This window comes from Neofelis nebulosa, chromosome 8 (genome assembly GCF_028018385.1).
Source record: "Neofelis nebulosa isolate mNeoNeb1 chromosome 8, mNeoNeb1.pri, whole genome shotgun sequence".
Taxonomy (NCBI): Eukaryota; Metazoa; Chordata; class Mammalia; order Carnivora; family Felidae; genus Neofelis; species Neofelis nebulosa.
This window is the reverse complement of record NC_080789.1, coordinates 98098130-98159077: the sequence shown is the minus strand read 5'-3', so window position 1 is coordinate 98159077 and position 60948 is coordinate 98098130. Positions and strand designations below refer to the sequence as shown.

The 60948-nt window shown below is 36.2% G+C and overlaps 1 protein-coding gene and 1 pseudogene across 2 annotated transcripts; both read right to left on the bottom strand.

The window, feature by feature from the left end:
• Positions 1 to 3437: 3437 nt before the first annotated feature.
• Positions 3438 to 32836, bottom strand: LOC131520002 (NKG2-F type II integral membrane protein-like). Of its 2 annotated transcripts, XM_058743681.1 has the most exons (6): positions 32596 to 32836; positions 32113 to 32190; positions 31108 to 31161; positions 30427 to 30575; positions 6604 to 6707; positions 3438 to 6121 (listed from the first exon to the last, which is right to left on the bottom strand). In XM_058743681.1, exons 1-6 carry the CDS (start codon positions 32780 to 32782, stop codon positions 5992 to 5994), a joined length of 702 nt encoding a protein of 233 aa, XP_058599664.1. In that variant the 5' UTR covers positions 32783 to 32836; the 3' UTR covers positions 3438 to 5991. The 2 variants fall into 2 exon arrangements, with proteins under 2 accessions (XP_058599664.1, XP_058599665.1); XM_058743682.1 differs by lacking the exon at positions 32113 to 32190 and having other exon boundaries at positions 32596 to 32835.
• A 12861-nt stretch (positions 32837 to 45697) lies between these two features.
• On the bottom strand, positions 45698 to 49408 carry LOC131483884 (NKG2-A/NKG2-B type II integral membrane protein-like; annotated as a pseudogene).
• Between the last annotated feature and the right edge of the window lie 11540 nt (positions 49409 to 60948).

Here is a 60948-nt window from a genome sequence, read left to right as displayed (position 1 = left end):
ATGCTATTTTTTTTCAATTTTTTAATATTGATCTATTATTGAGAGAAAGAGACAGAGAGACAGAGTGAGAGTGGGAGAGGGGCCGAGAGAGAAGGAGACAGAATCTGAAGCAGGCTCCAGTCTCTGAGCTGTCAGCACAGAGCCTGATGCGGGGCTCCAACTCACGAACCGTGAGATCATGACCTGACCTGAAGTCAGACGCCTAACCAACGTCCCAGGTGCCCCTGGGATGATATTTTTAAAGTGAGCAAAGAGGGGCGCCTGGATGGCTCAGTCGGTTAAGCGTCCGACTTCAGCTCAGGTCACGATCTCACGGTCCGTGAGTTCGAGCCCCGCGTCGGGCTCTGGGCTGACAGCTGGGAGCCTGGAGCCTGCTTCCGATTCTGTGTCTCCCTCTCTCTCTCCCCCTCCCCCGTTCATGCTCTCTCTCTCTCTCTCTGTCTCAAAAATAAATAAAGGTTAAAAAAAATTTAAAAAAAAAATAAATAAAAGCAAAGGGAAAGAAAAAAAACCCAAAAACCTGTCAACCAGAAATACCTTACTCAGGCAGCATGACAGCATGATCTCCAATAGCCAAATTATAGAAAGAGCCCAAATGCCCATGATCTCATGAATGGATAGATATGGTATTTTTCAGAGTTAAAAATACCATAGTAGTAGGGGGGGACCTTAGGCTTGTCTCATGCCTCAAGCACAGCTAGATCAACATCAAATCACTCTGAATGCCTTGGAAATTGATGACAAGGCAATCGATAAGAGAACAAGCTGCATAATTCAAGGTAGAGAATGTGGCAAGTACGCGGAGCAGGGGAACTGGGGAGAGAGAAAATCAGCCTTGCTGCAGAGGGTCAGAGCCCTTTACGCAGAGAGGAGTAAGAGAGAAGGAGGGAGAGAGCAATGCATTGGGTTCATGTAAGAAAAGCACTCTTCCCAAACCACTGGTAGGAGAATTATGAGGAACTGACTCTTCCAAGTTTTTGCGAAGAGTTAAGCTGAAATTTTGAGTTTTTGGAAGTCTGTGTCATTCGCCGGAGTAGAGTCGGGGCCGGGGGGTGCATTGCTCCTGGGTAGAAGAAAAGGAGGCCCGGAATGTACCGTGGACAGGGTGGGATGGCCATCCCTTGGGTTGCACGGGGAGACTTATCCTCTCCAAGGATAAAAGACCCAGCTGGCGCCTTTGAGTGGGCATTCAACAGCAGGACACAGAGGTACAGGAAAAGGATAGAGGAAGTGATCACAGCTTTTTTCCTGTGCCTCACCATAAACTCCAGGCATCTGCCCAGCCATGCAACTGCTTTTCGGAGACAGACCAGCGCCAGGCGCAATGCTGTGAGGTTCTCCCCTGGAGGAGGGGAATGGGTTCTATGCCTTGCCGCATCCTTTAAGATCTGGAGTTTTGAACCCCAGTCATACACCAAAGATAAAACACAGGAGAACTGTGGCACCACAGTGTGTGGAAGAACTGGGCACAGAAGGGTCGTGGGCAAGGATCTGACAGAAGCCTGGGACACAGGAAGGGAGATGGTTTGCTTGCCCATGAGGGCTGTCTGAACAGTGGTTCCACTAGCCGGGGATGACAGAGCTGGGTGATGCCTTTTTCCCCCACCCACCGCATGGCCAAACTTCAGACAGCAATCCAGCATCTCCAGTAGAGGCTAGCACCCTTACACCAAACCCACCCCCTGCACCCTACAGGGACATCTTTAGGAGGACAGGTCTGACTGTAAGCCAGCGCAGTTGACCTCTTCCCCAGGGGTTTCGGTGGACCCCCTAACCCAAGCTCACTTTACTGAGTAATTCTCCTAGCTTATTATGGGTACATATAAAACTTTGGGCATCTTATTATGCATATATTTAGATATGTATTTGGGGAGAAAATTGGGAGGGGTTCTACATCAGAAATACATTAAGCAGCTCCTCTCTTACTTTTCTCCATTCTCCATGGTAAGAGATGCGTGGGTGTGGGTAGGATACTCCAACATTGAAAGGAAAAGGGCACTTGAGCCTCTTCTTTCCCTGGGCCCCTGTAGGTTCCCCAAATCTAGCAGCTGAACAAGTTTGCTCGCCAAGCCTTGACAATGCTTTTCAAAATTTCTTCAATTCCCAACGAGACAGTGTGAGGTGTTGGTAGTGGGTGAGGAGACTGGGCTTTTGGCCAACGAGACAGAACAGGAAATGCAACCTGATTTCAAAAATGGAAACACATGTCCCCCCCCAAATTACTCATGTAGTGTCCATAGATGATGTGTATGAAATTTCTCAAAAACCATTTCTTTGATGTTTTATTATTTATTTTTGAGGGGCGCCTGGGTGGCGCAGTCGGTTAAGCGTCCGACTTCAGCCAGGTCACGATCTCGCGGTCCGTGAGTTCGAGCCCCGCGTCAGGCTCTGGGCTGATGGCTCGGAGCCTGGAGCCTGTTTCCGATTCTGTGTCTCCCTCTCTCTCTGCCCCTCCCCCGTTCATGCTCTGTCTCTCTCTGTCCCAAAAATAAATTAAAAAAAAAAAAAACGTATTTATTTTTGAGAGAAAGAGAGACAGAGCACAAGCAGGGAAGGGGCAGAGAAAGAGGGAGACACAGAATCCAAAGCAGGCTCCGGGCTCTGAGCTGTCAGCACAGAGCCTGACGCGGGCCTCGAACTCACGAACCACGAGATCATGACCTGTGCCGAAGCCGGACGCCCAACCGGCTGAGACACCCAGGTGCCCTTCTCAAAAACCATTTTTAAACTGAAAATATCTTTGATATATATGATCAAACTCCTAAGTCAGATTATATTTCTAATACCCAGCTAAACAAATATATTGTAACAATAGAGCTTTGGATGAGTGGAAGGAAGAAGACAGTTTTAGAGCTTGGGTTTTCTTAGAAATCGGCCTCTATGACCTATTTGGAAAAGCAAAATATAAAGAGATCACATATAGGAAGAACCTATTGTGGCTTGGCTATATTTTAAGGATATTTAGGCATTATGTAATTTATTCCTCAGCCCTTGACCTTGGCTACATATACAGTTACCATATCACAGGTGATGGAACTGAAGCATCAAGTTTTTAAGTGAAAATGACCAAGATTTAGTGAATACTTAGGTGTCAAAAGGTGTTTTTCAAATAATCTTCAAGCAACTCTATGAATAAGATACTATTTGCGTCATATTTTATGGGAGAGGCAAGCGAGACAGATCAGTTTTCTGACTCATAGAACTAAGAGTGTGCATTCAGAATTACATTGAAATGACCTGGTTTCATTGCTGATGTTTTTAAACTTTACACCTTACCGCTTATTCCACATTTGTAAGTTGATCAAGGCCCCTGGTGAAAACATCTGCCTGCTGTTGTTTCCCGTTATACAAAACCACCTTACAAGAATTTTTGGTACAGAGGAAAGAAAAATCTAGATGGAAGTTAGGAACGTTCTATTTGTGTGTGTGTGTGTGTGTGTATTTCTCATGTTTATTTTTTTACAAACAAAGATATCTATCTCATGAAACACAATGAGAAAAGTATTCCTATGGTTATTATGGTAAATTGGGTTATTTTTCAGTGAACTTACGTTTCCTCTAACTGACCACTTTGAAAACAGTATACTTTGCAGACAATTAATGACAGGTTTGACCATAGGACTTGTTTTCATAATATATTATGAGTGGGAAAGTGATACCTTCTGAGCTCAGAGTGCAGGCAGCAAGAAGCACATTTCTGCTGGCCCCTCTGACAGCTGCTAATCTCTGCTTTAAAAGGTCGTATACCACATAGCCCACTGTTCTAAGAATAAACAATACAAAAGGTTCTGAGCTGCATCTGTGGTTTGCAGTCAAGTCCATGCAACCCAAGCTCATCAACTAAAACGCAGCCAAACCACAAATGGGTGAACGAGACATAAAGGCTTATTTTTAGATGCCAATGAAATTTGGGTTGTTTGTAACACAAGTTTAGCAATTAGTACATCTGCCACTTACATATTATATGAAATTAACTTTGAATATCCATCTATTTCCTCTGTATGAACATGGGAAATAAATATAAAGAATATGTCTATATTCAAGAGATCAAAGCATATGAAATGCGAATTTATTTTGCGACTTTGAGTTTTATCTCTCTTCCTCTTGTCACTGAATTACAGTAGAAAAATCTCTGAATCACTATCAGATTACTAAAGTTTGTCCTGTGATATGGCAATAATTAGCTGTTTTACCCACACAAATATCTGTCCATTTTTAATTCTTGTTTTCTTCATCATTTACTATTTTATTTTTCATGCCAAAGTATTTATTTATTTATTTATTTATTTATTTATTTATTTACTGGGAGAGTGGAAACAAAGCAAGGGCAGAGAGAGGGGGACAGAGGATCCAAAGTGGGCTCTGTGCTGTCAGCACAGAGCCCGACGCGGGGCTCAAACTCACGAACTGTGAGATCATGACCTGAGCCGAAGTTGGACGTTCAACTGATTGAGCCACCCAGGTGCCCCTGCCAAAGTATATTTTTAAATTTGCTGGCACAGAACGATAGAGTGAGGACACAGATAATTTAATAAAACAAGATACCTTCCAAAATATCTGAAATCCTGGTGAGGAAAACAGTAGACAAGAAGAAGTACCAAAGGACACTGGTTATTATTCATTGAAAAAGCAACCTCTCCCCAAAAATGAACCTAATCTTTGATTAGTGCTGCACTAAAACGGATTCAGAAGGTACAGCTTGGTTCCATTCTCTGAGGAAGTGGGCAGATCTGAATGGCTCTTAGACGGCAACCCTGGGATTGTTGCATGATACCCTGAATGCTTGGTTATCAATTTAGTACTCTCAGCTCCAAATCTATCCCTCAGTGCTCTTTTCTCAGATAACGGTGCAAGATCCTATCAATTTTCTCTCTTGCCATCTCACAGGAGGTTGACTTCTGTTGGTAAAAGGCCATCGAGAGACACTGCAGCAGAAAGGGCTCTTCTTCCTGGTTCCTTGGTGTTTCCTCTCCTTCGGCCACTATGGCTTAGTTGCCAGCTGCCTGTTTGCAGGAAGTCCTGTGTATTCAGCCTCCACGAGTGTCTGTGGCCAGTGCCAGTTAAAGTTTCCTCTTCCAGCCTCTACCTGCTAACACTCTGGCAGGGGGTTCTTCCTGCCTGCCAGTCTCAGACCGAGATCCTTCCTCACCAAGTTCAGCCAGGGGACCGTGGAGCTGCTCTGCCCCAGGTCAATCCAGTGAGCATGTCGGCCATGAAGCTGTGTGCACCCACATTGTCCTCGATGACATCTAAATCCCATCTTCAGAGAGCGGACCTGGCTTCCCAGTGATCCCTCCTTTCGGTACTTTCCTTTAAGCCTAAGGTATTCTTATAACTTTGTTTCATCCCCTCATGCTAGGCTTTCCCATATAGTTAATAATTCTTTATATCAAACTTCTCCTGGTTTCTGTCTCCTGCCTCAACACTGACTGATAACCTTGCCACTCTGGGTCGTTCAGCCTTCACATGCAGCCCCTTTCGGGCTAGAACAAATCAATTAATTTGGAAATATGAGTGGGCTTTTTCACCCTACCAAGGGCTTTATCATAATAATGCTTGATATTATCATTTATAATGTATATGTAATTTATTTTAATAAATAACAAAAGTTTAAGAAATAGATGATATGTTCCTGAGTATATATATTTTTATGTTAATATAAATAAAGATTTAAAAATAATTCTACCACCCTAAGGGTAAAACCTCAGGTACTCTTTGGACCTTGGGTGATTATGATATATCAATGAAGATGAATCCTTGGTAACAAGTAAAGCATTCTAATGAGTGATGTTGATGATGGGAGACAGCATGCATATGTGCATACTGGAGGGTTATGGGAAATCTCTGTACGATTCTCTTAATTTTGCTGTGAACCCAAACCTGTTGTAAAAAATAAAATCTTAAAAAAAATAACTCTAAGAAAATAATCATATGGCTTGAAGAAATGAGAAATATGTTCTTTATAGATGGTGAAGCAGCATTATATCAGATTTAGGTAGGTTGACGTGCCTGGTGCTTACAAATATATGTTTTTATTTCTAAGCAGGATTCAATTAAAATTTTTTTGGCCTGAACGTATAAAAATGTACAATTGTGGTCCCATTCTGAAGATACTGACAACCTGAAATATAGAAAATAATATCTAATTAATCTTGGTAATACATAATTTTAAATCTTAATGAGCATGCAATCCATTTGGACTAAGTTATGTATCTAAATCTGAATATTTTCCATATTATTTTTCTATGGAAACACTTCAACAATGGTGTTTCTAAAGTTGTTCCATTAAGGGGCGCCTGGGTGGCTCAGTCGGTTAAGCATCCGACTTCAGCTCAGGTCATGATCTCACACTCCGTGAGTTCGAGCCCCCCGTCGGGCTCTGTGCTGACAGCTGGGAGCCTGGAGCCTGCTTCAGATTCTGTGTCTCCCTCTCTCTGACCCTCCCCTGTTCACGCTCTTTCTCTGTGTCAAAAATAAACATTAAAAATAAATAAATAAATAAATAAATAAATAAATAAATAAGGTTGTTCCATTAAAGCTGTTTTTTTTTTCCTATGACAAATTCTTTGAGGCGTAAAATAAAGGAGTTGTGAAGAAACTTACGGTTTGGAAAGGAAAGTTAAGCCTTTTGGCCACAGCCATGAACTATTATTTCTTGTCTGGGAGACTCTACACCATGAAGAACGAATGAAGAAGTCCAACATATACTATGAGAGAACAAATTTTATTAGAAGTTACATCAAAGCTCTTATACTCATGTGAAGTTTGTAGTAACAAGTCAAGCTCATTCTTTGTGACTTTATAGAATCTTTCAAATTGTAATACAGTGCTATGCACTGAACCCATTGTAAAGATATCTTAGTAGGACTAAGTGAAGAAGACACACTGCCATGGATAATAATTTGGGGTTCTGACAATTGTCCTGAGGTTAATAATAATAACTTGTGAAATATTTATTATTTTAAAAACTCCTAGAGATTCAAGTAAGAAGTACCTTTGTAATCTTCTTGCCTAGGACTGCTCCCATGCCTCTCCACCTACCCACCCTAGTGCAGTGATCAAAAAGAATTGTACTATTGGGGCGCCTGGGTGGCTCAGTCAGTTGAGCATCCGGCTTCAGCCCAGGTCATGTTCTCCCGGTCCATGAGTTCGAGCCCCGCGTCAGGCTCTGTGCTGACAGCTCGGAGCCTGGAGCCTGCTTCTTGTTCTGTGTCTCCCTCTCTCTGCCCCTCCCCTGCTCATGCTCTGCCTCTCTCTCACCCTCTCAAAAATAAATAAACATTAAAAAAATTTTAATAAAAAAAAAAAAAGAATTGTACTATTTATGGGGCACCCGGGTGACTCAGTGGGTTGAGCGTCTGACTTCATCTCAGGTCACGATCTCACGGTTCATGAGCTCAAGCCCCGCGTTGAGCTCTGTGCTGACAGCTCAGAGCCTGGAGCCTGTTTCAGATTCTGTATCTCCCTCTGAGCCTTCCCCACTCGAGCTCTGTCTCTTAAAAATAAACATTAAGAAAAAAATTTTTTTTAAAGAATTGTACTATTTACAATTTGGGAAGACTGAAAAAATCATGGTGCAGTTGCCTCAAGGGCAGACATGAGTAAGAGTGGGGAAAGGGATGAAATAACCATTGCTTTTTCAGCTCAAAGTGGTGAGTTTGCTTGATAATGAATGAGGGAAACTCACACTTTCCTTTATCTGAGCTCAAGGCCCCAGTAAGTAAAATGGGAAGATATTGAAGGGAAAAGTACAACAGAAGAGATGATATTAGCTCTCTACACACTTTTAGCTGATGGGGAAAATGCGCCCACATGTAGAGGAGACCCAGATAAAAGCGAAAGCTGAGACTTGAGAATTGACAGTAAAGTTATGAGCACTCCCCTCCCACACACACACCCCACCCCTCCCCACACACATACACATACACCTGCACATCCATCACATGGAAGAGGGTGGAAGCCTTACTGATTTGCAGTATTTGAACACAACCTTTAAAAAATTAGTGGTTAACATCTAAGCTGCAAAATCACAAGGGCAATCCCTAGGAAAATAGGCTACAAATAAACAAACAAACAAACGATAAGAATTAGGAAAAACTGATTTTGCAGTAAAAGCTATGCAAGATCCAAAAATAAGAAATCTAAGAAAAATGAAATACAATGCATGTTTACTAAACTACATTATCAGAAATGTGTACCTAAAAAAAATTTAAAACGTGCAAAGAAACCAGAAAATGTCTTCCATACTAAAGTCAATAGAAACTTTTCCTGGGAAAGATGTTAGAATTACTGAAAAAAAAAAGTATTTTAAAGTAACATTTATGAATATTTGTAAGTTATAAAGGAAACTATGTTCAAATAATTAAATGAAAATATGGCAGCAACATAACAACTAGGAAATATCAGTAGAAAAATGAAACTATGTGAAAAAAACACAGAGAAATTCTGAGTTTATAAATACCTGAAATGAAAATTTCACTCAATTGGCTCTATAGAAAATTGGAGATGCAAAAGAAAAACTTGATGAAACTGAAGAAGGGGTAACAGAATTTATTCATCCCATAGAAAAAAAATAACAGAGTTCAGAGATCTTCAATAATCAGAAAACCAGCATGGGTCTGAATAAAATCAAAGGCGGATAAAAGCAGAAGAAAAAAACAAACAAACAAACAAACAAACAGAAAAGCAATATTAACACTCAGTGAAAGAATAACTTCTTAAATAGCATTTTAAAAATATTTGTGGAACCCAGTGGCTCAGCAAACTACTAACAGAATGAGCACAAGAAACCCACATCTCATGACATGATAATGGAATGACCATTAAGTGACCATTAAGTGTCACTTGCGAACACAGACAAAAAAATAAGCCTGAGGGAACAGGGTGGAATATGAGGTGACTTAAGTCAGTGTGAAAATCAGGGAATGGGTGGCATATCTCCCACCTCCAGGAGACTTAAACCACATTATCTACCACAAAATCCACAGATTAGATCCAGATCTGATCTGTGTTCAGATTAGAGGGGGAATGACACCAGCAACACAAAACAATAGGAAGCCCCAGGCCCTTAATCCCCCATGGAAACAATAACTTAAAAATACATCCAGACACAAACCCATGTGTGGTCAGGCTAATCATTTTTGATAAGGGTGAGAAGACCATTCAATACGGAAAGGGTAGTATCGTTCACACATGGTGCCAGGAAACTGACTACCCACACACAAAAGAATGAAGGTGGATGCTTAGGTTTATGCCCCATCAAAGTTCATTCAACATGGACTAAACATCGGGACACCTGGGTGGCTCAGTCAGTTTAAGCATCTGACCCCATCTCTGGTCATGATCTCGTAGTTCATGAGTTCAAACCCACATCGGGCTCCACACTGACAGTGCAAGAGCCTGCTTGGGATTCTCTCTCCCTCTCTGTCTGCCCCTCCCCCAATTTTGTGTGCACTCTCTCTCCCACACACACAAAATAAATAAATAAACTTTTTTTAAAAATCGGGCTAAACACAAAGCACCTGCTTGGCTCAATCGGTTAAGCATCTGACTTCAGCTCAGGTCATGATCTCACAGTTCGCGAATTTGAGCCCCATGTAGGGCTCTGTGCTGACAGCTCAGAGCCTGGAGCCCGCTTCAGATTCTGTGTCTCCTTCTCTCTTTGTCCCTCCCCTGTTCACACACTCTCTCTCTCAAAAATAAATAAACATTAAAAAAATTTTAATAAAATTTTTAATAATTTTTTTAAAAATGGACTAAACACACAAACATAAGATGTAAAACTATCAAATTCCTTGGAGAAAACATGGGGGGAAGTACATAAAATTTTATTTGACAATGACTTCTTGGATATGACACCAAAAGCACAGACTACAAAGGAAAAGACCATTGTAGACAAATGGGCTACATCAAATTAAAACATTTCTTTGCATCAAAGGACATGATCCACAGAATGAAAGATAGAGTGGAAAAATGCTTGCAAATCATATATCAAAACAAAGATTTATATCCAAAATATATAAGGAATACAATGTCACTAATAAAAACAAAAACCCAATAACCCAAATAAGAAATGGGTAGGGGTGCCTGGGTGGCTTAGTCAGTTGGGCGTCCGACTTCGGCTCAGGTCACGGATCTCACAGTCCGTGAGTTCGAGCCCCACGTCGGGCTCTGGGCTGATGGCTCAGAGCCTGGAGCCTGCTTCGGATTCTGGGTCTCCCTCTCTCTCTGCCCCTCCCCCGTTCATGCTCTGTCTCTCTCTGCCTCAAAAATAAATAAAACATTAAAAAAAATTTTTTAAAGAAATGGTTAAAGGAATTAAATAGACATTAGAAAATATACAAATGGTCAAAAAGCATATGTAAAAGTGTTCAATATCACTGATTGTCAGAAAAATTCAAATCAAAACCATAATGAGATATCACCTCATACTTACTAGGATGGATACTATTTAGGAAAAAAGGAGGTGGAAAAAGAGGACCCTGGCACATTGTCATTGGGAAAGCAAATTGGTCAGCTATTATGTAAAACAGTATAAAGCTCCCTCCAAAAATTAAGAATAGAATTGCCCTATGAATCAGCAATCCCACGTGTAGGAAATTTTCTAAAAGAATTGAAAACAAGATCTCAAAGAGATACCTGCACACCCATCTCACTGCAGCATTATTCACAAAAGTCAACCAGTAGAAGCAGCTCAAATGTCCACTGATGGAAGAAAGGAGAAAAAAAAACCACAGTATACACAGAGCAGTGTAATATTATTATTCAGCCTTAAAAAGGAAGGAAATCCTATCACATGCTACAACATGGTTGAAATTCCAGGACATCATGCTGAGTGAAATAAGCCAGTCACACACACACACAAGAATACGATTCCACTTCTAGGAAGTATCTAAAGCAGTCAAACTGATGGAAACAGCAAGTAGAATGGTGATTGCTAAGGGTTCAGGGGAAAGTAGAGAAGTTCATTATGTCCATTGAGTATGGAGTTCCAGTTTTGCAAGGTGAAAGTTCTAGACATCTGTTGGACAACGATGTGAATACAGTTAGCACTCATGAACTGTATGCTTAGAGTTGGGTAAGATGCATGAAACTGTTAAAGTGTAGTGGATAAGATGTGAGACATTGTGTGATTCTAACTATATGATGTCCTGGAAAAAAAATAAAATAAAACTATGGAAACAGTAAAAAGATCAGTGGTTGCCAGAGCTGAGCAAGAAGGGAAGGATTGATAATAGATGAAGGACAGAGGATTTTTAGGGCAGTGAGCCTATATTATATAAATATGTAATGGATGATAAAAGTCTTTACACATCTCTCCAATCTCATAAAATGTACATAATCAAGAGTAAACCTTAATTTAAACTATAGTCTTTCGGTGATAAAGATGTGTCAATGTACTTTCATCAGTTGTAGCAAGTGTAACCCTAAGGTGGGAGATATTAACAATGGGAGAGTCTATGCATGTGTAGACAGTAGGGGTATATAGGAAACCTGTGTGCCTTCTCTCAGCTTTGATATGACCCTAAAATTTCTCTCAGAAATAAAGTTTATTTTTTATATAAATGGGTAATATGGTAAATTTTCTATTACTTTTTTTACCACAATTAAAAATAAAATAAAAAGCAAACAAACAGAAAGAGGGGATCTTGAAAGCCGCAAGGAAAAAACTACTAATTACATTTAATTACAACTAATAATATGATTAATAGAGAAGTTCTCATCAGAAACCATGAAGAATAAAAACAGGGAAGGTCAAAACCAAAGAGCTGAATGTGCTGGAAAAACAAAAAAACAAGACACAAACCAAAACCCCTCAAAAAAAAAAAACCCACAACAAAGCAAAACATGACAAAGAAAGCTTGTCACAGAAACGTTCCAAATTCAGCAAAACAGTCTTTCAAAACAGAAGGTGCATGATGACCTAACAGAGTTTCTTAGCAGACCTGTTCTCCGTAAATGTTTTTCAAGCTACAAGTAGATGAGAAGGGATGGTGTCCACAAGAAGGAAAAAAGATCAATAGAAATGGTAAATAAATATGTGGGTAAATTTAAAAGTCCCTGTGTGTGTTTGCTTCTCTCAATTTTTTAAGAGGTAAGATTATTTAAAACCACAATTAAAGCCCTGTATGGTTGGGTCTATACCATATATGGATACAACCTTGTGCTGGTAATTGAGCACATCAGAGAGGAAAGAAAACCTTATTTTGTTAGCACTTGTTGATTTCTGTGGTGCACAGTCACTGTGAAAGGTTCAAGTCACCAATGTGAAATCATGAGCACGGTGTTGAAAAAGATATGCATAATTAGTGGTCAGAAACCAGTATTAGCTGGCTTCAGCACTGTTTCAGAAGTACATACAGGTTTCCGTCCCTATCTGAAAGTAGAGCGCTTTTATGAAATCATCCGTAAACTGAAATGGCGTAAATTGAATAAGCTATTATCATTAATGCATATGCAAAAGTTTCAAGCATTCCCAGACTGCCACCTTGTCCCTGGACTACTACACCCTGCCTCTGTGCCCAAGCATCCCTGAACCTCATAATCCCAGAACTTGTGTCACTGAGGCATTTGCTTCACCAGCCAGAGTCACAGTGACTATCTATCCCCTGAGATGTAATTACAGTATCCCTCGGATATCGGCACATGCCTCCACCGTAGCCATCAGTTCCAGTGTGACAGCAGGTGAAACTGCCCAGGACCCTACACCGTGGAAGTTCCATTTGCACTTGTTCCTAGCACTATGGCTCCAATACTGCTTGGAGGGGTTTGAGTGCCAGCATGCCAAGAAGGGTCACCTCAGCCAAACCTTCTCCCATGCACAAGCCCAGAGAGGGTAGAATGTTTTCTTTTTCTTCTTCTTTTTACTTGCAGTACAGCTAACATACTATAGTGTTTTATTAGTTTCAGGTATGTAATAAAGTGATTAAACATCTCTATATGTTTCTCATTGCTCATCATAAGTATAGTCTTAATCCCGTTTACTTACTTCCCTTCTGGTAAGTTCTCCATAGTGAGAGTTTGTTTTTGGTTTGTCTCTTTGTTTCCTGGTTCACATGTTTTGCTTCTTAAATTCCACATATATGTAAAATCATACGGTCTTTGTCTTTCTCTGACTGTCTTATTTCACTTTGCATTATACTCTTTAGATCCTTCCAAGTTTTTTCAAATAACAAGATTCATTACTTTTTATGCCTGAGAAATACTCCATTGCAATAAATACATTGCAATGGTGTCTATACCTTTTCAAATTAATGTTTTTATATTCTGTGAATAAATATTCAGTAGTGGAATTATAGATCATAGGAGAGTTCTATTTTTAATTTTTTTAAGGAATACCAATACTGTTTCCACAGTAGGCTGCATCACTTTTCATTCACAGTCATGCACAAGCGTTCCTTTATCTCCACATCCTTGCCAACACTTGCTGTTTCTTGTGGTTTTTTTTTTATTTTAGCCATTTTGACAGATGTGACATGATATCTCATAGTAGTTATGATTTGCATCTCCTTGATGATCAGTGCTGTCGAGCATCTTTTCATGTATCTATTGGCCATCTGTGTTTCTTCTTTGGAGAAATGTCTGTTCATGTCTTCTACCCATACTTTAATTGGAGTATTTGGAGGGTTTTATTGGTTTTTTGCTTTTTTTTTTTTTTGGTGTTGAGTTGTATATGTTCTTCATGTATTTTGGATGCTAACCAACCCTTTGTTGGATATGTCATTTGCAAATATCTTCTCCCATATAGTATGCTGTGTTTCAATTTGGTTATTTCCTTTGTTATGCAGAAGCTTTTTTATTTTGATTTAATCCAAATAGTTTACTTTGCTTCGGGAAGCATATCTACAAAAATGATGCTGTGGACAGTATCAGTGAAATTACTGCCTCTGCCCTCTTCTAGGATTTTTTTTTAACGTTTATTTATTTTTGAAACAGAGAGAGACACACTATGAACGGGGGAGGGGGAGAGAGAGAGGGAAACACAGAATCAGAAGCAGGACCCAGGCTTCCTGCTTGTCTTTCAGCCCAGAGCCGGGGGGGGGCCTCGAACTCGCGGACTGCGAGATCGTGACCTGAGCTGAAGTCGGATGCTTAACCGACTGAGCCACCCAGGCTCCCCTCTCTTCTAGGATTTTTATGGTTTCAGCTCTCACATGTAGGTCCTCAATCCATTTTGAGTTTATTTTTCTGTATGGTGCAAGAAAGTGGTCAAATTTCATTTTTTTTTTAATTTTAATTTTATTTTTTATTTTTTTAAAATTTACATCCACATTAGTTAGCGTTGTTTTGCATGTAGCTGTCCAGTTTTCCCAGCACTATTTGTTTAGGAGACTTTTTCCCATTGCATATTCTTGCCTCTTTTGTCAAAGATGAATTGACCATATACTTCTGGGTTTATTTCTGGGCTCTCTATTCTGTTCCATTGATCTCTGCATCTATTTTTGTGCCAGTACCACACTATTTTGATTATGACAGCTTTGTAGTGCATCTTGAAATTTGGAATTTTGATACCTCCAGTGATGCTCTTCTTTTTCAAGATTGCTTTGGTTATTGGGCATCTTTTGTGGTTCCATACAAATTTTAGGATCCTTTGTTCTGGTTCTGTGAAAAAATGCTGTTGGTATTTTTATATGGATTACGTTAAATCTGTAGATTTCTCTGGATAGCATGCACATTTTAACAACATTTGTTCTTCCAATTCATGAGCATAGAATGATTTTCCATTTGTGTTGTCTTTCATTTCCTTCATCAATGATTTACAGTTTCAGAGTACATGTCTTTTACCTTCTTGGTTTAACTTATTCCTAGGTAATTTTTCGTGCACTTTCAAATGAAATTGTTTTCTTTTTTTTAATTTTTTTCTATGTTTATTTATTATTGAGAGACAGAGTGAGACAGAGCATGAGCATGGGAAGGGCAGAGAGAGGAGACACAGAATTTGATGAGGCTCTGAGCTCAGAGCCAACGCGGGGCTCCAACCCACCCACTGCAAGATCATGACCTGAGCCGAAGTTGGATGCCCAACTGACTGAGATTGTTTTCTTAATTTTTCTTTCTGCTACTTCATTGTTGGTGTATAGAAATGCAACAGATTTCTGTATATTAATTTTTGTGTCCTGCCATTTTACTGAATCCACGTATCAGGTCTAACAATTTTTTGGTGGAGTCTCATGGGTTTTCTAAATAGAGGTATGATGTCATCTGCAAATAGTTTTACTTCTTCCTTACCAATTGGATATCTTTTATTTCTTTGTGTTGTCTGATTGCCGTGGCTAGGATTTCCAGTACTATTTTGTTTTTTTTTTGTTTGTTTGTTTTTGTTTTTTTTTTTTTTAATTTTTTTTTTCAACGTTTTTTTTTATTTTTTTTTTATTTTTGGGACAGAGAGAGACAGAGCATGAACGGGGGAGGGGCAGAGAGAGAGGGAGACACAGAATCGGAAGCAGGCTCCAGGCTCCGAGCCATCAGCCCAGAGCCTGACGCGGGGCTCGAACTCACCGACCGCGAGATCGTGACCTGGCTGAAGTCGGACGCTTAACCCACTACGCCACCCAGGCGCCCTCCAGTACTATTTTGAATAAGATTGTGAGAGTGGGCAACCTTTTCTTATTCCTGACCTTAGGAGGAAAGCTTTTAGTTTTTCACCATTGAGGATGATGCCCGCTGTGGATTTTCATATATGGCCTTTATTATATTGAGGTATGTTCCCTGTAAACCTACTTTGTTAAGGATTTTTAACAAAAATGGATGTTGTACTTGTCAAATGGTTTTTCTCCAGCTATTAAAGTGATGATATGGGTTTTATTTTTTCTCTTGTTGATGTAATGCATCACACTGATTGATTTAAAAATACTGAATATTTGCATTCCAGCAATAAATTCCACTTGATTAGTGTGAATAATTTTTTAGTGTATTGTTGGATCTAGTTTGCTAATATTTTATTGAGGATTTTTGCATCTGGGTTCATCAGAGATAATAGGCTGTAGTTCTGGGTTTTGTTTTTGTTGTTGTTGTTTTTCTAGTGTCTTTATCTAGCCAGGGTAATGCTAGCCTCATGGAATGAATCTGGAAGCTCTCCTTCCACTTCTATTTTTTAGAATGGTTAGAGAAGAATAAGCATTAACTCTTCTTTAAGTGTTTGGTAAATTCACCTGTGAAGCCATCTGGTCCTGGAAGTCTTTTGTTACTCTTCAATTTCATTGTTGGTAATCAGTCTGTTCAATTTTCTATTTCTTCATGTTCAGTTTTGGGAGGTTATATGTTTCTAGGAATTCATCCATTATTTTTAGCTTGTCCAGTTTGTTGGCATATAATGTTCTTTTACAATCCTTTGTATTTCTGTGGTGTCAGTAGTTATTTCTCCTCTTTCAGTTCTAATTTTATTTGATTCCTCTCTCTCTCTCTCTCTCTCTCTCAGTGAATCTGGTTAGAAGATTATCAAGTTTTTTTTTTTAATCTTTTCAAAGAACCAGCTCTGGATTTCATTGATCTGTTCTATTCTTTGTTTACTTTCTATATCATTTATTTCTGCTCTAATCTTTATTATTTACATTCCTCTTCTGGTTTTTCCTTTGTTTTTGTTTCTTTTTCTAGCTCCTTAAGTGTAAGTTTTCAATGTTTATTTGTGATTTTTCTTCTTCTTGATGTGGGCCTGTATTGCAATAAACTTTCCTGTTAAAGAGCTTTTGCTGGGGGCGCCTGGGTGGCGCAGTCGGTTAAGCGTCCGACTTCAGCCAGGTCACGATCTCGCGGTCCGTGAGTTCGAGCCCCGCGTCAGGCTCTGGGCTGATGGCTCGGAGCCTGGAGCCTGTTTCCGATTCTGTGTCTCCCTCTCTCTCTGCCCCTCCCCCATTCATGCTCTGTCTCTCTCTGTCCCAAAAATAAATAAAAAACGTTGAAAAAAAATTTAAAAAAAAAAAGAGCTTTTGCTGTATCCCAAACACTTTACACTGTTGTGTTTTCAGTTTCATTTGCCTCTATTTATTTTTTTATTTCCTCTTTGATTTCTTAGTCGTCCCATTTACTGTTTAGTAGCATGAAATTTAACTTTCATGTATTTGTGTTCATTCCATATTTTTTTCTTGTGGCTGATTTCTAATTTTAGAGCATTGTGGTCAGAAAAGATGCATGGTATGACTTCAGTGTTTTTCAGTTTGCTGAGTCTTGCTTTGTGGCCTATTCTGGAGAATGGTCCATCTGCACTTGAAAAGAATGTGTGTTCTGCTCTTTTAGGATGGAATGTTCTGAATATACCTGTTAAATCCATCTGTTCCAGTGTGTCATTCAAAGCCACTGTTTCCTTGTTGATATTCTGTTTGGATGATGTATGCATTGGTATAAGTGGGGAGTTGAAGTCCCTTATTATTATTGTATTTCTATCAGTTACTTCCTTGTAGTTTGCTACTAATTTCTTTATGTATTTGGGTGCTCCCATGTTGGTTGCATAAATATTTATAATTGTTTTATCTTTTTGTTGGATGATTATAGAGTGTCATTCTTTGTCTCTTGTTACAATCTGTTTTAAAGTCTATCTTGTCTGAAATGAGTATTGCTACCCTGGCTTTCTTTTAGCTTCCATTTGCATGATAAATGCTTTTCCATCCTTTCACTTTCATTTTCATGTGTTTTTAGCTCTGAAGTGAGTGTCTTGAAGGCACATATACATGGGTCTCGCTTTTTTATCCGTTCCATCACCCTGTGTCTTTTGATGGAGCATTTAGTTCATTTACATTCAACGTACTTATTGACAGGTATGTAATTATTGTCATTTTGTTACCTATTTTATGGTTGTTTTTGCCATTCTATTCTGTTCCTTTCTTCTATTGCTCTTTTCTCTCATGCTTTCCTAGCTTTCTTTAATGACATATTTGGATTCCTTTATCTTTATTCTTACATATCTATTACTGGTTTTTTATTTCTGGTTACCATTAGGTTTATGTTAACATCTTCTGCATATTATAGCAGTCTATGTTATGTTGATAGTCTCTTTTGAACCCATTCTTACTGCTCTCCCACCACACATTTTAGGTGTATGGTGTCATACTTTATATCCTTTTATTTTGTGAATCCCTTGCCAGATTTTTATGGATATACTTAATTTTAGTGCTTTTGTGCTTCCTGTTTTTCTTAGTCCTCCTTGTGGTCTTACCTTTCCACTCAAAAAGTCCTTGTTAACATTTCTTGAAGGGATGGTTTAGTGGTCGTAAATTCCTTTAACTTTTGTTTATCTGGGAAACTCTATCTCTCCTTCTGTTCTGAATGATAGCCTTGTTGGAAAAAGTATTCCTCATTGCAAATTTTTTTTTCATTCAGCACTCTACATGTATCATGCGGTTCCCTTCTGGCCAGCAAAGTTTCTGGTGAAAAAGCAGCCAATAGCCTTATGGTGTCTCTGTTGTATGTAACTGTTTTCCTTTCTCGTGATGCTTTCAATATTCTCTCTTGACCCTACTTTTTGTCATTTTAATTGCTATGTGTCTTGGTGTAGATCTCCTTAAGGTAACTTACTTCACCTATTATTTCTTCAAATAAATATTCTACCACCTTTTCTCTCTCTTCTCCTTCTAGGATCTCTATAAAGCAAATGTTATTACATTTGATGGTGTCTCCAAACTTCCTTGTTCTATTTTCATTTATTGTTATTATTTTCTTCTTTCTCAGGATCAGTTGGGTTGCTTTCCATTACTCTGTACTCCAGGTTGCTGATGTGTTCTACTTCCTTTAGTCAACTATTTACTCCTTCTGGTTTACTTTTAATTTCAGTTATTGTGTATTTTTTCTTTCTCCGTTGAGGGTCTTGCCGAGGTCTTCCACTCTTTTCTCAAATTCAGTGAGTATCTTTATGGCCATTGCTTTAAATTCTCTATCAAACATACTTATCAAGGTTTCGTTTGCATATTTTGCTGTGATTTTGTCCTATTCTTTCACTGAAACATTCCTCTCTCTCCACATTTTGCCTAACTCTGTGTCTATTTCTGTGTGTTAGGAAAGGCAGCTACATCCCTGTTCTTGAAAGTAGCAGCTTTATGAAGAAGAGCTCCTGTAGAGCCCTGCTATGCAATGTCACTTGTTCAGAAGAACCTGGCATTACAGGGGTGTCTCCTGTGTGTTGTGCGAGCCCCACTGTTGTGCCTGAGCTGCTATTGCTTTCACTCCAGTCATCTGCAATGATTCTCTGAGTCTGTTGGGAGCAGAGTTTGGTTCCAGTGTTATTAGTGGGACATCCTGGGGCTTCCTTGAGCTTGAGTTGAGTCAGACCAGGCATTTGCCAAAGATTCGGTAGCACAGAATGGCAGGGCATCATCCCTATGTTGTTCTAGGAGAAGTTTTGTGAGCAGTGCATGCAGTCAGACTAGATATCAGACCCCAGCCCTCTACTGGGCCACATTTGGACCTGGATGTGTGGTACATTCCCTTGTCTTCCAGGGCAGGAAACCTCTGGAGTGGTGCTGGCCCCTGTTGTGGCCGCTTGCCTACTACCAGGCTTGTGACACCACTTTGGATGGGCTCTGGCCAAGGGCATATTGAAAGGGGCAGATTCAAAGGAGAATGTGAGGCAAGGAACATGGTATTAACAAGGCTTACTCAGGTCTGCTGTGGGAAGAGACCTGGGGAGGGGCTTGGCAGAATAGGTGTGTTTCCAGGGTAGCACAGAAGTAACATACTGTGTTATCAAGTTGGGTGGAGATCATTGGTAAAGCACTGATTCTCACAGGTGTCTTGGTCACTATGCTAGAGAGCAAGAGAGGGAGATGGCACCAGACAGCTCCTTTGTTCTTGGAAAAGAATCCTAAAGATCCCTGCCCTCCAGCACACGCTCTGAGATTAGTAAATATATCTCTTTCTTGTATATCCCAGGTGTTTTTCAATTCATGTTTTTGTTGTGCTGTCTCTTTAAGGGTGAAGAATAAGTGTTCTATGCTCTCTGGGCTCTCCCAGAGCTACAACTACTCGGTTTTAAAGATGCAGGTGTTCACATTAATCAAAGAAAGATTCAGAACAACCCAGTCCTCTCAATAGGAGCAGAAAAGCATGAGACAAAAGGCAGCACCCTTCCTCGAGGAAAACTCTCAAGGGAGTAAGAATAAAAAGGACATACCTCAAGGCCATAAAGGTCATATATGAGAGACCCACAGCTAATATCATCCTCAGTGGGGAAAAACCGAGAGCCTTCCTCCTAAAGTCAGGAATACAACAGGAATGTCTACTATCACCACCACTGTTCGACGTAGTGTTGGAAGTTCTAACCTCAGTGATCAGACAACAAGAAATAAAAGCCATCCAAATCAGCAAGGAAGAAGTCAAACCTTCACTCTTTACAGACAGCAGGATACTCTGTGTGGAAAACCCAAAGACTCAACCCAAAACCTGCTAGAACAGATTCAGTAATTCAGCAAAGTTGCAGGTTATAAAAATCAATGTACAGAAATCAGTTGCACTTCTATACACCCTTAATGAAGCAGCAGAAAGAGAAATCAAGGAATTGATCCCATTTATAATTGCCCCGAAAACCATAAAATATCTAGGAATAAACCTAACGAAAGAGGTAAAAGATCTGTATGCTGAAAACTATAGAAAGTTTATGAAAGAAATTGAAGAAGACACAAAGAAATGGAAAAATATTCCATGCAAATGGATTAGGAAAACAAATATTGTTAAAATGTTGATAATACCCAAAGCAATTGACACATTCAATGCAATCCCTATCAAAATAATACCAGCATTCTTCACAGAGCTAGAACAAACAGTTCTAAAATTTGTATGGAACCACAAAAGACCCCAAGTAGCCAAAGTAATCCTGAAAAAGAAAACCAAAGCTGGAGGCACCACAATTCCACACTTCAAGCTGAATTACAAAGCTGTAATTATCAAGATGGTATGGTACTGGCACAAAAACAGACACTGAGATCAATGAAACAGAAGAGACAACCCAGAAATGGACCCACAAATGTACAGCCAACTAATCTTTGACAAAGAAGGAAAGAATATCCAATGGAAAAAAGTTTCTTCAGCAAATGGTATTGGGAAAACTGGATAGCGACATGCAGAAGAATGAATCTGGACCACTTTCTTACACCATACATAAAAATAAACACAAAATAAATGAAAGAACTAAATGTAAGACAAGAAACCATCAAAACCCTAGAGGAGAAAACAGACAGCAACCTCTTTGACCTCACCCACAGCAATTTCCTACTATACATGTCCCCAGAGGCAAGGGAAACAAGAGCAAAAATGAACTATTGGGACCTCATCAAAATAAAAACTTCTGCACAGCAAAGGAAACCATCAACAAAAATAAAAGGAAACTGATAGAATGGGAGAAAATATTTGCAAATGACATATCAGATAAAGGGCTAGTATCCAAAATTTTAAAGAACTTACCAAATTCAACACCTCCCAAAAACAAGTAATCCAGTGAAGAAATAGGCAAAAGACATGAACAGACACTTTTCCAAAGAAGACATCCAGATGGCAAACAGACACATGAAAAGATATTCAACATCACTCATCATCAGGGAAATACAAATCAAAACCACAATGAGATACCACCTCACGCTTGTCAGAATGGCTAGAATTAACAACTCAGGAAAGAAAGTATGCAAAGAAAGGGGACTCCTTTGGCACTGCTGGTGGCAGGCACTCTGGAAAACAGTATGGAGTTTCCTCAAAAAACAAAAACAAAAACAAAAACAAAAAATAGAGCTACCCTACAACCCTGCAATTTCACTAGTAGGTATCTATCCAAAGGATACAAAAATGCTGATTTTATATATATATATATATATTTCAATTTTAGTGAAATACATATATATATTTTTTTCACTAAAAGTTAACTAACTTGGATTTAAAATAAATCCAAAATAATAAATAATAAATCCAAAATAAAAAAATAAATAAATTTCCAGGTGTTAAGCCAGGTTGATTATAAGAACTCACAAAATAAAACCCCTCTGGTTTTTGAAGCCAAATGTAATGGAAATTCATCTTCTCTGAGTGTGTTCCCCATGTCTGGGGTGCTTTGTGTGAGAGCCTTTTCTTCTCCTCTCTCCACACCCTTGGCATCCCCTCTTCTCATGCACGGTCCTGAGGGTCTGCCTAGCTTGTGACTGGATCTTTGGACTTTCTACGCTCTTGGATGTGTCCTCTTTTCTACATTCAGCTGTTCAGAGTCTGTTCTGTAAGTCTTTGGGTCATTTTCTAGGTTATTTACAGTTATGTGGGTGTTATCTAGTTTTGTCCATGAGATGAGGTGAGTTTAGGACCTTCTTATTCTGCCTCTTCCCCAGAATTTGGGATACTATTTTCAAAGTGATCAAAGGCAAAAAATAACTGTCAACCAAGAATACCTTACTCAGCAAAGCTATCATTCTAAAATACAGGAGAGATAAAGAACTTCCCACCATCCCAGGGGATGGTGGATTGGATCAGGTTCTACTCTGGCCGTAGGTGGCAGTCACAGGATTACAGCAACATGACTCCCCTGGTGATCTGTTAAAGCCATGCATCATAAGTACTAGACCTCTATCCTATAGAAATGCTAAAGGGAATTCTTCAAACTGAAACAGCAACCAAAAAAATCATAACATAAAAATGTATGAAAGTATGCAGTCACTGGTACAGACAAAAGGAAAATGATCCTTGACAGTGGTCCAGGCAATAATGTCTAGAATATGTCACCACAAGCACAGGCACCAAAAAATAAAATAAAAAGTGAGGCTACATTGAAATAAAGAGCTTTTGCACGACAAAGGGAACAATCAATAAGCTGAAAATACAATGTATTGAATGAGAGAATGTAATTGCAAACCATACATCTGACAAGGGACTAATTTCCAACATATAAAAAGAACCTTTCCAACAATAGAACAAAAAAGAAACTAATCCAACTTTTAAAATGGGGAATGGATCTGAGTAGACGTTTTTCTGTAGACATATAAATGGCCAGTAGATACATGAAAAGGTGCCCAACAAATGACTCATCAGGGAAATACAAATCAGTGAGCATAAAGTAATGAGATAATCACCTCACATCTGTTCAGATGACTTTTATCACAAAGAGGAAAGATATTGGTAGAATGTGAAGAATGGGAAAAATTCAGGTGGGAGTGTAAATTGGTGCAGCCACAATGGAAAATAGTATAGTGGTTTTTCAAAAAATTAAAAATAGAACTATCAAATGATCCAGTAATCTCACTCTTGGTATATATTAAAAGGAACTGAAATCAGTATCTCAAAGGGATCTCTGCACAGCCATGCTCAATACAACATTACTTACAGTAGCCAAGATATGAAAACAAACGAAGTGTCTTCCAACAGATAAATGGTTATGAAGATATGTATAGGGGCGCCTGGGTGGCTCAGTCGGTTAAGCGGCTGACTTCAGCTCAGGTCATGATCTCGCGGTCCATGAGTTCAAGTCCCGCGTCAGGCTCTGTGCTGACAGCTCAGAGCCTGGAGCCTGTTTCAGATTCTGTGTCTCCCTCTCTCTGACCCTCCCCCGTTCATGCTCTGTCTCTCTCTGCCTCAAAAATAAATAAACGTTAAAAAAAAATTTTTCTAAAAAAAAAAAAAAAAAGATATGATATGTATAATGACATGATATAGATATAGATTAGATATAGATGTAGATGGATATGGAAGTTAATTAAAGTCATAGAAGGAAGGAAGAAATGATAAACATATATATATTTGAAAGTTGATGCTAAAATATGAATAGTAGAAGAACTCGTGGTAGCCTCAAATGGAACAATACCCCAAATTCCAAGGGCATCATCAATAGAATGGATAAATACGTTGTAGCAGAATCAGACAATAGAACAGCAAGGAAGTGTCGAGAAATTACAAATTCATGCAATTATAGGGATGGGTCTCACGAGTTCAGCTTTACCTAAAAAAGCCAAATATAAAGTATACACATAGTATGATTTCATTTATATAATGTGCTCTTTAATGAAGAAAAGGACATAAAGGGGGTATTTTGCAGTGCTGGTAAAATTCATTTCCTCATTCCATGTGACAGTGACACTTGAAAATTCTGCCATCTGTTGGCATGAATGACATGTGTTTTCATCTGTATGTATATAATACTTCAGTAAAATTATATGATAATATTATGAAAATATGCAAATATGTTTAAAAATTCTATCAAACATTTAAAGAAGAGTTGATGCTTATTTTTCTCAAATCATTCCAAAAAATAGAAATGGAAGGAATACTTCCAAACTCATTCTATGAGGCCAGCACTACCTTGATTCTAAAACCGGACAAACACCCCACCAATAAAGAGAACTATGGACTGATATCTTAGATGAACATGAATGCAAAAATTCTCAACAAACTACTAGCCTGTTGAATCCAATAGTACATTAGAATAATCATTTACTATGATCAGGTAAGATGTATTCCTGGACTACAGTAGTGGTACATTATTTGTAAATCAATCAATGTGATACAGCACATTAATAAAAGAAAGGCTAAGAACCTTATGATCCTTCCAATAGATGCAGAAAAAGCATTTGACAAAATACAACATCCAGCCATGATGACTCAACATAATAACCATCAACAAAGCAGGGATAGAGGGAATATGCCTCAACATAATAAAGGCCATATACAAAAAACCCACAGCTGATATTATCGTCAGTGGGGAAAAACTGGGAGCTCTTCCTCTACAGTCAGGAATAACACAGGGAATGTCCACTCTCACCATTGTTATTTAGCATAGTACTGGAAGTCCTAGCCTCAGCAATCAGACAACAGAAAGAAATAAGAAGGATCCAAATCAGCAAGAGAGAAGTCAAATTTTCACTACTTCTAGATGACATGATACCCTATACAGAAAACCCAAAAGACCCCACCAAAAAGTTGCTGGAACTAATACATGAATTCAGTAAGTTGCAGGATACAAAATCAATGTACAGAATTCTGTTGCATTTCTATACACCAAAATAAAGCATCAGAAAGAGAAATTAAAGAATCAATCCCATATAAAATTGCACCCCAAACCATAAGATACTTAGGAATAAACGTAACCAACCAGGTGAAAGATCTGTACTTAAAAACTCTGAAACAGTAATGAAAGAAATTAGAAGGTGACACAAATAAATGAAAAAAACATTCCATGATCATGGATTGGGAGAAAAAATATTATTAAAATGTCTATACTGTCCAAAGCGATATACACATTTAATACAATCCTTATCAAAATACCAATAGCAGTTTTCAAAGAGGTAGACCAATCTTAAAATTTGTATGGAACCACAAAAGACCCCGAATAGCCAAATCAATCTTGAAAAAGAAAAGCAAAGCTGGAGGCATCACAATTTTGGTCTTTAAGATGTATTACAAAGCCGTAGTGATCAAGAGAGTATGGCATTGGCACAAAAATAGACAGATCAATAGAACAGAATAGAAAACTCAGAAATGACCCACAACTATATGGTCAACTAATCTTTGATAAAGCAGGAAAAAATATCCAATGGAAAGAGGATGGTCTCTTCAACAAATGGTGTTGAGAAAACTGGACAGAAACATGCAAAAAAAAAAAAAAAACCAGGATGAGTTTCTTACACCATACAAAAAAAATAAATTCAAAATGGATAGAAGGTCTAAATGTGAGACAGGAAACTATCAAAATCCTAGAGGAGAACACAGTCAATAACCTCTTTCACATCAGTCATAGCAACTTCTTATTAGATATATCTCCTGAGGCATAGGAAACAAAATCAAAAATGAACTATCGGGAATTCATCAAGGTAAAAAAGCTTCTGCATAGAGAAGGAAGCAATCAACCAAACTAAAAGTCAATCTTTGGAATAAGAGAAGATATTTGCAAATTACATCTGATAAAGGCTGAGTATCCAAAATCTATAACTTATAAAACTGAACACCCAAAAAACAAATAATCAAGTGAAAAAATGGGCAGAAAACACGAATAGACTTTTTTTCACAGAAGGCATACAGATGGCTAGCTAATAGACACATGAAAAAATGCTCAACATCACTCACCATCGGGGAATATTACAATGAGATATCACCTCACACCAGGTAGAACAGCTAAAATGAACCACACAGGAAACAACAAATGTTAGTGTGGATGCATAGAAAGGGAGACGCTCTAGCACTGTTGGTGGAAATGCAAACTGGTGCAGACACTCTGGAAAACAATATGGAGGTTCCTGAAAAAGTTAAAAAGATAACTACCCTACGATCCAGCAATTGCATCTCTAAGTATTTACCCAAAGGTTAAAAAAATACAGATATGAAGGAATACATGCAACCCAATGTTTATAGCAGCATTATCAACAATAGCCAAATTATGGAAAGTGCCCAAGTGTCTATCGACTGATGAATGGATAAAGAAGAGGTGTTACATGTATATAATGGAATACTACTCAGCCAAAACATAAAAAATGAATGAATTTTTGCCGTTTGTAATGATGTGGATGGAGCTAGAGAGTATTATGCTAAGTCACACTGAGAAAGACACTTACCATATACTGTATGCTTTTACTCATGTGGAATTTAAGAAACAAAACAGATGAATTTAGGGGAGAAAGAGGAGAGACAAACTAGAAAACAGACTCTTAAATAGAGAACAGAGTGATGATTACTGGAGGGGCGTGGGGGAGGAGATAGGTTAAATGGGTGATGGGTATTAAGGAAGGTACTTGTGATGAGCACTGCATATTGTAAGTGATGAATCACTAAATTCTACATCTGAATCTAATATTACACTATATGTTAACTAACTGAAATTTAATAAATTGCAAAAAAATATAACTTCTCTGTTGCAGAAGGCATTTGATAAAACTAATATTCTTATTTGAAAAAATAACTTTTAAAAACATAAAAATAAGAGAAAATACCACTCAAATATCTAGAGTAGTCAAGACAACAAAGCAAAATTAATATATATGTATTTTTTTAAAAATAGCTTTTTAAACAGGAAATTGAAATAAAAATACATAACTAGGGGCGCCTTGGTGGCTCAGTTGGTTAAGCGTCTGACTTCGGCTGGGGTCATGATCTCACAGTTTGTGGGTTCGAGCCCCACATCAGGCTCTGTGCTAACAGCTCAGAGCCTGGAGCCTGTTTCAGATTCTGTGTCTCCTCCTCTCTCGGCCCGCCCCCCCCCCCCCCACCAATGCTCATGCTCTGCCTCTCTCTGTCTCTCAATAATAAATAAACGTTAAAACAATTAAAAATAATACATAACTAGATTAATGAAACAGATTAGAAGGTGAAAATTTATACCCACACATATAGGGAATGCAGATTTCAACAAAGATGCATAGTCATTCACTGGAGAAAGTATAGTCTTGTCAACAAACGCTGTGGAAATAACTGACTATCAAATAATATTAATAATTACATGCCCTAAACTCCATACAAAAATGCTCCAAACTGACTGTAAACCTAAGTGCAAACTATACACTTCTTTTAGTTTTTAGATAGACTTTTTAGACAGAACTCCAGAAACATGATCCAAAGAACAAATTGATGAAGTATACTTCATCAAAATAAATGACTTCTGCTTTTTGAAGACAAAGAAAAATCACAGACTTGAAGGACATGACTGCAAATCATACATCTAATAAAAGACTTGGGGCGCCTGGGTGGCGCAGTCGGTTAAGCGTCCGACTTCAGCCAGGTCATGATCTCGCGGTCCGTGAGTTCGAGCCCCGCGTCAGGCTCTGGGCTGATGGCTCGGAGCCTGGAGCCTGTTTCCGATTCTGTGTCTCCCTCTCTCTCTGCCCCTCCCCCGTTCATGCTCTGTCTCTCTCTGTCCCAAAAATAAAAAAATAAAAATAAATAAAAAAAAAAAGTTGAAAAAAAAAAGACTTGCCGCCAGGTTACATAAAGAATTCTCAAAATGTAAATAATAAAAATTAAATATAATCAAATATTTCATGAATTACATCACCAAGAAACATAGAAGATTGGCAAATGAGTACAGGAAAAGATGCTCAAAACTGTTTGTCTTAGGAACATTCAAATTAAAACCACCACAGACCAGACTTCCTGTTTTGGAAAAATATACAGGATAGACTTTTCCCTATTCATCCCACTAAATATAGCTAGAACCCCTGGACATTATACATAATAAGACAACATAAGAAGATTTAGAAAGGTTATGAGAAAGCTGGCAGATCCCAGTCCTGGAAAACCGAGGAATGACAGGGAGGTCAGCTCCCTGGAATTTCTCTTCACCTCACATATCCCAGACTGGTGCCTGAGAGGCCAGCAAACCACAGACACAACAGGTACACACAAAAATCCCCCCAATATTTTTTCTCTCCAGTCAAAATAACGGGGAAAAGTCATGCTGGAAAGACAGAAAAGTTTTTGATACTAATTGTATTATTCCAATCCAAAGCCATTGACTATCCAATAAAAATATAACTCAGGCTTGCAGGGGAAATCAAGAGATTCTCCGATAAAGGAAAACTAAGAAAATGTACCACCACCAGATCTGCTCTGAAAGAACTGCTAAAGGGAATTATCTTAACAGAAGTTAAATGATAAAAGGAGTCCTGGATCATCAGGAAGAAAGAGGGAACAAAAGAAAGAATAAAACTACCAGTAGGCTTAATGGACGGACTTTCCTTCATCTCTTGTGTTTTCTAAATTGTTTGATATTTGAAGCAAACTTATCAGTTGAAGCAAAATTATAACATCCATGTGATTCTCAGCGTAAATACAGAAATATTTAAGACAATTCTATTGTAAATGGGACACAGTAGAGGGACATAAAGAAAAGTAAGGCTCTACATTTTACTTAAGCTGCTGTGGGTTGTGATAGACTGTGTAGTTGTGATATATGTATATATAATTTTATAAAGATATATAATAGATTACTATCTTATAAAGCATATTAGAGCTTATATACTTACATATATAACTCTCCATATAAAAATTAAATGTAAAGAAAAGAATCTACTTTGCTATAAATTTTGTTCCATCAATTACGTAGTGATGTAGAAAAGTATAACCTTCACTTTTATCTCGCAGCATCACAAATACAGCATCACAAATGGATCATAAACCTTAGTTAAAAGTTAATAAATCAATAAATCCTAGAAAGTCATATAGGAAATTATATTCATGAACTCTAACTAATTTCTGAAATGGGTCCCAAACAAGCACCAATGCCCAAAATGATAAATTGAATTATAGTGACATTAATAAATTTTGGTCATTAAAAGAGTAAACATGCAAGTCACAAGAGTCAAAGATCCATTTGCATCTTAAAACTCAAAAAAGAGCTCTTATCTAAAATATGACAAGGACTTCTAAAAAGGGAAAAGAAGACAACATCTAGAAGAAATGGACAAGAGACACACTTGAGCACTTCTCACTAACACAAAAGAAACGATCCTAATGAGTTACAGCCCAAAAAATGGTACTGTTATGAAACATTCAGAGCTTATTATATTAATTTTGTCAGACTACTGCGTTTTGGATCAAGAACCCATTTGGTACAACATGTATTCACGCAATAAGCTAGAAAAATGTTGGAATAATCTAATAAATTGAAATACACACATACCTGTGAAGGTGAAATTTCATTCTAATGCTTAGAGGAAAATGTGTTATGATTACTCATAAATACCATGATAGTGTTATATTTCTACATTATTATTTTATTGTGATAAATATAATATTGACTTGCCTAAACATATTATATACTATATAGTTATGCCTCATATATATTATTATAATTACAAAGTAATGTGTAAAAAAGATACAGTAAAGGCTTTTCTTTTTTTAAGGCTTTATTTTTATGTAATCCCTATACACAGTGTAGGTCTTGGACTTAGAACCCCAAAATCAAGAGTCGCATGCTCTACTGACTGAGTCAACTAGGTGCCCCAAAAAGGCTTTCCATAAAATAATTCTTCATAGTGCCCTCACCACATATTAAAAGTAAACTAAATTTGTATCTGAGAATAGATTTTAAAATATCATGTTCATATAAGACAGCAGTGAAAATTCACAAACTATAGACAAATGCGATAGCATAGATGGATTACACACACATGAGGGCGAAGGGAAACACACATAAAAATTCATACCGCATGATTCCATTGACATAAAGTCCAAAAATAAGCGAAGATATTTCATAATATTGAAATTGGCAGGGCTGACAAAGGCCTGATGTGTGGTAAAATTAAATAGCAAAGTTTATTTCTGGCAAAAGAGCATTTATGGAAGCACAATTTTCTATGAAAAGCAAGAAGTGGAAATTATCAAGCGTACCTTAAAATATAAAAATATAAATAAAATATCATAGAGTCAAACAAGGTAATATTAACAGACTTTAAAATAAACTATAAATATGTACAAAGCTATGAATGAACTCTACAAATATTATATTAACTGACAAGCTATTAATAAAATCTGGAATATTTGAAATCTTACCATTTCTTCTTCATCATCTATGTACAGCAGGTTAGAGTTGTTAGAAGCACAGGACATAAAACTCTCATTCCATGATTTTCTCTCAGTGCTAATGTAATAGCAATTGTTGGAATACACAAACCACTCTTTGGGACAACCACAGTGATGTGCTGGAGAAAGATTATGAGATATTACCCAAAAGCATTTTGAACACTAACAAATTCTAGTAAATTTACATACTTGTATATGGATATACATGCATACATATTTATGCACCCTCACAGACCCATATAAATAAAACAAAATATGCTCATGTACACACAGAGAGAATGGTCAGCTTCTCATTCCCTAACTTATGTGTCCATATAAAGCAAACACACAAAAATATCCATCTCAGCATGTCCTGAGATCACTGAACAAAGCCACTTTTTTAGAATAGTAAAATGATTTATCTCTCATCATGTTATACCAGAAGAAAATTTGAGGAAATTGGCAACAATGGGTATGGCAATTTTAAATGAGTATCTCTTCATATTGTTGCCTAAGAAGTAATACTTTCGTATAATCATCATTTCTGAACCATTATTACCCAGTTTTGTAATTAATTTTCCTCCAAAAACTCCAGTACCATTGTTGCCCAGCCAAAGGTAGAGATAAAATAGAAACTATGTTAATATTAGAATTTTGAAAATCACTTTGTACCTTTCTGGATCTTTGTTGTCAGGGACAAGTTTTTCTGCTCTGGTATTTCAGTAGCTGAAAAAACTAAATGAAGCCTCATAAAAATTTAATATTAAACCAAATACATCGTAATGATTTGAGTTTCTCAATTTAAAACTTTCTGTATTGTTTAGAATTAGAAAACTGTAATAAAATTTATATTACTAAGCAAAATTAATAAAGTAATGATTAGGGAGAAAATATTTCGAAAGCCTACAAAACCAAACCTCACCATCTCTTACAGTATTTGGCATAATCGATCTCAAGAATTAATTTGTATTTCTCAACAACATTTCTCCTAGATCATCTCTTTGAGTAATGACATCTGAACACATGTGTAATGCTGTCTGCAATTATTCTGTTATTTTTATTTTTGACAAATTCAGAATAACCATTGCACATTTAGAGCACATATGCATTAAAATGGAAATTCTAGGGGCGCCTGGGTGGCGCAGTCGGTTAAGCGTCCGACTTCAGCCAGGTCACGATCTCGCGGCCCGTGAGTTCGAGCCCCGCGTCAGGCTCTGGGCTGATGGCTCGGAGCCTGGAGCCTGTTTCCGATTCTGTGTCTCCCTCTCTCTCTGCCCCTCCCCCGTTCATGCTCTGTCTCTCTCTGTCCCAAAAATAAATTAAAAAAAAAAAAAAAAAAAAAAATGGAAATTCTAGGGGCGCCTGGGTGGCGCAGTCGGTGAAGCGTCCGACTTCAGCCAGGTCACGATCTCGCGGTCTGTGAGTTCGAGCCCCGCGTCGGGCTCTGGGCTGATGGCTCGGAGCCTGGAGCCTGTTTCCGATTCTGTGTCTCCCTCTCTCTCTGCCCCTCCCCCGTTCATGCTCTGTCTCTCTCTGTCCCAAAAATAAATAAAAAACGTTGAAAAAAAAAAATTTTTAAAAAAAAATGGAAATTCTATTCCATAATAGTAGGAGACATTTTGAGGCACTGACAGTCATTAAAATGAAAAGTTCCCAAATAGTCATTCAAACACTTACGGGTAACAACTACTATTGTTACCACAGTGGACATCAAGACAAGGCAGATGATTCCCAGGATCCTAGCAATGAGCTTCCCTGGAAATAATAGTAAATATTTAGAAGAGAAATGAAAACACTGAGAAAGGGTAGAAGGAAATAATTATTTAGGAAAGTTACATATAAGAGAACTACAGATGCACAGGGAGTCACAAATAAACACTTGGACCCCAAGCCCATATCTACCATCGTAATCTTTTCCCAGAATATACGATTGCATTTTAAGTAAAGGTAATACTCCATGAGCTTTTGGTCAAAGACTACAAATTACAATAGCTGAGTAAAGTTAGTCTTTAGATTTCAATTAGAATACCATTATCCAACTCCAAGCTCTGATATTCACAAATGAAAACTATGAGATCATTCCCGGCTCATTCTCTACACCCCTGCACCTTAACTGCACATCCTAGAACAGTTATACTGTGTGCATATTAAATGTTTTACCTTTGCAGTGATAATTCTTGTCATTCCCTTGAAGATCCTGAGAAGCATTTTGAAGATTTAACTCTGCATAGAGCAGTTCCTGCTCAGTTACTGAAATGGAACTTTTAGTGCCCTTGGGTTTCATTTGCTGTCTCTTTGAGTCTTTCATCAGATTAAGTTCTGCATAAGTGACTTCTTGGCTATTCATGTCTGCAGCTGAGTCGTGACAGGCACAGTGCTGTATGAAACTGTACTGAAGGTCTTGATAAATAGTGTATGTAATGTAAGGACAAGATTGCTCACACGGGGTGGAGTGCGGGGTAAGTGATACTACTCTTTTGCAGTTGAACAATGTGAAATCTGGTACTAATTTCCTGAGCTTTAAAGGAGTGTGTCATGATAGAATAAATGGGTTTTATTCTGATATTCTGTTTGACACAGTAGTATTGGTTGGAAAAACGTAAAGCAATAGATTAGTGAAGAAGAAAGGAATTCATGAATAACACTGTTATATTAATAACATTAATATAAGGCCAGATTCCACAGAAACATTTCAACACTATTAGAATAACTGGGTTAAAACTAAAATGCTGCCTTAGAAAGAAAATGTTGCACCAATGTTTTTGACAAGTTTTAAATCCATTATTGGTTAAAAGTTGAGTATTCTGATTGGGGAATTGTGTTTTAGCACATATAGAACTATCCTGTAATAAATTACTTTTATTTGGTGACATACTTATTATCAAATGATCTTTTATTTGGGGTTATTGTGGAGTTCTGAGAAATTATTAAATTTTAAAAGAAAAAAACGTATATGTTCAAAACTGTTAATGTGACACACTAAACTTATCCAAAACTTGAACAATACTGAAAACAAAATTTTAAAAAATGACTTTCTTCAAGAACTTTTTTAACACCAGAAACTGCCATTAATTGTAATATGTGTAACCATAAAATGATAAAATTACAACAGTATAGATCATTTGTGGAAGAACTGTTTTGGTACAAACTTCCAGAAAGATTTGTGAATGTTAAAAGTTGTGAGGGTAGTTTTAATTGTGTAAGCAAGTGTAATAAATAGAAATAAATGTAAATTAATAGTTCAGCCAATGAGCTCTGTAGTCAGGGAGATCTGGACCTACTTCTGTCTCTCAAATTTACAAAGTATGACCTTTAAAAAGTTACTTTGTGTCTAACTACCTAGTTTACTAATGTAAACTTGGAGCAAAATATGTAAAAATATAACACCTATAAAGCATTCACTATTCAATCTGGCTTTTATAAACTCTCAATAAAATTATTTTAAGTATTTTTAACACCATAGTCACATTATAACTACTGATTTGTTAGAGCATAAAACATTATTCATTACACAGTAGTGCCTTTCAGCATGGATTCTTTTTTTTTTTTTTTTGAGTTTTGGTTAATTTTTAAAAGGTCTTTTGATTGTTTCCAGTTAAGTTTAAATTAGTATTTTACGGAAGGTAGCTCATCCTGCTTTTTATGAAAACCAAACTGCTTTCATTTACCTAAGTAAGTGTGTAATGTTTGACTCTCACGATGCGATGAATTCACTTTAAGAATCTATTTTTAAAGGCTGGGCTAAATATCAAATCATACATGTAATTATATCTATACTGATGACAAATTCAAAATTAACTCTTTCTTGCCATGATGCTTATGGGATTTCACTCGACATTATATTAATTTACAAACCCAAGTATATGTGTCTGTGTGTGTACTTGATTACTTCTCCACAGGCAAGATTAAATATTTAAAAAAACTCTCCAATGCATTTCATATTCATTCTTGTTTGTTACCCTGAATTGTTGGAATACAGATACCAATGTTCTCTGTGATTTCATTATATATTAGCTGTGCCTCAGATGCATCCCACCAGCATTTATAATCTCCCACTCACTGGGGTGACGGAGTAAAGAGACAGGACAGTAGTGACACATGCCTTCTGTGGCCCAGACACTCATGCATCTTCCAGAGGGAACCAGGTTACTCTTGTAAACAGATGATATCTGTGGTTTTCACAGCCTGTTGGCCCTGTGTGACCTCAGAAGGAGGCAATAATGGAAAAAAGTAGATTTCTCATCAATGTGTCACTTCAAATTTGAACAGGAAATTCTTACCCTTGGGCTATTTTGAAGCCCATTTATATTATCACACGCCTCCAGAATGCAGAGACTTGCACCCTGTAGTGTGTCGTTTAATTTGTCCATTGGCAAATGCCCTTGAGAAATGTTTAGGTTCCACAAGATATTGGGATCAGAAACTTGACCACCCAGGCTGTTCACTTGCTTCCATCTGAATCACAAACACTGAGGACTTAGGCCTTGTGAGAAATACCTTAGATGTTTACGTTTTAGACAAAGTTGCTAAATATTACATACTTCTTTCTTTTATGCCCTTGCTATGTCATTTCTCTTATACTGAAAATATTCTAAAACCATCATCCCCATAACAGTATTTAATGTTATTTGACACTAATTCTGAAGACTTGCTATATTTTCGGCTTTCTTGTCACTGTCACAAAGTCATTAATTTCCAAACTTTTCTTCTCAAGTTTTCTGCCCTAAGTTTTAAGATACCTGCATTCAATTTTGTCATGCATAAATGAGTTATTAGGTTTCTGCAGAAAACGAGAAATTTCTGGAAAGGAGAAAATATCAAACAATATTGAACAATAACACCATGGCAGAAATTGAAACATTAAATAATTATTCATATTATTCATTGATTCATCCTCTCATGATAACTAGTTGTCTGTATTTTAATCAATATATTTGTTCTCACTGACAAAAGCCTGAGTCTAAGTCCATAGGGGAAAAATGAAGGTAATTTTTAAAAATTTACTGAGGGCAGAAAAAGTACTTTTTAAAAAATGTTTATTTATTTATTTTTGAGAGAGTGACAGAGACAGCACAAGCAGGTAGAGACAGAGAGGTAGAGAGAGAAAACCAAGCAGGCTCTGTGCTGTCAGCAGCAAGCCTGACACGGGGCTTGAACTCATGAAACGTGACATCATGGGGGCACCTGGGTGGCTCAGTCGGTTGAGTGTCTGACTTCGGCTCAGGTCACTATCTCACAGTTCATGATTTCAAGTCCCACATCGGGCTCTGTGCTGACAACCCAGAGCCTGGAACTTGCTTCAGATTCTGTGTCTTCCTCTCTCTCTTCCCCTTCCCTGCACACACTCTGTCTCTCAACAATAAATAAATGTTGAAAAAAAATGTGACATCATGATCCGAGCTGAAATCAAGTGTTGGCGGCTTAACCAACTAAGCCACCTGGGTGCCCCCAAAAAGTACTTGTAAAATGCAATTTCAAGGATTTTTACACGTAGGTGTCTACTGGTCTGTAGTTTTTCCTTTGCAACAGTGGGGGATAATTTTATCTGTTAATGATGCATAGTTGACATACAATATTATATTAGTTCCAGTGTATAACACAGTGAGTCAAACTCTACACAGAATGAAATGTTCACCCTTATAAATCTTATGACCATATGTCAGCACACTAAGTTATAAAAATATTATTGACTATATTCCCTACGCTGTAATTAATACCCCGGTGACTTACTTATTTTTTAAGTGTTTATTTAAATTCCAGTTAGTTAACAAACAGTGTAACATTAGTTTTAGGTGTACAATATAGGGATTCAACACTTCCGTGCAACACCCGGTGCTCATCACAAGTGCACTCCTTAATCCCCATCATCTATTTAACCCATCCTCCCACACGCCTCCCCTCCGGCAACCATCAGTTTGTTCTCCATAGTTGAGAGCCTGTTTCTTGCTTTGCCCCTCTCCCCACCCTCTTCCCTTTACTGTTTGTTTTATTTAATTTCCACATATGAGTGAAATCATATGGTATTTGTCTTCCTCTGGCTGACTTATTTTGCTTAGCATAATATACTGTAGCTCCATCAACATTGTTGCAAATGGCAAGATTTCATTCTTTTTGATTGAATGATATTCCATCGTGTGTGCGTGTGTGTGTGTGTGTGTACTCAACCGTCTGAGCCACCCGGGAACTTATCATAAAGAAAAGATAAAGGACTCAAATAAATAAAATCACAAATGAGAAAGGAGAAATAACAACCAACAGCACAGAAATACAATTATAAGAGATTATGAAAAACTATGAACCAACAAATCGGACAACCTGGAAGAAATGGATAAATTCCTAGAAACATATAAGCTCCTAGAACTGAATCAGGAAGAAATAGAAAACTTGAACGGATGGGTAACCAGCAACAAAAATCATCAGTAGTCAAAAAACTCCCAACAAACAAAATTCTAGGGCCAGATGGATTCACAGGTGAACTCTATTAAATATTTAAAGAGGGGTTAATACCTATTATTCTCAAAGTATAAGACATTTCTTCCCTCCTTCCTCCCTCCCTGCCTCCTTTCTCCCTCCCTCCCTCCCTCCTACCTCCCTCCCTCCCTCCTTCCTCCCTCCCTCCCTCCTTCCTCCCTCCCTTTCTCCTTCCTCCCTCCCTCCCTTCTTCCTTCCTTCCTTCCTTCCTTCCTTCCTTCCTTCCTTCCTTCCTTCCTCTCTCTGTCTCTCTCTCTCTTTCTTTCAACACAAACTCCACCAGAATTGAGACCCTGAAGAACTCTCTGGTCAGAGGTGTGGGCAGGGGTTTGTGCTGGTCTTTAGGGGAGGGGTCCACCACTCTGGGACTGACATAAACTTGACTGAAAAGGCCAGTCCTGCCAGGACGCAGGGGTGATGGGCTTGGTGTAAGTAAGTTAGGCAGCCAGTGTTTCACTGCAATGCTTCCTGAAGGTGGGTGGGTGTTTATGCTAGATACAGGAGAGGGAAATGGCATAGGCCCCCTCCTTTTTGCCAGGAGAGGCATTTCAGTCAACACTGCCTCTCAGGGGTGTGCTCCGATAAGAGTGAATAATCACCCCCGCGTGTGCCCCGGGTGTTCTTCAGATTGCTATTTCCATGCCATCTGCCCGCATGTTGTTTGCTTGCCTTCTCTCCAGGAGCAGGGTGGTGCCTTCAGGGCTCTATCCTAGTCAAGCTCATGGACCCTTAAAACTCCAGACATTAAGCCCTATAGTTGCAAAAACTCATGAAATTCAGCCTCTTGTTTTCCAAGCCATGGCTTTGGGGAAAGGTTCTCTTTGTGTTCCTGTGTGCACCTCTCTCTCACCCTTATCCGTGACCATGGCTCCCTTCCCTCCACAGCACTCATGATCCCTTTCTTCCCTAAACCACATCTCTGCACTTCCTTCTTTGATGTGGCCTCTTCTGTCCCTTTAGTTGTTGAGTTTGTTCTGTCAGTTTTTAGGTCACTTGCTGGGATATTTAGGATGATCTGATAGTTATCTAGTTGTGTTTTTGGAACAAGACAAGCCTAAGTTCCTTTTATTCTGCCACCAACTTCCTCCTTCCTCCTGTGATTTATTTATTTTTAACTGAGTGCTTGTACCACTTAATTGTTGGTTTCTCGTTTCTGTTTTTGTTTTGTTTTGTTTTGCTTTGCTTTCCTTTTTCTATTCCATATATATGTAAAATCACACAGTGTTTGTCTTTCTTGGTCTGACATATCCTGGGTATTGTAAATAATGCCACAGTAAAAATAGGGTGCCTACAACTCCTCAATTAATGGTTTCATTTTATTCAGAAAAAAACACCTGGAAGTGGAATTTTTGTATCTTAAAGTGTTTTTACTTTTAATTTTTTGAGTAACCTCCATATTCTTTTCTCTTCTGGCTACAGTAATTTACATTCCCACCAGCAGCATATGAGGGGTCTTTGTCTACATCCTCACCAGCCCTTGTTATTTATTGTCATTTTGATTCTATCTATTTTAACAAGTGTGAGGTGATATCTCATTGTGGTTCTGAATTGCATTTCCCTGATGATTAGAGATGTGGAGTATCTTTTAATGTGTCTGTTGACCACTATACATCTTCTTTGAAAGAATGTTTATTCAGTTTCTCTGCCCATCTTTTAATTGTTTGGGGGTTTTGGGGGGGTTTTGAGTTGTAAGAAATCTTTGTGTATTTTGAATATTAATCCCTTGTGGATATATCATTTGCAAGTATCATGTGCCACCAGTAGGTTGCACATTTTTGTTTATGATTTCCTTTGCTGCGTGAAAGATTTTTAATTTATATATATATATATATATATATATATATATATATGTGTGTGTAGATATATATATATATATATATATATCCCCACTTGTTTATTTTTGCTTTTGCTGCCCTTGCCTAAGAAGACAGATCCAAAAAATAGTTTAAGACCTTTGTCCAAGAATTTACTGGGTTTTCCTTTTTTGTGTTTTATGGCTTCAGGTCTTTAAGCTTTTTTATTTTTATATACAGTGTAAAAAAGTTGTCCAGATTCTTTTTGCTTGTTTGTTTGCATGTAGTTGTCCAATTTTTCAGCACCATTTATTGAAGATGGTCTTTAACCCATTGTATATTTTTGCATCCTTTGTCATATTAATTTACCATATAAGTACATGTTTCTTTCTGGGCTTTCCATTGTGTTCCATTGATTTATATAAGTCTATTGTTGTGCCAGTACCATATTATTTTGATTACTATAGCTTTCTAGTATAGTTTGAAATGTAAGAAAATAATATCTTCAGTTTTGTTCTTGTTTCTAAAGATGGCTTTGGATATTGAGTCTTTTGTAGTTCCAAAATTTTTAGGATAATGTATTCTAGTTCTTTGAAAAATTCTATTGGCATTTTGATAAAGATTGCATTGAATCTGTAGGTTGTTTTGGGAGCACGGATATAGTTACAATATTAATTCATCCTGCCATAAATACAGTATATCTTCCCATTTATTTATGTCATCTTCTAATTTCTTTTATCAATGTCTTATTTCAGATATAAGGCTTTATTGGGCTTACTTAAATTTATTCCTAGGTATTTTATTCTTGTAGATGCAATTATAAATGGCATTTTTTTCTTAATTTCACTTTTTGATAGTTTGTTATTAGTGTGTAGAAATGCAACAGATTTCTACATTTAAATTTTGTATCTTGCAACTTAACTTGTTTCATTTATTAGTTCTAATAGTTATTTAGTAGAATCTTTAGATTTTTCTATCTACAGTATCATGCCATCTGCAAATGGTGACAGTTTTACTTTTTCCTTATAAATTTGGATGTCTTTTTTGTTTTGTTTTGTTTTTTCAGATTATTGTGGCTAGGACCTATAGTACTGTGTTGAATAAAAAATGATAAGAATAGATATCTTGTCTTTATCTTGGTCTTAAAGCAAAAGTTTCTGGCTTTTCACTGTTGAGAATGATGTTAGTTGTGGGCTTGTAATATATGGCCTTTATTATGTGGATGTACATTCCCTTTCTTTTTTTTTTTTTTAACATTTTTTATTTTATTTTTGAGACAGGGAGAGACAGAGCATGAATAGGGGAGGGGCAGAGAGAGAGGGAGACACAGAATCTGAAACAGGCTCCAGGCTCTGAGCTGTCAGCACAGAGCCCGACGCGGGGCTCGAACTCACGGACCGCGAGATCATGACCTGAGCCGAAGTCGGCCGCTTAACCGACTGAGCCACCCAGGCGCCCCGTACATTCCCTTTCTATACACTTTCTTTGTAGTTTTTATCATAAACAGATGTTGAATTTTGTCAAGTGCTTTATCTTAATCATATGATCATATGATTTTAATCTTTCATGTAGTTAACATGATGTATCAAGTTGATTGATTTGCAGTTATCGAACCATTCTTGCATACATGTAATAAATCCCACCTGATCATGGTGTGCGATCCTTTTAATGTGTTGTTTAATTCAGTTTGCTAATATGTTGGTGAGGATTTTTGCATGTTTACTGGGAATATGAGCATATTATATTTTTGAATTTGGTGTCCTTATCTAGTTTTGATATCAGGGAAACGTTGGCCACATAGAATGAATTTGGAAGCTTTCCTTTGTTTTCAATTTTAGAACTAATTTGAGAAGAATAGGTATTAATTCTTCGTTAAAAGTTTGGTAGAATTCACCTGTGAAACCATCTGGTCCTGGATATGTGTTTGTTGGGAGTCGTTTGATTAGTAATTCAATTTCTTTACTATTAATTGTTTTTCAGATTTTATTTTTCTTCCTGATTCTGTTATGAAAGATTGTATATTTCTGGAAAGTTATCTTCTTCTTCTAGGTTATCCAGTTTGTTGGCATATAATTGTTCACCCTAAGTCTCTCACGATATTCTGTATTTCTCAGGTGTCTGTTTTAATTTATCCCTTTCATTTCTGAATGTATTTAGGCCCTCACTCTTTTTTTCTTGATGATTCTAGCTAAAGATTTTCCAATTTTCTATATTTTTTCCAAAGAAGTAGCTCTTAGTTTCCTTGATCATCTCTGTGGTGTTTATAGTCTATGTTTCAATTATTTCCATTCTCATCTTCTTCATATATTACTTTTTCATATATTTCCTTCTAGTATATTTAATAGATATGTGTGTTATGTACATATATAAATAGATAGATATCTTTTTCTAATTCCCTTAGATATAAAGATAGACTGTTTATTTTAGATTTTTTCTTATTTATTGAGATAGGTCTGTATCATTGTTAACTTTTCTCTTTAAACTGATTTAGATGTGTCTCAAGATTTTGAGACATTATTGTTTAATTTTCATTTTTCTCCAGGAATTTTTTATTTTCTCATTGATTTCTTCGTCGAACCATTTTTTGTTTAGTAAGATGTTGTTTAGCCTCCACATGTTTGAGTTTTAGCAAATTTTTTTCTTGTAATTGATTTCTCGATTCATACCTTGATGCTCAGAAAAGATGCATGATATGATTTCAGTCTTCTTTAATTTCATGAGACTTGTTCTGTGACCTGACATGAAATCTATTCTGCAAAATGTTCCAAGTGCACTTAAAAAGAATGTGCACTCTGCTGATTTGGGATGTAATGTTCTGTACATATGTATTAAGTTCATCTAGTCTAATGTGCCTCTCTTTCCTTATTGATTTTCTGTTTTGATAGTCTACCTACTGATTCAAGAGAGGTGTTAAAGTCTCCTACTATTACTTCATTACTGTCAATTTCTCTCCTGTGTCTCTTAATATTTGCTTTATTTGTTTAGGTACTCCTATGTTGACTGCATATATATTTACAATTGTTCTATCCTCCGGTTGGATTTTTCCCTTTATCATTATGTAATGCCCTTCTTCCTTTCTTGTTACACTTTTGTTTAAAATCTATTTTGTCTTGGGGCGCCTGGGTGGCTCAGTCGGTTAAGCTTCCGACTTCAGCTCAGGTCACGATCTCACAGTCCGTGAGTTCGAGCCCCGCGTGGGGCTCTGGGCTGATGGCTCAGAGCCTGGAGCCTGCTTCCGATTCTATGTCTCCCTCTCTCTCTGCCCCTCCCCCGTTCATGCTCTGTCTCTCTCTGTCTCAAAAATAAATAAACGTTAAAAAAATTTTTTTAAAAATCTATTTTGTCTGATATAAGTACTGCTACCTTACCTTTCTTTTTATTTCCATGTGCAATGGGGTATTTTTTTCCATCTTTTCTCTGTTAGTCAGTGTGTGTCTTTAGGTCTGAAATGAGTTTCTTGTAGAGGGCATATAGATGGGTTTTGTTTCTTATCCAGTCAGTCACTATTCAGTCCTTTGATTGAAGCATTTAGTTCATTTACATTTAAAGTAATTATTGATAGCTATGAACTTACTGCCATTTTGTTAATTGTTTCCTGGTTGTTTTGTACTTTTTTTCTGGGTTTTTTGTTTGTTTATTTGTTTGTTTGCTTGTTTATTTTTTGGTTTGAGGGTGTGTTGTGTTTTGCTTTCTTCTCTTGTGTTTTGATGACTTTCTTTAGTGTTATGTTCTGACTCCTTTCTGTATTTTGTGTGTGTGACTATAGTAAGATTTTGGTTTGTGGTTCCTGTAAGGTTCATAGATATAACACATGTACATAACAGCCTATTTTAAGTTAATAGTTGCTTAGGTTCAAACACATTCTGTATTACATTTTTACTACCCTCCCCCAACATATTTTGTGCCTTTGACACAATGTATTACTTCTTTTTACACTGTGTATCATTTAACCAATTATGTTTAGTTGATATTTCCACTTTGGTCTTTTAATCTTCATATTAGCTTTATAAGTGGTTGATCCATGACCTTTAATATATGCTTGGTTTTTGCCAGTGAGATTTCTTCTTTTATAACTTTCACACTTCTATTTATGACTTTTTCTTTTTCCTTAAAAAGTTTTTTTTAACATTCTTGTAAGTCCAGTTTAGATGTCATGAACTTTTTTAACTTTTGTTGGTCTGTGAAACCTTTTATTTCTCAAATCTGAATAACCTTGCCAGTGGAGAATTCTTGGTTTAGGCTTTTCCTTTTCAGCATTTTGAGTATACAATGCCAATTCTTTCTGACCTATAAAGTTTCTGCTGAAAATTCAGCTGACAGTTTTATGGGGCTTCTCCTGTATATAACTAGCTAATTTTCTCTTTCAGCTTTTAAGATTCTCTGTATTTAATTTTTGCCATTTTAGTTAGTATGTGTCTTGTTGTGGACCACTTTGCATTCATCTTGTTTGGAGTTTTCTGTGCTTCTTAGACCCAGATGTCTGTTTGCCTCCCCAAGTCAGTATAGTTTTCTGCTATTATTTATTCAAGTAAGTGTTTTTGCTTTTTCTATTTTCTTCTTCTGGGATTCTTGCAATGCAAATATTAGTAAACTGATGTCCAGAATTTTCTTATTCTCATTTTTAAAAATTCTTCTGCTTCTATGATTTCCACTACCCCATCTTCCAGATCACTGATCCCTTCTTCTACATCACCTAATTTTCTGTTGATTCCTTCTAGTGTATTTTTAAGTTTTAGTTATCATACACTTCAGTTCTGATTGATTTTTTTTATATGTTCCATTTATTTTTTGAAATTTGACTGTGCTCATCCTTTCTTCTCCAGAACTTGGTGAGCATCTTTTTCACCATTACTTTGAACTTCTTATCAGGTAGATTGTTTACCTCCATTTCATTTTGATCTTTTTCTGAGATTTTGTCTTGTTCTTTCATTTGAAACATGTATTAAAGTAACTGAATTCATTATATAAACCTTCATACAAAAAAAAATCTGTAAACTCAGATGGCATTAGTAGTGAATAATGACACTTAAAAATATAACATAATCATATTGTTGCAGCCACTATTGAAAACAATATGCAGTTCCTCAAAAAATTAAAGATAGAAATGCCATAACACCCAGAAATTAACTTCTGGTTATTTATCCAAAAAAATTGAAAACTTTTATTCCAAAGATATAAGCACCTGTATGTTTATTGTGGCATCATTTACAATAGCCTAAATATGGAGGCAGCATAGATGTCTATAATAGATGAATAAAGAAAATGTTATATATATATATATATATAAAGATTATTATATTATATATAATATGCTATATGTATTATATATATGTAAAGATTATATACATACAATCTTTACATATATATAATCTTTACATATATATGTAATCTTTATATATATATATAATCTTTACATATATATATGTAATCTTTATATATATATATATATATAATCTTTACATATATATAAAACCTTTACATATATATATATATAAAACCTTTACATATATATATAAAACCTTTACATATATATATATATATATATATATATATATAAAATCTTGCCATTTACAACAACATCAATACACCTAGAGGATATTATGCTAAGTGAAATAGGTCAGAGTAAGACAAACACACCATACATTTTACTTAGATGTGGAATCTAAAATAAAACAGTTGTACAATCAAAAAGAAATCAGAAATGCACAGAGCAAGCTGGTGGTTGCTTGGTGGGGGTGGATAGGACAAAATAGGTAAAGAAGATTAAGGAGTACAAAAATTCCAGTTACAAAATAAGTCACAGGGATGAAAAGTACAGCATAGAGAATATAGTCAATAATGTAATAACTTTGTATGGTGACAGAGAGTAACTACACTTATCATCGTGAGCATTGAGTAATATACAGAATTGTCAAATCACTATATCAAACACCTGAAACTAATATATGTCAACTATACTTCAATTAAATATTTATATATATTACATGTATATTATATTTATATATAATATAGATATGTATATGTAGTGTACATATGTACATTTTATATGTAATATAAATTTATATGTAATATAAATATATGTAACATGTAATAATATGCATGTGATAATATATATGTAATAATATATGTAATAATAATATATATAATAATATATATAGTAATCTAAAATACATATGTATATGTAATATAATATGTATGTAATACATGTAATATATTACATATATATGTGTATATGTAATATATATGTATATGTAATATACATATGCATATTATATATGTAATATAAATTTATATGTAATATAAATATAATATATATGTAATATATGTGATAATATATACGGAATGATATGTGGAATAATAATATATAATAATATGTAATAATATATGTAATATATATATTAGAGCAGTACTCTTGCACAAAGAAAGTTGAGGATTTACCTATATGGATATAAAATCTTTCAGGCGCTAGGGAAAGAGATATGCTTCCCAATATAGCCTTGATAACAAAACATAGCTATCAATGAAAACTCAGTCTAATCTCTTTGTGAATGGGTGAAGAAAAAATTCTTATATACACTATTATATCTCACAAGACAGATTTTTGCTGTTATGTTTTCTTTGTACTTCATATAAAAATAGTGAATAGTCATTGTGAATATTCATTTCTATGGCTGACGTGTTAATTAGGAATATATTACTAAATTTAAAACTATATAAGGATCTTCAGATTTTTGTTTACTGACTTCTATTTTAAGTAAACTATAGTTAGAGAATTTTCTGTGAAGCTGGAAATGGCACATTTCTATGTAAATGTGACTAGTTTAGTATAATATATGCACTGATTTTTTAAAAAAGAACAATACAGAATTATCCTTGTGGTTTTATTTCAGAAGTGTAAGATGACTTTAATATTTTAAAGAATAATTTAATTACTTTATAAGTACTATACAGAGAAAACATCATTCCAATTGATGGAAAAATAATATAAATGTAACCGATTATAAAATCTGTTAGAAAAAAAGGAATATTATGGAATTGCTTTAACATGAGAAAAGTGTGATTTAAACAAACAAAGAAACCTTAAAACAAACCTCATACTTGAAGATAAAATATTGAAATATTAACCCCTAACATAAGGAATACTGCATATAGAACATTTACTGTATTTTCTATTCAACATTGGAAATAAAACCCTAGCCTGTGAAAATAAGTCAAGAAAAAAATACATAATTACACCTGGAAAGAAGAAATAAAACTGTGATTATTTACAGCTGAAATAGCTTGTGTATATAAAACATCCAGAAGACCATTTATTTGAAATGGTAGAATTAATACATAAAATCAGTAAAGTCGTTCTATATAATACCAACATGTAAACTTCAATTGTATTTCTATTTACAATAGCAAAAGCTTCTAAAAATTTAAAAATAAGGATGCCATTTACAGAAGCATAACTGAAATACTCATATTTCTGTAAGACTTCAGTATAGAAACATACAAACTATAATAGGAAGAAATTAAAGAAAACCTATTTAATGGAAGGATCCAACACGATACAAATCAGAAGAGGCAATATTGTAAAAATGACTAATCTTTACAGATTAAAGATTAAATGCAAACACAATTTCAAGAGTTTATTTTTAACAGCTTTATTGAGGTTTCATTTACACAGCATAACATTCATCCATTTGAAGTGATTAATCAATGAATTTTAATATATTCACACAGCTTGCAAACATCAGCACTATCCAACTCTAGAAAATTTCATCACCCCAGAAGGAAACACTGTACAACACAGTTGTTTCCTATCCTACCTCCCCTTAGCCCTTGGAAATCACTAATCCTACCAGAGAAAGGTAGGACCAGCGAAAGACATCCCATGATAAAAATACTAGACCCAGGAAACCTTTGTATTCTTGGGGGCATAAGACTCACATCCTCACTCCCAAGAGACATCAGTAGAATGTATTTTAAAATGTTATATTCACACAGTTTAGAAGTAAGAGTTAACACACTATAGATAAATGGGATAATATTGGTGAATTCCAAGAAATAGCATACGGGAATGAAAAGAGGAACAAAAATGCATACTGCGTGACTCCATGTATATGAAGTTCAAAACCAAACCAAGAGACAAAAAGTCAGGACAGTGGTTGAAAAGGAAGGAGGAGGAGGAATGATAAGAGAATACAAAGAAGCAGGAGCAGGACTGCTGGAGAGGGGAAGTCCTGTTCATGATCTGATTCATAATTACATGCTTCAATTCACTTTTGCATCAGTCTGCGTAATCGTGTTTAGTTTCTTTGATGTCTGGTCAATTAAATAGCAAAGTTTATTTTAGACAAAAAAAAATTACAGAAGCATGGTTTTCTACAAAAAGGAAGAACTGGAAATTATCAAACATGCATCAATAGTAAAAAATATATAAATAAAATATCATGAAGTCAAATAATGGAATATTAATAGGCTTTTAAATAATAAACTACAAATATACACCAAAAATGTAATATTGACTGAAACAAGTTTTTAACAAAATGCTGGAAACATTTGAAATCTTACTATTATCTCTTCATCATCGATGTAGAGCAGGTTAGAGTTCTTAGAAGCACAGGCCTTCAAACTCTCATTCCATGTGTGTTGTGTTTTTTTCTTCAAAATTAAAGTAATAAAAATTGTTGGGACATGTTAACCACTCCTTTGGACAATAACTACAATGATACACTGAGGAAAGATTATAAATTATTATCCAAAACAGTTTGAATTTTTGAAATGAAAATTAATTTACCTATTTGTAATAGTTATAAACATTACATGTACATAACATAGCTATGCACACTCATAAGCTGGTAATATACAACAAAACACATTCACAGACACTCACAGAGAAGGGTTAGTCTCTTATCCCCTACTTTATGTGTCCATATAAAGGAAACAAACAAAAATACCCATCTATTCTTGTCCTGAAAGTCATTGAACAAAACCACATTTTTAGAATAGTAAATTTTTTATCACTTATAATGGGAAGGAAGAAATTTGAGCCAATTGGCAACAATGGATATAATAATTTTAAATGAATATTTCTTCACATTGTTAGTGAAGAGGAAATAGTTTTCTCTAATCAGTATTTATGAACATGGATTGCCTAATTTTATAATTTACATTCCCTCAAAAAATATTTATCATTTTGTCTACCCTAAGATGAACACAAAATATAAACTTTATTAATATCAGAACTTTGAAAATCATTGTATATGTTTATAGATCCTTGTTACCAGGGAAGAATTATTCAGCTCTGGTATTACAGTACCTAAAAAAATTAAAGTAATCCTCATAAAAATTAATACTGATCTAAATAGGTCTTAATAATTTTAGTTTCGGGGCGCCTGGGTGGCGCAGTCGGTTAAGCGTCCGACTTCAGCCAGGTCACGATCTCGCGGTCCGTGGGTTCGAGCCCCGCGTCAGGCTCTGGGCTGATGGCTCAGAGCCTGGAGCCTGTTTCCCATTCTGTGTCTCCCTCTCTCTCTGCCCCTCCCCCGTTCATGCTCTGTCTCTCTCTGTCCCAAAAATAAATAAAAAACGTTGAAAAAAAAAATTAAAAAAAAAAAAATAATAATTTTAGTTTCTTAATTTGATATTTGATGTATTGTTTTAGATTAGAATGATCTGAAATAAAATAGATATTTCAAAGAAAAATTAATAAAGAAATGAAGATGTGGAGGGAAAATATTTCAAAAGCCCAAAGGACCAAACTTCACCATCCCTTACAATATAATTTTTAGCCAATCTCAGAAATTAATTTGTATTTTTCACAAAGGTTTTTCAGTCCCCTAAAGCATGTCTTTGAGTCATTATATATTTATATATGTATATAATATTCTCATATATATGATTTTCTCGATGGTCATTCTGTTATTATACCTAGGAAAAATTCAGAATAATTTTAGTGCAAAAAAATACATTAAAATGTAAGTTCTCTTGTGTAATATTGTGAAATATTTAGAGGCACTGACAATCATTAAAGTGAAAAGTTCCTTTACCATCTTTCAAAAATTACTTACAGGGAATAACAGCTATCAGTTACCCACAGTGGCTATCAAGATAAGGCGGATGATTCCTAGGATCCCAGCCTTGAGCTTCTTCAGAGATGATGGTAAATCTGCAGGAAGAAAAATCAAACACTGAGAAAAGATGGATGAACACAATTGTTTAGAAAAAGAACCCATATGCAAAAGATATCATATATATAAACTTGGACTCCAAACTCATATCCACCATTGTAATCTTCTCTTAAAATATGCCATTGCATAATGCTCCATGAGATGTTGGTAAAGATGAGGAAGTATAACAACGCCTGAACAAAGTTAGTCCTCAGATTTCAATCAGAATACCGTATTCCAACTTTAAGCTCTGATCCTCCCAAATGAAAAATATGTAAACTTATTCTCTATACTTACCCCATAACTTGGCACCCCAACTGCACATGCTAGAATAGTTATACTCTTGTGTCTATTAAATGGTTTACCTTTGCAGTGTTAGTTCTTATCATTCCCTTGAAGATCCTGAGAAGCATTTTGAAGGTTTAGTTCTGCATAGGTTATTTCCCGCTCAGTTACCAAAATGGAAGTTTTAGTGCCCTTAGGTTTTATTTGCTGCCTCTTTGAGTATTTAGCCACATTCAATTCTGCATAAGTTACTCTTTGGTTATTCATCTCTACAGCTAAGCAAAGTCAGGGACTGTGGTCCAAGATAAGAGTACTTGACAATAAATGGTACATCTAATGCAGAGATACCTAGTTCTATAAAACTGGGGGTGGGGGTGGGGGTGGCAGGTGAGAATTAGTGTTCATTTTGAAACTGAAAAATCTAAAGATCTAGTTCTAAATTTCTTAAAGAAATAGACGTTTCCTCATTCATACACATAAGTGTATAAGGAATTAAGTTTGGCCTTTATCGTGCAGCAAACTTCTTTGCAAGAATTTATTTATAACGGCTGAACGAGATATAATTCAACATATTAGTATGTAAAAAACACCTTGTACTGATTATAAAATCCAAAATTAAATGCTCCTTGTCATGAAGTTTGTGGGTTTCACTTTAAATTATATTGATTTACAAACCCAAATATGAGTGTGTATATGTACTCAGCTAATTTTCTACAGGCAATAACTTGAATATTTAAGAAATATTTTTATGCTTTACAGATATTTTTTATGCTGAATTATTGAAAGAAAAACACCAATATTCTCCATAATTTGATTATATATTAGTTGTGCCTCCAGTGCACCCCATCTAGCATTTGTAATCTCCCCCTGAATGAGGTGGCTAATAGAAAAGAAGATAATGACCATCCCTTCTGTTGGCCAGAAAGCCGTGGATCCTTTTGGGGGAAGGCCAGATTACTCTCATAGAGGCCTGCTATAGCGGGGTTATAAAAGGAGAAACTTGACAACCCAAATCCAGGGCAAGAATACATATTTTCTGTGACCTTCACAGATTACCCTGGAAAATCCCAGAGTGAAGCAAGCATGGAAAAAAAATAGATTTCCCATCAATGCGTCAATTAAGGTTTGAATAGGAAATTCTCACATCTGGGCTATTTGAAGTCCGTTTATCTTGTCACACACTTTCAGAATGCAGGACACTTGGGGCTCTGATTGAAAGGGCAAATGGACCTCTAAGTGAGTCATTCAGATTCTCCATTATAAATGCATCTGAAAAAATATCTTCATTAACGTACAGGATTTGGAAGGATGGTGGGGTTGTTTCTATCTCAGTCACAAACCCTGCAAGCTTAGAGTTTATCTCAAGTTTAGCTTTCAGAACTAGGTTGCTGAAACTTGGCATTGCATATATCTTTTTCTCATATCCACATTATTGCATTTCTATCATCACAGAAAATTTTCTAAAAATCATAGTCTTATCATCAACAGGTATTTAATGATATTTGTTACTACTTATTCTGAGGAGTTATTACATTCCCACCCATATTATACCTAGCACAAAATCAAACGTTCCCCACATAACATCTCTAGTCCTCCATCCCAGTTCTTGCATTCAGTTTTATTCTTTTTAAATAAATAATTTAATCTGCAGATTTCCTCTGGTAAAAATAAATGTCCCTTGAGAAGATTTAAGATAAATAATATTAAACTACATCACCATGCCAGAGGTTGAAATATCAAATATAACTAGTCATTATATCATTCATTAATTCATCACCCAATTATGACTAACAATTTATAATTTATACCAAACGTTTCCTCCAGACCTATGAGAGGTACAAGAAGTAAAAGTACGAGACTTAATCAAATGTGTGTTGTTTATATGCATTAATTGATTCACTAAACATAATTATGAAGATTTTATAAGGTACCCAGATTTCTGTTATACAATGAAGAGAGACAATCACTGGAATACAGTGGTTTGACATGAGGAAAAAAATGGAAATAATTACAATAGTGTAAGAGCAATGACAGGGATGTGCAACTTGAAAGAGAACCACAAAATCAAATTCTGGTGTGGGTTGACCTAGGGAGGAGGTTAAGAACAATTTGATTTTGAGAGAGAGTATCTGATTTGAGTCCTAAAGAAGTATTACGCGTTAATGACATAACTTAGGGGAAAAGCAGACCAGAGAAAACCACATGAAATCACAAATAAACAATTATGGTCCTCATGGCAGCATTCAATGTTAGGAGGGCAGTGAGAGGAAATGAAGAGAGAATGAGAGAGAGCAGGGATAAAGAACAACCCTGTATCTCTTTAAGCAGCTTTGTTATGATCCATAGGCAATGGAAGTTTATTGGGTTAAATATATCACCTGATATTGACTGATTTAGAGTTTTAAATATGCAACTGCCTGTTACAGAGAAAGGAAACCGACCTTTAAGAAATGCTAGGAAGAGGGGCGCCTGGGTGGCTCAGTCAGTTAAGTGGCCGACTTCCGCTCAGGTCATGATCTCGCGGTCCATGAGTTCGAGCCCCGCGTTGGGCTCTGTGCTGACAGCTCAGAGCCTGGAGCCTGTTTCGGATTCTGTGTCTCCCTCTCTCTCTGACCCTCCCCCATTCATGCTCTGTCTCTCTCTGTCTCAAAAATAAATAAACGTTAAAAAAAAAAAAAAGAAATGCTAGGAAGATGTGAGAGTTACAAGGCACCAGAGGCAATTCAAGAGATGCATGATAAGAATTTTAATAAGAGACATCATGATGGGAATATAAAACATACCAAATAATAATTATAATTAATAATATTTATAAAAATAGATTTTGGAGTGATGCAGTACAGGGTTTAATAAATGACTGAACTTTAGGAGGTGACAAGGAAAGAGGATAGGGAAAATCAAGAAACATACAAGCATTTCTTGGGAACTGATTTAGTAATGGAGGTAGAGATTACTTAACATTTGCACATGTTTAACATGAGGTGCCCATCCCCAGAGTTTGGGAATTCATCCTACAAAAACCTGGAGTCTTAAAACGGTAAAGGACAGCTTTCAAATGACTAGTGTGGACCCACACTGTTGTCTAGAAAACAAATTGTCTGAGTCCCTGACAAAGATGTTGAATCGAGCCTTCTTGACTCCAGCCTGGGATCTATCTGTTCAGAAGGCCTGCTTTTAAAGAAACAAGACAAACCTATATGGCTTCCTGTTTGCTAAGTCTGACTTAGACCAGATACAAAGGTTCTAAGTTAGCAATCTTTTGCTAAATACATCAGTATAAATTAAATTAACTAACACATCAATTTTCACATTATTTTCACGTAAGCCCCATTTTAAACCTTGCTAAGATCTCTGCAGTATTTCCTGAAGAAAAATGACAAACAGAAAATTCCACAAAAGGTCTTTGAAATCTGACCATTCAGATGAGTAAGTATATATATAGTTAGGTCTATAAGTCTAAGTTCTGTAACAAAATGTATTTCAATAATTACATTTTTTTCTTTTTCAAATAAGCATTAGCAAATAAATTTCCCAATAAGACTAGATTTAATTGAAATATCAATAGATCTCCAATTGAATTATAATTCATGAGTTAAACTTCCCACTTTACTAGGTCCTAGTACAATCATTTAAAGGTAAGCAAAAATTTACCTTTCATTATGAGAGTATAGGGTGCTTTGCAATTTTTTTCTGGATTTATAATGGCACATACCATTCCATTAGGCTTCATCTTTTATTATTAGTTCTTTAAAACCGCAAAGACTTTTCCCAAATTCCCCAAGTTTACACACACCAAAGAATTGAAATGCCAATTTATATAATCTTGAGTCAGGATTTTTCTAGAATTTAGCAAGATTTGAAACTACATCTTCAAGAAACCTTGCCTGTGAGAGTTTTTAGGAATTTAGTCTTGTATTTCCTTTTCCTTTCTCAGCGAATCTGTAGTTGATCTTGTATCTAGTATGCCAAAGACGCCCACTTCTGTTAGACTAAAGGGTTTTGATAAACCCATTTTCCAAAAATGAAAAGAACTAAAACAAAGAACTAAAAAACAAAAAACTAAACATTAAACACATCATTTAAATACAAAAACTTAGTAAATAGCATTTTTATAGATTAATCCCCCACAAATCTTACCTTTATGTAGCAAATTTCAAATTGTAAGACATACTTCTCTGGTTCTATAATGCAAAAGCTAATTAGCAATACAAATTACTTTTGGAACATATCACTTTCAACCAGGAAAAAAAAGAAAAAGAAAAAGAAATTAGTCTTTTTAATACTGGTTTAAAACTACCAAAACCAGTATGAAAACATATAAAATTTTATACATACAGGAAAACCCACAACACGTGCACACATAGATCTCATATGTTTAATTAAATGGTATTTATTTATTTATTTATTTATTTATTCTCAAGTTGGCTAATATACAGTGTGGTCTTGGCTTCAGGAGTAGGACCCAGTGATTCATCTCTCACATGTAACACTTGGTGCTCATCCCAAAAAGTGCCCTCCTTAATGCCTGTCACCCACGTAACCCACCCCTCCACCCCCATCAACCCTCAGTATGCTCTCCGCACTTAAGAGTCTCTTATGGTTTGCTTTCCTCCCTGTTTTTATCTTATTTGTCCTTCTCTTCCCCTATGTTCATCTATTAAGTTTCTCAAATTCCACATATGAGTGAAATCCTATAGTATCTTTCTTTCTCTAACTGACTTGTTTCACTTAACATAATACCCTCCAGTTCCATCCACATTGTTGCAAATGGCAAGATTTGATTCTTTTTCATTGCTGAGTAGTATTCTATTGTGTGTGTGTGTGTGTGTGTGTGTGTGTGTATACCACATCTTAATCCATTCATCAGTTGATGGACATTTTGACTCTTTCTATAATTTGCCTACTGCTATACACATTTCATGTGCTCCTTTGAATCAGCATTTTTGTATCCTTTGGATAAATTCCTAGTAGTGAAGTTGCTGGATCATAGGGTAGTTCTAGTTGTAATTTTTTGAGGAACTGCACACTGTTTTCCAGAGTGGTTGCACCAGTTTGCATTCCTACCAACAATGCAATAGGATTCCCCTTTCTCCACATCCTCACCAACATCTGTTGTTTCCTGAGTTGTTAATTTTTGGCCATCTGACTGGTGTCATTAATTTTTTTTAAGAAAACAACATTCCTCAGAGAAATAAGATATTCAATGTTTTCAACAGATTTGTAAAGTCACCTTTAGTCACTGGCTCACACAGTATATTTAAATTTCTTTCTGGAAAATCCAGTTTGTGATTCCAAATTTCATATTTATTTTATTGTCCTTATAAATGAAATCAATGATAAAACATTAATTCATGGATTTAACATTATGTTTAATAAGTGATTGAATTTTGACACAAGCCCTATCGACACAATCCCTAAACTTCCTGATCCCCTCCACATATGTATGCATGGCCAAATTTTGTATGCTCATAAAAATGGAAGGTTAGCCTTCTTCTTTTATAATATATTTGTGAACATCTTTAGTTCCATCCCATTTTCTCTGCTAGTGTCTTATTGACTCCATTGCCCTGAAACTTCCTCATTTCGCTCTTTGTAGGATTTCTGTTGTCAAGAAATATATTTACAGAAACAGCTTCACTTCGGACCTTTCCATTACGCAATCCACGCATCATTCAGGCCATTATTTCAACTGCATAGTCAGTAAACAGCCCCTTTGACAATGGTGACCTCCCAGGCCGAGCCACACGTCCCTGAAAGCCACAGAGTTTCTACCACATCACAGCTTTGGCAGTGGTAGTGCTTGCTCTGTACCTACAGGTGTAAGCAGACATGCTGTGGCACACACCCACCAACTCACGCTCAGAGTGATTTCTCTATCTACTCTTCTGTTATACATATATTCAGCTTTTGCATACACTCGACTTTATTGGTCACATTTCACTTCTAAGTGCTTCTGAGTACAGGAGTTACACAACCTCTTTCCAATGCCTCATATGCCCTGAGAATCCACAAGTATCTTATCCTTCTGCTGTTGTTACTTGACAGAGCCTATGAAAAACATCGAGACAGAAAACAGGGCATCTTTGAACATGCGGTGTCTTGTCTGAAATACTCTTTACTCCCTTCCATGTCGTTAAGTCTTCAATATCACAGAAAATTAGTTGCACAATACTTTTCCACAGCCTGCCTTTGTGTGACGTATGCTGCTAACACAGCCTGGACTCACCTTAACCCATATCTTATCACACTACACCGTGGTGTCTATGCCTTATTTTCCCAAAGACCACAAGTGTCTTGATGAGCTATGCTTACTTATCTTTGCAACATAAGACTAACAGTAATAAGCTGCATATACTAACTTACTAAATGTTAGTTCAGTGAATAAGTAAGTGGGTATTAAAGGTATCACAGGTATTAAAGCACAAAATAATGCTTAAGGGATAACCAAGGTAAGTATCTTTTTTTTTTTTTTCTTTTCTAACGGTCATAATTTTTAAAGTGAATGAAGAAAAAGAGCACCAGGTGATGTTTGGAAGTGTTATCACTATATTGTACACCTGCAACTAATATTATACTGTATGTTGACCAGCTGGAATTTAAATAAAAAAAGCTTTTAAAAAAGAGAGAAGTGTTTGTGGAAGATATAAAATACAAGCAATTAGAATCCAGTATTTTTTAAATAAACACAATGGAAAAACTTTAATGGTTAATACAGTTGGATTTCCATCTTTTCTACTTTTTTTATTTAAAAAAAAAATTTTAATGTTCTATTTATTTATTTATTTTTGAGACAGAGAGACAAAGCATGAACGGGGGAGGGTCAGAGAGAGGGAGACACAGAATCTGAAACAGGCTCCAGGCTGTGAGCGGTCAGCACAGAGCCCGACGCGGGGCTCGAACTCACAAACCGCGAGATCATGACCTGAGCTGAAGTCGGACGCTTAACCAACTGAGCCACCCAGGGGCCCCCATCTTTTCTACTTTTACCGGCAGCCCTCCTCAACACTAGACTCAACCATCTGCAATTCAAACTAAAAACTGCTCGTTTTAAATTACAGTCACATCAGTGAATTCAGTTAACAGGTATGAAAACGGTAATTATTTTTTTATTTAATTATTTTCTTTGCCTTTTGGAAATCTTTGTTCTTTTGGCATCAATGTTACAAAAAACCCAATAAAATTCAATCATCGCATTTCTATACTCGGTTATATTTGGAAATTTCTTCTTCTAAGAAATAATTTTCTTATGACAGCAAGTATAGGTCTACACGCCTATTATCTTTTGCAGGGGGTAAGTTGCAATTAAACTGAATTTTGTTAAAAGCATAGATAGAGAGTCACAGCCATCTAAGAAAAAAACTAAAAATTGCTTAGTTGTCAAAGCAAAAGAAACAGAACACCTATCAGCTGTAACTTTATTGAAAATTCTTTCAGGAATCAAAACTACAATTAGTTCCTCAAACTTCAGAGCCACATTCTTACTTCTTACTTTTATTTTCTAAGTTGATGTAATCTTCACCATCTGATTTGGGACTTTTTCTATTTTATCGGTCCGTTTTTCCTGAAGTCAATTTTTCTGAAGTCTATGATCATCAGAGGTAGTACTTCTGTTAACATTTTATAAAGGGCTCAGCCAGCATCAATTACGTGACAAAGTATCCAGATGTAAGGGATACTGTGAAAATACACATAAAAAGAAGAAACTAGGTAGAGTTTAATGGTCAGAAGAACGCAAATGTGTCCTTTGATATGATAGATGTAAATAAAAACTGGGAAGTGAAAATTTATTGAGGTTAGAAGTTATCCAACATTGTATGTTTTCCGAAAAACTTTACATGCAGATAAAAAGTCAGTGTAATAAATATTTATTTGGGGACACTGATACTGAAAGAGAATAAAATAAAGGATGCTATGAGGAAGAAGCTTGTAGTGATAAACTCTGTTATTTATATGATAAAATTCCCTATAATTATACATGAATAACAATGGGAAAAGGGAGAATTGTGGCACTTTTTTCTATGTTAGTTTGCTCCTAAAGTTGTGAATTTTTTATTCAATTGTGTAATTTTTGTTTGTTAGGGTGTTTAAATCAGGTTAGAGTGTTGTATTACAGTTTTCTTATGTTTCATGTTTGGTTTTTGTGGGAGAATTTTCATCAGCTTAAATGTTTGAATTCTCATTTTCTATGTTCTTCCTGTAATATCTGAAAATACGTGACACACACTTTTTAAAGAGTGGAGTGGTAGTTGGTTGATTTTTTGGGTTCCTAGGTCAAGAGTGGCCTCTTCTGTCAAGAGAATGCAATGCAGCACCTTCAGTGAGTGGATTTGGGAGACAGAAAAGGGTTTTTGTGGTTTTTTTTTTTAATGTTTCTTTTTGAGAGAGAGAGAAAAAGAGAGCACAAGCAGGGGAGGGACAGAGAGTGAGAGAATCTGAAGCAGGCTCTGTGCTGATAGCTCAGAGTCTGGCAGAGGGCTCAAACCCATGGACTGCGAGATCATGACCTGAGCCAAAGTCAGATGCTAAACCAACTGAGCCACCCAGGTGCCCCTGTTTTGTTTTTTAAATGTCATTTTGTCTAACATATTATAACACCCTCCCTGCTTCACGTGCATTTATCTGCTTCTTTTTTGAATCAGCTAACTAGGGTTACAAAATGCATTTTTATTACCAACAACCATTGACGACTTCTCTCTACCCAAATAAGCATGAACTCACTGGTTTTATGTTCAACTTCAGTTAATTTTCTAGAATGGAATCTAGGAGGAGGTAAAGAATCCCTTTTACTTATACATCTGGTGGAATCACGTCTCATCTGAATTCAAATACAGATTGAAACAGGTATTATTTCTCCATTGTTGCAAAATGTAAGAGAAAACATCTAAAAATTTGGTCCCTGTCCAGCATTTATTTCAGTGACAGAATAACAAAAACACTTGCCAATATTACCAAGCAGAGGGTTTTAAAGTTACACATTAATCTCTTTTTCTTTTATTACTTCTTCTTGACCAGAAAGTGTCATTCCAGCATTATGTATCCTATCCAGTTTTTAGTCCTCCATTGTTTCTCTATATCCATTGTTATATAGTTCTTTTAAATGTTTAAAGAAAGATTAAAAACTACACTCTTGTGAGATTCTTATCAAGATTCTTATCATTGTTAGAATATCATTTTATGCCACTGTCTGTCCCTTCACAATATTTCCCCGGCACCTCAGAAAGTATATACAGTCGTCACCCCCCCACCAAGCCCCATCTGTGGTTTCAGTTGTCCAAGGTCAACTGCATTCTGGAAGCAGATGATCCTCCATCTGACATTGTCAGAAGTAGCCTAACACGAAGTCACAGTGCCTACCTCAATCACCTCACTTCATCTCGTCACATAGGCATTTTCCCATCTCACATCAGCACAAGAATGAGGGGCTCCTGGGTGGCTCAGTTGCTTAGGTGTCCAACTCTTGATTTCAGCTCAGGTCATGATCTCAAGGTCATGAGATCTAGCCCTGCATCAGATTCTATGTTGAGCATGGAGTCTGCTTGGGATTCTCTCTCTCCCTCTCTCTTTGCCCTCCCATACTTGTGCTTTCTCTATCTCAAAATAAGTAAAAACAACAACAAAAAAACAAACGTAAACACACACACAAACAAAAGAAAGAAGGATGAGTACCCTACAAGATATTTTGAGAGAGACCACATTCACATAACTTTTATTATAGTATATTATAATTTTTCCATTTTATTATTAGTTATTGTAATTAATCTCTTACTGTGTCTAACTTATAAATTGAACTTAATTAGTGGTAGTATATATAGAGAACACAGTATATATAGGATTTTGTACTTATCTCCCACAGATAAGGGTGAATTGTACATGACTTTGAGATTTTCATTATTTTTTATGTATGTACAAGACATATTTGAATGTAAAGAGTATTAACTCATGTCTATCATGTTGCTTATAAGTATATTTTTCAGTTTATCTTTGTCGTCCTTTTTTAAAACTTAATTTTTGTCAGAGTTTAATCATAAACCATCACAAATTTCCTGAAAAGATTTTGCTTTAAAAAGTCTTTCACGGGGCGCCTGGGTGGCGCAGTCGGTTAAGCGTCCGACTTCAGCCAGGTCACGATCTCGCGGTCTGTGAGTTCGAGCCCCGCGTCAGGCTCTGGGCTGATGGCTCGGAGCCTGGAGCCTGTTTCCGAGTCTGTGTCTCCCTCTCTCTCTGCCCCTCCCCCGTTCATGCTCTGTCTCTCTCTGTCCCAAAAATAAATAAAAAACGTTGAAAAAAAAAAATTTAAAAAAAAAAAAAAAAAAAAAAAAAAAAAGTCTTTCACGGGGCGCCTGGGTGGCGCAGTCGGTTAAGCGTCCGGCTTCAGCCAGGTCACGATCTCACGGTCCGTGAGTTCGAGCCCCGCGTCAGGCTCTGGGCTGATGGCTCGGAGCCTGGAGCCTGTTTCCGATTCTGTGTCTCCCTCTCTCTCTGCCCCTCCCCCGTTCATGCTCTGTCTCTCTCTGTCCCAAAAATAAATAAAAAACGTTGAAAAAAAAAAATTTAAAAAGTCTTTCACATTTTTTTGCTTTAAAAAAAAGTCTTTTTTTTTTTTTTGCTTTAAAAAGTCCTTTATATTCTGATTCTGTTACTGCATTTTCATTGTTTTTTTTTCAGTTTATATTTCTCATTTTATTTTCCTTTTTGGGTATATTTTGGTATATAGTGTGAAGGGAATATGTAATTCTATAATTTTCCAAATTGTACAATTATTATAAAACAAACTGTCTTTTCTTAGGTTATTTGAAATGTCACTTGAAAAAGAGAGGGAAACAAACCACAAGACACTCTTAACGATGAATAACAAACTGAGGGTCGATGGAGGAAGATGGGCTAGATGGGTGATGGGTATTAAGGAGGGCACCTGTTGGGATGAACACTGGGTGTTGTATGTAAATGATGAATCAACTGAATTCTACTCCTGAAACCAATATTGCACTGTAAGTTAACTAAAATTTAAGTTAAAAAGGAAAAAAAGAAAAAGAAAAGAAAGAAAAGAAAAAAGGAAATGTCATTTGAATGAGAACGACTATTCATATTTTTATAAGTTTGTGTGTTATTTTAAAATATGACAGTAAAAGCTTAACTCAGTAAAATTTTCACTTATTATTATTCATAAAAAGTTTTCTTACTTATTTCACTTTCATCCAGAGAGACTCTACACCAAACTCCTAAGTAGTTTATATTAAATGAATATTTAAGGAATGAAAGCCAAGTGCTGGGATTTGTCTACATAAAACCCTTATCTTTTCCTTAAGTTTTTGGTAACATGATGAAAGAGTCTAGTAAAATTTCTCTAACAACATAATTAAGATGGGCTCCCTGAATCAGCAAGAGACTACATGAGGATATAAAATAACACTTTTCAATGCATTTTTTTCATGTTTCCTCACATTCTGCTATGGCTGTACATAATCAATTATCAGAAGACTTCCTGAGTGATAAGAAATATTTCAATCACTTTGATGCAGTGCATTACCTATTAAGAGTTAGGTAAGTATTCTCAGCCCTCATTAAACTAAAACTTATGAAAACTGCTTCATAGCCCCACTCGAGTCTTAATCCATCAATAACTACAACACTGGCTCTCTAGCTTTGATTTTGGCTCCCTATTTATCTCCCTTTCTTAATTGAAAGCTCACATAGGATTAAAAAAAATGTTTCTTACATATTAAACATTCACTTTTAGTGGGATGATTTTAATTAGTCAATCTGTTCTATCTCCAGAACCATAAGTTCTAGGATTTTTTATCCTTTAG

Coding starts and splice junctions, on each gene's coding strand:
- LOC131520002 (XM_058743681.1), bottom strand. CDS start 32,782: ATGAATAGCCAAGAAGTCACTTATGCAGAACTTAATCTGATGAAAGAC. Junction 32,191..32,595: donor CAAGAATTATCACTGCAAAG/GTAAAACATTTA, acceptor TATTATTTCCAG/GGAAGCTCATTGCTAGGATC. Junction 6,122..6,603: donor TTAACTTTCCTTTCCAAACC/GTAAGTTTCTTC, acceptor TCTATATTTCAG/GTTGTCAGTATCTTCAGAAT.